General features: G+C 48.7%; 1 protein-coding gene and 2 pseudogenes across 1 annotated transcript; 1 reads left to right on the top strand and 2 right to left on the bottom strand.

Annotated features, from left to right (window-relative positions):
* Nucleotides 1–18,995: 18,995 nt before the first annotated feature.
* LOC136455547 (MDIS1-interacting receptor like kinase 2-like) lies at nucleotides 18,996–22,449 on the bottom strand (annotated as a pseudogene).
* An 11,187-nt stretch (nucleotides 22,450–33,636) lies between these two features.
* LOC136455546 (MDIS1-interacting receptor like kinase 2-like) lies at nucleotides 33,637–34,745 on the bottom strand (annotated as a pseudogene).
* Nucleotides 34,746–40,594: 5,849 nt separating this feature from the next.
* On the top strand, nucleotides 40,595–42,731 carry LOC136453971 ((+)-neomenthol dehydrogenase-like). The gene is made up of 3 exons (XM_066454526.1): nucleotides 40,595–41,017; nucleotides 41,379–41,573; nucleotides 41,671–42,731. Exons 1-3 carry the CDS (start codon nucleotides 40,637–40,639, stop codon nucleotides 42,067–42,069), a joined length of 975 nt encoding a protein of 324 aa, XP_066310623.1. The 5' UTR covers nucleotides 40,595–40,636; the 3' UTR covers nucleotides 42,070–42,731.
* The last annotated feature ends 29,358 nt before the right edge of the window (nucleotides 42,732–72,089 follow it).

The raw sequence follows: 72,089 nt of genomic DNA, 5'->3' as shown, positions 1-72,089 counted from the left end.
TCTACAGGATCTGGCATCGACGCGTTTTACGATTGACGATGTCACAGAGAGCATGGAGCGGGAGAGCCTCGACGTTGGGATCGTGTCCATGCTTGGGGCCCTGGACCATGCCATGAGCGCATTGTGCGACATTATTGTTCCCTCCTGCCAGGTATGGTTTGGTCCTACTTCTTGCCCTTTTCTTCCTCTATATACTTTTTGTATCCTGGCCATCATCTCCCTGTAGTCCCTTATAGCTCACAGCCAGGGGAAATCTTGGTTCCTTCGTCAATAGAAGAAAACCTAGGACCGCCTCATCGAGGAGGTGCGGCTACATAGGGAGGTGATAGCTTAGCTCACCACCACCCAGTAGAGGGTGGTTGAGCTGACTCCCCTTGCCAAGGAGGTGGCCAATCTTCGGTCGTGGGTGGACAAGGCCCCTTGGGATGCTGACGAGGCCAAGAAGGCATTCGAGACCCTGTCAGTGAGGTTGTGGAAGGATGATGAAGAAACCGCCAGGGTTAGTAAAGAGTGGGATGAGTTGCTCCAAAAAGACGCTGAAACCCGCCAGCGGATCCTTGACCTTCTGAACGAGGTTGAGAAAGAAAGGGATCTGAGGCTGGGGGCCGAGGAGAAGCTCATGGCCCTAGAGAATAGGGTGAGCCTAGATGCCGCGACAGTCCCTTGGCTATGCAAGGAGCGTGATGAGCTGATCTAAACCACGGAGAGGCTCCACTCAGAACATGACGTGGCTCACCAGGAGCGTGACCAGGCTTTCCGAGAGCGTGACTAGGCCTGCCAAGAGCGCGATGATGCACAGGAGAAAGTTGGCTCCCTCTAGGCTGAGCTCAAAAGGGAGACAACCCGAAAGCTAGAGGCCAAGAGCATTTCTGCCGTTCTGGCTATGGATCTCGTCGAGGAAAGGAGAAAACTTTAGGCGAAGAGTGACGAGCTCGGTATCCTGAGTGCCACCCTCAGAGTGGTCTGTGATGACCTTGAGGTGGTGCGATTGGAGGGGACCAGCTCGCTCATTGCTCATGCCGTTGAGATCATGGCTCGGGTGCACCAGCTCGAGAGGAATGCCCTTCGCGCCGGGGTCAATTAGTCCTTCGTGATTACTCATTCTCATTATGGGACAACATTGATCTGGAGGCGATGAGCCATGGCTATGCGCCTGGTTATGAAGTACACGAGCTAGAGGAGATGGAAACGGTGGTGGCTCCCTTTCACAGGACCTGGCATATAGGATGGAAGGCATAGTTCTCTCCCTGGAGGGGCTAGTTAGTTAAATAGGTCGAGCGGTCGTTCTTGTAATAAGCGAACAAGTTCTGACCCTTGTGCTTTGTTTAAACAAACTTGTTATTTCGTTTGAACAAATTTGTTCTTTCTTCCTTTTTTTGTGTAAAAAGGGGTTAATGCATTCCGACCCTTCCTGTTGTAAAGATTGTAGAGCTCGAGGTGTGGGCGGGAAACTCTGATTGCGCTGGTAAGCAAGAGTGTCGTAGCTGCTAGGGCGTAGGTTTCTTACAGTTCGACCAGCCTTACTTAGTCGTTCGTTTCCACAAACCTTTCCTCTAGGTTTTTAACATGAGGAAGGGGTCAGAGTTTCACTAAAGATCGAGAGAGATGATAGTGAAACTAGTAGAAGAAAGCGTCTCTTATTTTAGAAACATTATCCTTAGTTTTTCACACGTATCCCCTCCCTAGGATCTAAGCCATCGTTCTACGACCATGCATTCGGTCTCCTTGCTGAGTCCAACTTTCCTCGAGTCCCCACGCATAGCGAGGGTCCAGTCGAGGGTCGGCTCGTCTTTGCGATCTTTGCCCCATTTGCGGTTTCCACAACCGGAGGGGTTGAGCTAACATCACTTGCCTTGATGGCTCGAGTGACGCGCTCGGTGAGTTTGCTAATGGGCATATTCGAGTGGAATATGGGTCCATTGTTCATGATGGGGTCAGCATAGCCCTCATGTGGCATTCCACTACTCCTTAACTCGCCTCCCGATAGATGCTCGAGTCATTCCGGAGACCAACTCAGTGACCCGTTGGCCTCCCCTCGATGGAGATTCTGTGGGCTTGGCTCGAGGTTAGGATCGAACGAGAAGGTCGAGATGACCCTATCCACTTCTAAGCGGTCGGGCAAAGGCTGTTGGGGCTCATCCATGTTTTCTCCGCTGGCTCTGTTTGACGTGAGGTGGCCTCGAGCCCTTCGTGGGATGGCCTTCGAACCTCAGTCGGTCGCCGTTCATATCGAATGAGACGACTACCGCTTCTTGACGCGACGCAAAGCGTTGTGATGCAATAATTGCATATGCGATGCTTGGATGTATGAGATGATTGTATGCATGAATGTATGAATGAATGTATGAAAGCATGCATGGGAATGGATGAATGAATGATCATGCACTGGAAAAAGCAGAATGGGGGTTGGTAAAGTTACCTCGATGGCTCGAGTGACGGGTTCGGGGAGCTCTTATTAGATATGTCCGAGTGGAATTCGGGTCCGTTGTTCGTGGCAGAGTTGGAATAACCTACATGGGGCCTCCCACTGCTCCTTACCCATCTCTCGACAGCGGCCCGAGATGTTCGATCGACTTGGGTGATCTGCTGGCCTCTCCTTGATGGAGATTCCATAGGTGGGCCCCTCTAAACCCTTCCTGGGAAGGCAGAGGCTAAAGCTTAGAGTGCAAGCAACTAACTCTGATCACGCTGGTGAGCAAAAATGGCATAGCCACTAGGGCATAGGTTTCTTCTGGTCCGACCAGTTTTACTCAGCGTTTGTCTTCACAAACCTTACCTCTAGTTTTTTAACGTGAAAAGGGTCAAGCACGAAGAATGTCTACCGAATAGACATACTCTTACTAGCCCCTGAGTGATGACTAACCCCTGGCTATTGCTAGGGTCGGGCGTCACTTAGAGATTGTGGAGTCAATAGCAAAACCAATAGGAGAAGACGTGCGTAAATTAAGGGTGACCCGTCTCTCGGCAGCGGCCCGAGCCGTCCGATCGACTTGGGTGACCCGCTGGCACAGGACTTACTTTGATGGCTCGAGTGATGGGTTCAGGGAGCTCTTACTGGATATGTTCAAATGGAATCCGGGTCCATCGTTCGTGACGGGGTTGGCATAACCTACATAGGGCATCCTACTGCTCCTTGCCCATCTCTCGATAGCAGCCCAAGCCGTCTCACCGACCTAGGTAACTCGCTGGCACAAGACTTTCCTATGGAGATAGAGGATGAGATCATCCTCCCCAAAAATTTAGTTAGGCAGATAAGCCAGGTGGTGAACTCATAACAAGTGAACATGCTCTTAAATTTCGTTATGACCAAATAGATTTTTAGCTCTTCTCCAATTTTTATTATAAAAAGGTTAATGTGTTCCGACCCTTTTCGTCGTTAAGGCTATAAAGCCTAGGGTGCGGGTGAACAAACTCTGATCACGCTGGTGAGCAAAAACACCATAGCCGCTAGGGCGTAGGTTTCTTGCAGTCTGACCAGTTTTACTCAGCGTTCGTTTCTACAACCCTTGTTTACTTAGCGTTCGTTTCTACAACCCTTGTTTCTAGGTCTTAACATGAGAGAGGGTCGGGCATAGAGATTGTTTGCCAGGTGGATATACTCTTAGATGCATACCAACCCTTTCTGTCATTAAGGCTATAAAGCTCAGAGTGCGGGTGAACAAACTCTGATCATGCTGGTGAGCAAAAATGCCATAGCCGCTGGGGCATAGGTTTCTTACAGTCCGACCAGTTTTACTCAGCGTCTATTTCCACAACCCTTGCATCTGGGTCTTAACATGAGAAAAGGGTTGGACGTAGAGAATATCTACCAGATAGATATGCTCATATTAGCCCCCGAGTGAGGCCCGACCCCCTGCTATTGCTGGGGTCGAGTGTCACTAACGATCGAGGAGTTGGTAGCTAATCTGATAAGAGAAAGTGTACATATATTAAGGGGGAAAATGATGTAGCTTTTCGATATTCTAGGCATTGATGAAGACTTCGCTGTCGATGGTCCTGAGCTTGTAGGTGCCAGGTCGGAGCACCTTTGCGATGATGTATGGTCCCTCCTATGGCAGAGAGAGCTTGTGGTGGTTTTTGTTGCTCTGGACGAGGCGGAGCACCAGGTCCCCAATGTTAAATGCCCGACCCCGCACTCGACGACTGTGGTACCAACATAACGCTTGTTGGTACTTGGCTGAGAGGAGGAGGGCAATGTCGCGTGCTTCATCTAGCTAGTCCATGGCATCACAAGGGACACCTCGCCCCCCTGTTCATCATACGCCCTGACCCTCGGTGCTCCATAATCGAGGACGGTTGGGAGGATAGCCTCGGAACCATAGACCATGAAGAATTGTGTGTAGCCGATGGCCTAGCTTAGGGTCATCCTCAGGCTCTAGAGCACCATGGGAAGCTCCGTGACCCATCGTCCACCAAACTTGTTCAATCGGTGGAAGATCCTAGGCTTAAGGAATTGTAGGACCATGCCATTTGTGCGCTCAACCTGCCCATTCATGCGGGGGTGTGCCACAGCGGCTCCATCGATGTGGATGTGGTATTCATCGTAGAATTGGATGAATCTCTTTCCGGTGAACTATGTGTTGTTGTCCGTGATGATGGAGTTTGGAACCCCAAAGCGATGGACGATGTCAAGGAAGAACAACACGGCTTGATCGGACTTGATCGCGGAGATTGGTCAAGCTTCTATCCACTTTGTAAACTTGTCTACGGTGACAAGCAAGTGCGTACAGCCCCTGGGCGCCCTCTTGAGAGGTTCAACCAGATCGAGCCCCCAGACCATGAACGACCACATGATGGGGATCGTTTGGAGTGCTTAGGCTGGTAGGTGGGTCTACCGAGCGTAGTATTGACACCCTTCGTAGGTGCACACGATATGTTCAGCGTCGGCTACCATGGTCGGCCAGTAGAAGCGTTGCTAGAACATGTTTCCGACCAGGGTTCTAGGCATGGCATGGTGACCATAGACCCCACCATGGATGCCGCTTAGCAACCGCTTCCCTTGTTCGATGGGGACGTAGCGCTGCAGGATCCCGGTATGGCTTCACCTATAGAGCTTGCCCTCAATAAGGACAAAGGACTTGGCACGATGCGCTAGCCATTGAGCCTCCATTTTGTCCATCGGCAGCGCCTTACGAAGGAGGTAGTCGAGGTATGGCATCCTTCAGTCGGCCAGAGGGCCAGGCTCTATCGCTGGATCCTCGTCAAGCTCCATGAATTCAGGGTCAGATGGAGCCGACGGCTGGTTAGCCCCCAAGCCTAGGGCAGGTGGCCTGTCACCGGCTTGTTTTGGCTCCTCGTAGCGGACTAAGGGCTTGTTCTAATCGCTGGTGAAAATGCCTATCAGCACCGGCTCTTGGTCGGACACCATTTTCGCTAGTGTGTCAGCCGCCTCGTTGAGATGCCTCAGGATGTGATTGAGCTCAAGACTATTGAACTTGTCCTCCAGCTAGTGGAGCTTTTGGTAATATGCAGCCATCTTGGCATTGTGGTAGCTTGATTCCTCCATGACTTGGTTGATGACCAGCTGGGAGTCATCCCGGACATCGAGCCATTGGATACCCAGCTGACGATGATGCGTAGGCCATTGATGAGTGCCTCATACTTGGCCACATTGTTGGAGGAGGGGAAATGGATGCGAACCATGTACCCCGAGGGGCAAAACAAAGACCAGCCCCACGTCGATGCTTTTCTTCATCAGTGATCCATCGAAGTACATCGTCCAGTACTCTTGGTTGGCGACTGCTGGCGGCATTTGGACCTCGGTCCACTCTGCAACAAAATCAACCAGCACTTGGGACTTGATGGCTATTCGAGGGGCATACGAAATGCCTTGACCCATCAGCTTGAGTGCCTACTTCGCGATTCTTCCTGTGGCATCCTAGTTTTGGAGGACCTCACCGAGAGGGAAGGATGTCACGACCATCACCAGATACGACTTGAAGTAGTGACGTAACTTCCTCTTAGTGATGAGGACGGTGTACAGGAGTTTTTGGAATTGGGGGTAGCGAGTCTTAGAATCAGACAAGACCTCGCTAATGAAGTACACGGGACGCTGCACTTTGAGGGCGTGTCTTCTTCTTGCTCCACCACCAGGGCAGCGCTGACCACTTGTGTAGAGAAGAAGTGGATCCCCATCGGTTGGAGGGACCAAGATTGAGGCCTTCGTCAGAAGCTGCTTGATCGTGTCAAGTGCCTCCTAGGCCTCGGACGTCCATTCAAAATGGTCAGCCTTCTTTAATAGCTGATGGAGGGGGAGACCTCATACATCGAGGCACAAAATAAAGCGGCTGAGCGCGGCAAGGCACCCTGTAACTCATTGTACCCCCTTTATGTTCTGAATTGGGCCCATCCTCATGATGACCGAGACCTTCTCTGGTTTAGCTTTGATGCCACGCTCGGAGACGATAAAACCTAGCAGCATACCCCTTGGGACTCTGAAAACACACTTCTCAGGGTTGAGCTTAATGTCGTTTGCTCGGAGTTTCATGAAGGTCTGCTCTAGGTCGACTATGACCTAGTCAGCCCATTTGGATTTGACCACGATGTCATCCACGTAGGCCTTAATAGTTCGCTCGATGAGGTCCCCGAGACATCTGAACATACAACGCTGGTACGTAGCCCCCGCATTTTTAGATCGAATGGCATCGTGATGTAGAAAAACGATCCGAATGGGGTGATGAAAGATGTCGCGAGCTAGTCGGACTCTTTCATCATGAATTGATGGTACCTAGAGTATGCATCAAGGAAGCAAAGAGTTTCGCACCCTGAGGTTGAGTCAACTACTTGGTCTATGCGTGGCAAAGAAAACAAATCCTTTGGACATGCTTTGTTGAGACTCATGTAGTCGACACACATTCTCTATTTCCCACTCTTTTTTTGTACCAGAACGGGATTGGCTAACCACTCGAGGTGGTGTACTTCCTTGATGAACCCGGCCATCAAAGGCTTCGCAATCTCCTCACCGATGGCCCTGTGCTTCTCCTCATCAAAGCGACGCAGACGCTGCTTCACCGGCGTGGAGCCTGGCCTAATCTTCAAGGCATGCTCGGCCACTTCTCTCAGAACACCTGGCATGTCCGAGGGTTTCCACGCAAAGATGTCTCTGTTGGCGCGGAGGAAGTCGACGAGCGCGCTTTCCTATTCGGAGGAAAGCGTGGTGCCAATGCGCACCACTTTGCCCTTGGAGCCGTTAGGGTCTACGAGGACCTCCTTGGCACCCTCTATAGGCTCAAAAGACCTAGCCGACCTCTTGGGGTCATGTGCTTCTTCGGCGACCTCCTTCCTGATGGCCTCAAGCTCCTTGGAGGTGACGATTGCAGTGGCGTGTTCGCAGCATTTGACCTCGCACTCGTAGGCAAGCTAGAAGTAGGTGCCGATGGAGATGACCCCACACGGTCCTGGCATCTTCAGCTTTAGATAGGTGTAGTTGGGGACGGCCATGAACTTCACGTAGCTTGGACGTCCTAGGATGGCGTGGTAGGTCCTATGGAACCCGACCACCTCGAAGGTAAGGGTCCCCATCCTGTAATTGGTTGGATCCCCAAAGGTGACGTGCAGATCGATTGACCCAAGTGGCACGGCCTACTTTCTAGGCACGATGCCGTGGAAAAGCGCTCCGGTCGGTCGGATGCGCGATCGGTCGATGCCCATGGCGTTGAGCATTTTGGCATACATGATGTTGAGGCCGCTACCTCCATCCATCAGTACCTTGGTGAGCCGCTTCATGCCGATGATCAGGTCGACCATGAGCGGATATCTTCCTGGTTGTGGGACACTATCTGGGTGGTCCATCCGATCAAAGGTTATGGCGGACTCCGACCATCGGAGGAAGGTAGGCTTGGCCGGCTCGGCCATATAGACCTCACGGTGCGTGAGCGTCTAGTGGCGCTTGGAGTCATAGGCCACCGACCCTCCGAAGATCATGAGCCAACCATCCAGTGTCGGAACATCCACAGACGGTTTGGGGTCCTTCCTATGCCCCCCTTGTTGGAGCCTCCAGATAAGAATCGTTTCATGAGGGCGCAGTCCTTGTATAGATGCTTGACGGGGAAAGCATGGTTCGGACATGGTCCTTTGAGCAGCTTCTCGAAGTGGTCCGGGGTGACTTCGGCGGGCTTTCTGACCCCCCTTGCAGTTGGCGGCGGCCACGAGCAAGCCCTCGCGCCGTTGCTTATTCTTCTTCTTGCTGGGACGGTTGGAGGCGCCTTCGTCGGTGTCCTCGTCCCACTTTGCCTTGCCCTCGAGGCGGTCGAAGATCGCTCCGACTGCCTCCTCGCCTGAGGCATGGCTGGTGGCGCAAGATGGCTCATCTACCCATTTTGCTTTTGTGAAATAATACATGGCCTGGTAAGAATTCCTATTGCGCAGTGTCTCACAGTGCAAGCTACAGAGTTATCGGTAGAGGATTCTCACAATTCTGATGGATTCAGGCCAGCTCTCGTCATTAGAGGCGATAGGCGAGGTGGCGCTCTGGAGAGCGTCTCCGCGATGGCGCTGGATGGCTGGAGGACTGGAACGGCCGGGTTGAGAATCTGAGGCGGCGCAGCGCTCCCTCGCATGGCCGGGTGGGCTCACCCAGTGGATGCACGCGACGCGAATATTAGAATATATACACATCACAATATTATATAACTTTATCATGATTTTCTTGCATATTTTTTTTTGACATGACTAGATTAAATACTTCGCAAAAAATTTTGAACAAAAAAAATATGATCCAAATATGTTTCTTGCTAGACTAATTGATGTATTACCATTTAATAGTACAATCAAAGTGTATAACAAAATCAAATAGATGTAAGTTAGAAAGTTTTCTACTATTAACTTTCTCAGGCACAGGCTTCCAACCACACAGGCCATTCTCAAGTTTGCCTGGTCGGACGGATTTCATCAAATTTTCAGGCAACTCCCAGACAACACTTTTTGCCAGGCAAGTTGTCCAGGCTTCGAACCAAACAGGCACTAGATGACTTCTTCTTCTACCATTCCGAGCTTCAACGTCGTGCTGGCCAAGGTGCCGGTGTCTTCGCGAGCGTGCAGCGATCACTCAGACTTGAAACTGACATCTTCTCCGACGAGTGGAGCGACAAGGTGCTAGGGATCAAGGGCAGCCCCAATGTCATGAGGCCGGGCTGCACCATGGCCTCTCTGTGTTTGCTCTGAATTGGAGGACACGGTCAAAAAAGTGTCAAGTTCCGTCTAGATTTAAAATGTACACAAATTGTCTCAAGTTTGTCATTGAAATCCTTGTCAAATCTGTCAAAATATAGCCTAAACATTTTATTCCAAAATAAGGGTAAAATTATAAGACCTCTAATAAAATAGGGGCAAAATCGCATGACTAAACTTGTCATTTTTTTAACAAAAGTTAGTACCGTTAATAAGAGGACTTCACGAAATAAGAGAAAACTCTTTCTTCAATTTGGAAATGCAGGGTTAAAATCCCAAAGATTAAAAAACAAAGCAAAATTACTATTTCGCTTCGAAACAAAGGCACGAACGTTTAAGCCTCTAAAATAAAAAAAGAGTTAAATGCACCAGCGGCCCTCGAACTTGTAAGCGTGTGTCATATAGGTCCATGAACTTTGAAAATGTATTTCTGGGCTCCTCAACTTGTTAGGTGGTTCACCGTAGGTCCATGCTAGCCACGTGGACATTTCTTGCTGACGTGGCATGCTAGTGTGGCTAGGGGTGAATCTACAACTAGTTATTGGGGTCAGATGACCCCGACGACTTCCTGCAAGTTCCATTACAACACTGAATTTCATAGAAGAGAAATGGATATATAAGCATGAGTCTTATATGCTGACCCTAGTGACTAAAATCTCCGGCTTCGCTCCTGAGTGTGGCATGCATTTTTTATTTAACCCCTTATAGTTATTTTTCTCTTGAAAAATAAACCCTCACGGTGCTGTCCGAACGCAACCTCACAGTGCCGCTCGAAATGGTGAACGCGTCATCGTCTGGTGTGCTTGCCCCGACTCTGTTCTCGCTGCCACATAGCATGTTCTCCTCGCTGCCTAAGTTCATGGCCCTGTGTTTGCTGGAGTGCGTGCCTCCGAAATCTGCATGCTGACATGCTCCAGTCACCGTTGAATAGGATAGACACCGGGTGCAGCTTTCCCCGCGGCGCTGTCAGGACGTCGGTCAACCGGTGCTCGCCCTTCGTCAGTGGCTTTGGCACCGCCGACAGCTCCATCTCATCGAGCAGCTGCGACGACAACCGCCTATCCTCCTTCCACGCTGTGTCCGTCCGCGCAGCGTCTGCGCAGTGAGTTCCTAGGACGTTAGATATAGCTTGTCGTAGTCATTCTGGAACAGCCTGGGCTCGAGCATGCTCCAGTTGTACTTGTTGGCAAGCATTAACAGTCTCTTCCGCGCAATCTCGTCGAAGTCGGAACTAGCGATCTCCACGCGATCTCGTCGGTGTCGGAACCGGCGACCTCCATGGTGGCCTTGATCACGATGGTAACGCACGAGAGGATGTCGTGGAGGTGCTGCTCCACGCAATCGGCGCCGTGTGCCACCACCACGACACGCGCCCACTAGCTACCCCGATGTGCGGGTACAGGGACTAGGGAGGATTTATTTTTAAGAGAGAAATAAATATAAGGGGTTAAATGAAAAATACATGCCACGTTAGCATGCCATGTCAATAAAAATTGTCCACATGGCTGACATGGACCTGCGGTGCACCACCTAGCAAATTTAGTGACTCAAAAATGCATTTTCAAAGTTTATGGACCTATGTGACACACGCTGAGCCATTGATGCATTTAACTCAATAAAAAAAATATGTCAATTAGCACTACTAATCTACTACTACATTAATTGGCGCACAAATCAATGCATCTATGACCGTAGTAGCACGGCGTCCTCAACAGCAATCCTAAAACATCAGCTGATGTGGCAGCAAGAGACACTAAAAAAACAAAGAGTAAATCTACGCGAGATGAAGCAAAGACACAATGTTCATTGATATACGCACGAGACTATCGTTTTGCAGCTCGCTAGTCTCTTTCCTTTCCAATCTCTTTCTTCCTCGTTGAACAAAGTCTGACATATGCTAACGACTACGACCACCATTGAGGGCGCCCATATCAAACTAATACTCGTCATAATTAGTACTAAGTAATAATGTAATACCATCCTCATAATTTTTAATTTATTTACTAATAATTAAGATTAGAAAATTCGGACAGATCATTTGTTTTATTATATATATATATAGCATATAGAGGAATATTTGGACCGCTCGTTCAATCTATCCACGAACAACACTTCCCCCGGACTGTAAGCTGGAAAATCCCTGTCGGGCGCCACAGCTCGGTCTAGCAATCCCTGTCCGGCATCCACAGTGAGTACTACTTCTATGCGCTCTCTTTTTTTTTTGAATTCACTACTTTCAGCTCACAGTCCTCTTTTCTTTTTTAAAAGAAAGAAAGAAAAAACTTTGACTTCCCAGTTTACCAACTACTCAGATTCCGTCACTCACTCTTGGCTGGTTCTCCCTTGCTCCGATGAACAGCGCAACACGTGAAACGTTTGGAAAGACAACACGTCACTTCGCTCTTATAAGACAAAGAGAAGGCGAGGCCTATTTGCTTGGCATACTGGCACAAAGGATGAAGCAGATGTAGTACGCAGATCGAGCTGAGCCCCACGTATTTGTTGTCCTCTCTCAAGCATGCGGTGTACTACGCCTGTAATCCTGCATTTGATATTCACCCTGTTCTGCTCATCTACTTTTCAGTTGGCCTATGCTTATTTTGGCTTATTCTTTCTCACAGAAAGAATCCGTCGAAATCAGCTGGAACACCACCAGCAGAACCAGACCAATTGTCAACGTGCCATCGCTGAACAAACCCATCACTATACTAATAAATTGTGTCGTCGTCGTTGCTCCTTTCATCGCTGGACAAAGTTAACGCATGTGTGGGTGGGGCTGGGACTAGGAGGCTTGACCGACGGCCGACAAGTCGTCGCCCTTCTCACTGTGTCACTGCAGTGCTTACACCAGGGCGTCTCTTTGTTTTCTGTCTCGTTTGTGTTGTGGTTGTGCCATTGTGGGGGGTGGGGGTGTGGGGGGGGGGGGGGGGGGGGGGGGGGAGGGAGGGGTCGGTTGCTAAACAAAAGTTATTGTTTTGATCGATACAGGGCCTCTTTGGCAGGGCTCCGGCGGCTCCGGCTCCCGCACCTGTCGGCCGCCCATGGGCCGATAGGTGCCAGGCGGAGCCGGAGCCGCGGAGCCCGAAAAACGAGCTTCTCCGGCTCCGCCTCTGTCTGTGGGAGAGGAAAGGATGAGAGAGAAAAACGGCTTCGGTGAACAGTAGCCCCCTGTCGGCCCATGGACGGCCGACAGGTGCGGAGGGGCGGGAGCCGGAGCCCCGCCAAAGAGGGCCACAATATTGCTGATGTCATGATCAAAATGTGCTTTCCTAATTTTGCTCCTTCAAGGCAACAAATCAAAACGACAGATGTATTGTACCGAGACAAAAAAAATGATGCATATGCAATGAAGTATCTTTTTTCCCCATCCTATAATAGGGCTATTTGGACCAATCCATGATTTCAGTGTCAATATATTAATATTATTAGTAATTAACTTTATATATTGATCAGTCAATCCATGCATACATGTTTTTATATGTTTATTCACTATCTGAATTGTTTTGTACTAGTTTACTGGACTGCATAATCAGCAATCTGTACACTCATGTTCTTCCTTATGAATTTAAATATGAACTTGTACAAATTTGATGTACTACTCTTTAGGTTTCATATCTGCAGATTTCAGCACGACAAAAGATTGCTGCCCTAGTGTCATGTGGGGGCGCACGTATACCCGGCGTCGTCGTGCCCGTGACATCCGCCGAGCCGCAGAGCGAGCGTCCAGCGCGGCTGACGCCCAGGCCACCAAGCGTGGCTAGGAGAAAATTTAGCGATTTGTTTCCTTGGCTGTTACCTTGAGTCTAGGGAGTTTGTTTCCTCTTTTTATTTGCCAAAGTTAGTTGAACCACGGGCTATATATCTTGTACGTGGGAACATTGAAATCATCAAGAAAGTATTACCCCAAACTCTATCTCTCTCTTTTGTTCTTAAGCCTGCGGCGGAGGGGCAAACCTCGCCGGAGAAGACGGATCGCGGCTACGAACTACGTAGCCGAGGTCGTGCTATCTTAGGGTTTGACGCCCTTGACAACCTGGTATCACAGACCAAACGATCCTCTACTCCCACCACTAGCGCAGCGCCGTCACCCTCCACCATACACCCTAGCCCACAGACCACCACCGCGCCATCATCACCCGATCCCGCCGCGTCCCGCGTCGCCATCATGGGTGACAACGGTGACTTGAAGCCAACCCTGGAGGCCATCGCCGCGGCCCTGGCCGCCCTGCAAACGTCGTCCGAGGCCACCACCGCCGCCCTGCAGGCCCTCGCCTCGGAGCGTTCGTCTTCGTCCTCGGGCTCCAAGGCACCGACCGGGGAACACCACCACGACAGGCCACCGAAGCACTGGCGCCCGGAGTTTCCTCGCTACGACGGCAAGACAGACCCGCTCATCTTCATTAACAGATGCGAGTCTTTCTTCATCCAGCAGCACGTCATACCCGCGGAGCGAACGTGGATGGCTTCGTACAATCTGCAAGAGGGCGCGCAGCTTTGGTTCATGCACCTCCAGGAGACCGAGGGGACGCCAACGTGGGAGCGTTTCAAGGAGCTCCTCAATCTGCGCTATGGGCCTCCCCTCCGGTCGGTCCCCCTCTTCGAACTCTCGTCGTGCCGCCGCACCGGGTCGGTCGAGGACTACTGTGACCGGTTCCAAGCCCTACTGCCCCGCGCTGGTAAACTTGATGAAGCGCAGCGCGTGGAATTGTTCACGGGTGGCCTCCTACCGCCGCTCAGCCTCCAAGTGCAACAGCAACACCCGCCGACCCTCGCCGAGGCCATGAGTCTCGCTCGTCAGTTTGAGCTCATGGAGCCGTACCTCTTTCCGTCCAAGACGAGCGGCAAGGGCGTTCTGTCCACTCCAGCACCGCGGCCGGCCCAGCATCCAATCCCAGTGATCAAGGCGGCACCAGCAACTACGTCGGTGGAGGGGCGGCCAGTGCGCTGGCTCACCCAAGCCGAGCAGGAGGAGCGCCGTCGCCTCGGCCTTTGCTTCAACTGCGACGAGCGGTACAGCAGGGGGCACAACAAGGTATGCAAACGCTTGTTCCTGCTGGACAGTGTCGAAGACGAGGACGAGGATGACGCGGTCGAGGAGCAGCCAGACACCAAGGACGCCAAGGACTCGGCCGTCTTCTCCCTGCACGCTGTGGCCGGGATCTACACCAACAACTCCCTGCTCCTGCGTGTGTCCCTGGGTGCCACCTCCCTCGTCGCATTGGTGGACACCGGGTCGACCCACAACTTCATTGGGGAAGCCGCGGCCGAGCGCACGGGACTTCAGCCCCAGCCGCGCCCCCGACTGACGGCCACGGTGGCCAATGGCGACAAAATCGCCTGCCCAGGCGTGTTCCGGCGCGCGCCCATCTGCATCGAAGGCATCACGTTCAACGTCGACCTCTTCGTCATGCCGCTCGCCGGTTATGATATGGTGCTCGGCATGCAGTGGCTGGCGCGGCTGGGGTGCATCGAGTGGGATGTTCCTGGCCGCAGCATGGCGTTCCAACATCAGGGCCAGCGCATTTCTTGGCAGGGCATCACCCCCCAGCATGGCCCGGGCGCCCACGCGGTCTCCGTCGACGACAACCTCCTGGAGGGCCTGTTGGGTTCCTTCCACGACGTCTTCGCCGAACCCACAGGCCTTCCACCACCGCGTGCTCGGGATCACGCCATCGTCCTCAAGCCGAACGCTTCACCAGTGGCTGTCCGCCCATACCGGTATCCGGCGGCCCACAAAGACGAGCTCGAGCGACAGTGTGCCACCATGATCGCCCAGGGCATTGTTCGGCGCAGCGACTCCGCGTTCTCGTCCCCGGTCCTCCTCGTCAAAAAGCCGGACGGGACGTGGTGTTTCTGCGTCGACTACAGGGCGCTGAACGCGCTCACGATCAAGGATGCGTTTCCGATCCCGGTCGTCGACGAGCTCCTCGACGAACTCCATGGCGCACGGTTCTTCTCCAAGCTGGACCTGCGCTCCGGGTACCACCAGGTGCGGATGCGCCGTGAGGACATCCACAAGACGGCCTTCCGCACCCACGACGGCCTATACGAGTTTTTGGTGATGCCATTCGGCCTCTGCAACGCGCCGGCAACTTTTCAAGCTCTGATGAATGATGTACTTCGGCCGTTTCTTCGTCGCTTTGTACTCGTGTTCTTTGACGATATTTTGATATACAGCAAGACGTGGGCGGATCACCTTCGCCACCTCCGGGCCGCCCTCACCGAGCTCCGCCGCCACCGACTCTTCGTCAAGCGCTCAAAGTGTGCGTTCGGGGTGCTGTCCGTCTCCTACCTCGGCCACGTGATCTCGGAGGCGGGCGTCGCCATGGACCCGGCCAAGGTGCAGGCCATCCACGACTGGCCGGTGCCGCGGTCGGCGCGCGCGGTTCGCGGTTTCCTCGGATTAGCGGGCTACTACCGCAAGTTCGTACACGGCTACAGCATGGTCGCGGCTCCTCTGACGGCGCTCTTGAAGAAGGACGGGTTCTCATGGACACCGGAGGCGGCCGCGGCTTTCGACGCCCTCAAGTCCGCGGTCACTTCGGCGCCCGTGCTCGCCATGCCGGACTTCACCAAGCCGTTCATCGTGGAGTGTGACGCATCGACCCACGGCTTCGGCGCCGTGTTGATCCAAGTCGGCCACCCGCTCGCATTCTACAGTCGGCCGGTTGCGCCCCGCCACCGTGCCCTTGCTGCATATGAGCGTGAGCTCATAGGCCTCGTCCAGGCGGTTCGGCATTGGAGGCCGTACTTGTGGGGCCGTCGGTTCGTCGTCAAGACCGACCACTACAGCCTCAAATACTTGCTCGATCAACGGCTCGCTACCATCCCCCAACACTAGTGGGTGGGCAAGTTGCTGGGGTTCGACTTCTCGGTGGAGTACAAAGCCGGAGCGTCAAATACGGTGGCAGACGCTCTCTCGCGTCGTGACACGGCGGAGACCGGTGCGGTGCTGGCCCTCTCGGTGCCCCGCTTTGATTTCGTCGCTCGCCTCAAGCAGGCCCAGCAGACCGATCCAGTCCTCGTCGTGCTACACGATGATGTTCGCGCGGGCACCCGCGTGGCGCCATGGAGCGTGGTTGACGGCATGCTGCAGTTTGGGGGCCGCTTATACATACCACCGGCGTCTCCCCTTCTTCAAGAGATCATGACCGCGATACATGCGGAGGGACACGAGGGCGTCCAACGCACGCTGCATCGACTTCGCCGCGACTTTCACTTCCCTAACATGAAACAAGTTGTGCAGGATTTTGTTCGCGCTTGCGCCACATGCCAGAGGTACAAGTCCGAGCACCTCCACCCCGCCGGACTGCTCATGCCACTTCCAGTTCCTCAAGGCATATGGACGGACATCGCACTCGACTTCGTGGAGGCTCTACCGCGTGTCAAGGGGAAATCAGTCATCCTCACGGTGGTTGATCGTTTCAGCAAGTACTGCCACTTCATCCCCTTGGCGCACCCCTACTCGGCGGAGTCCGTCGCCCAGGCGTTCTTCACCGACATCGTCCGCCTTCACGGCGTACCGCAGTCCATAGTGTCGGACCGCGACCCGGTGTTCACGTCCACCTTCTGGCAGGAGCTGTGGCGTTTGGTGGGTTCCAAGCTGCACATGTCGACCGCGTTCCACCCGCAGTCTGACGGACAGTCCGAGGCGGCCAACAGGGTGATCATTATGTACCTGCGCTGCCTCACCGGGGATCGGCCTAAGCAGTGGCTACGGTGGCTGCCGTGGGCGGAGTTCGTCTTCAACACCGCATACCAAACCTCGCTCCGGGACACTCCGTTTTGGGTGGTTTACGGTCGGGAACCGCCGTCCGTCCGTTCGTACGAGCCGGGGGAGACCCGTGTCCCGGCTGTCGCCAAGACCATGGAGGAACGGGATGCGTTCCTTGCTGACGTTCGTTACCGTCTTGAGCAGGCACAGAAGACGCAGAAGCGACACTATGACGCCAATCACCGTGAGGTCGTGTACAAGGTGGGCGATTGGGCTCTGTTGCGCCTGCGCCACCGCGCTCCTGCCTCGCTGCAGCAACCCATGACCGGCAAGCTGAAGCCGCGATTCTACGGCCCCTACCTCGTCACCGAAGTCATTAACCAGGTGGCCGTCCGCCTCGCCCTTCCTCCCCAGGCTCGTCTCCATGACGTGTTTCATGTGGGCGTTCTAAAGAAGTTCGTCGGCCCACCACCTACTGCTACGCCACCGCTGCCTCCGATTCACTACGGTGCTGTGGCCCCGGAACCTGAGCGCGCCATCCGCACACGCCTGGCTCGGGGAGTTCGTCAGGTCCTTGTCCAGTGGAAGGGCCAGTCCGCGTCGTCGGCTACATGGGAAGATGTTGAGCCATTCCTCTCCAAATTTCCATCCTTTCAGCTCGAGGACGAGCTGAACCTCGAGGGGGGGAGAGATGTCATGTGGGGGCGCACGTATACCCGGCGTCGTCGTGCCCGTGACATCCGCCGAGCCGCAGAGCGAGCGTCCAGCGCGGCTGACGCCCAGGCCACCAAGCGTGGCTAGGAGAAAATTTAGCGATTTGTTTCCTTGGCTGTTACCTTGAGTCTAGGGAGTTTGTTTCCTCTTTTTATTTGCCAAAGTTAGTTGAACCACGGGCTATATATCTTGTACGTGGGAACATTGAAATCATCAAGAAAGTATTACCCCAAACTCTATCTCTCTCTTTTGTTCTTAAGCCTGCGGCGGAGGGGCAAACCTCGCCGGAGAAGACGGATCGCGGCTACGAACTACGTAGCCGAGGTCGTGCTATCTTAGGGTTTGACGCCCTTGACACCTAGTCTGAAGGGAGGGTATCCAACACTAGGGGCGTGATTGGTTGCCCGAACCGGACCGTCATTTGGCCCATCACGTATCCTTTGATGCATTCGCCTGTGTTTGGTTGCTCTACTCGCATCTTTCTTCCGCTTCCTTCCGTGCAGATTCTCTCCTCCATCCCGTACGGCTCCGTCTTCTGGATTTCTCCTTCCCTCATGGTGCAGGATGACTTGATTCACCCAGGATGCAGGGACCCATGCGTCAGACACCCAAAAAACTAATGCATGCGTGCAACCAAACACAACCCCGTCTCGTACTGAACCAACAGCCAAGACAACCAAACACGACCACCTGCACGAGCTCAACCCGACTTCTTCAGTTCTGCACAGCCTGGCCATCCTGGCTCAAGGCTCACTCTGCAACCAATCACGCCATAAGATGTCAGGACTTCTTGCAGCAGCTCGCCTGGCATCACAAAAGAACTTCAGATTCTTCAGAAAGTAGTTCATCAGGTCCAGCTCTACCGGGTACTGCTTAAGTTATAATTCCAATAAAACTTTAAACCTTCAGATAATTCATCTAACGATCCATTTTCCTTTTAATTTTCATAAATAGTAACTTTGCCTTCCATCTATCAGAGTCATCGACATTATTGGATAAAGATTATAGAATATCTAAATGAGTATTTTGTTAGAAAATGAATACTGAGAGAGTAAAGATAATCAGTTTTTATTGGTGTATGTACTAAATTTATCCACTAAACTTTTAGTACTTATGTAACGTAAAATTCTAGACCGTCCTGGAGTGTGGATTGATGGGCTAGAACAGTGTAATAATTGGTAAGTTCACCAGATATTATATAGTATCTAAATAGAAAATGTGTTAGAAAATGAATAAAGAAAGTAAAGATAATTAATTTGATTACTTGTACATACCAAATTTATCCACGAAACTTTTAACACTCATGTAAGATTCTAGGTCGTGCTGCAGCACAGGTTGATGGGCTACTTGCCTGAATAGAAGTTTTATGTACCATCATTCCAATATCTATATCCATTATTCAGTACATTGGTCTCTGAAAAAATCGCACAAGATACATACACATACACCATATAACTAAATGTGGAGACTGACCATTATATAGTTTGTATGATGCTACAGAAATCATGCAAATCTTGTAATTTGACTTCATGAATTGGCCTCAGGATGACTGTTGGGCAGATTCTGTTTGTGAGTGCCTGATATGCCTGCTGCATTGTTGGCCTGGCTTTTGGGCAGATTTGCAGACAAGCAAAGGCCACCAGCATGAGCAGGATGATGTCTTTCTCCTCATCGCTCGTTGGTACTATGATGCGATGGTCCAATATATCCTTGAGCTTACACTGCTCTGTTCGGCAGAAGAATGGAAGTAGCAGATCTCCTGGGTGCTTACCCATGACTACTTCCATGGTGAGCACACCAAAGCTATAGACATCGCACTTCTCTGTAAATACCATTGTGGATGACAGTTGTGCGAAAAGAAATATAACATTAATCAGAATATAACTAACCTGCAAAATCAAATGGATTTGTATGATAATAAAGGATCAAAGCATTGTACCTGGGGCTATATAGCCACATGTCCCTGCAAAGATGGTGCTCCAACTTGAGGAACTATGCTTCAATGTCTGAGCCATGCCGAAGTCTGAGACACAAGCCTTAAAATCATAGTGTAACAAGATATTGCTACTTTTGATATCACGATGTATAATGGGTGTATCATAGTCATGGTGCAAGTACGAGAGAGCTTGAGCTACGTCTTTAACAACGGCAACTCTTTTTGACCAATTGAGCTCCTTGGCAAGCTGTTCCTCCTGCAAATTTGATGCTAAACTTCCCCTTTCTATGAGATCGTACACAAGAAATTTGCACTTGGAATGAGAACAGTATCCATACAACTTGACTATGCATCGGTGCCTTACTTTTGTCAACACTTGGATCTCAGCATGAAATGCTTTCTCATCAGTATAATCTTCAACTGAGTGGAGCAGTTTGATAGCATAGATTCTCCCTCCTTCAAGCTCAGCTCTGAAGACAGACCCGTATCCTCTAGTACCAATGCAGTATTTATCATCAAAGCATTCTGTTGCATCAAGTATGTCTTGGAATGCAATCTTCCTATCAAAATTCCATATGGAGACCATATCATGAGATTTACTTTTATCACCAACTTTTGAAGATTTTCTCCTATAAACAAGTGTCGTGCATCCTAGTGCGAGACAGATGAAGCAAAAGCAAGCAAAAGTAAGAACTATTGCCATTTTATTGGTTTTTCCTTCCTTGAATCTTTTGTTGAACTCTGGGGTGTGACATGGTGTCAAGCCATACTCTGGATCACCACAAAGATCCATATTGTGGTCAAGCGAAACCCTGGTATTGCCTGAGAAGTTAAAGGTTGCATCAACTCTGCCACTCAAGTTGTTTGACGATAAATCCAGATACCGCAATTGGTGTAGCTTTGGAAGAGTCACTGGGATGGTACCAGATTATTTTTGCTCAGATCCAACTCTAGTAACCACAAATAATTCCCGAGCTCTTGTGGTATTGGTCCAGTCAATAAGTTGTCTGATATGTGCAAAAATGACAAAAACCGGCATTGCGCGATCTGAGGTGGAATGCAACCAATAAGCTGATTGCTACCTATGTCTAAATTCCAGAGATTCTTTAGGAATCCTAATTCTAGTGGCAGTATGCCACTTATTCGATTATTATTGAAAAGACTCAAACCCTCCAGACTCGCTAAATTTGCTATGGATGCTGGTATAGATCCCGAAAGGTTATTATTGGAAAGATCAAGGTAGGCAAGTTTTGTAAGATTACCTATGGAGGGGGGAATAGATCCATTGAGGAAATTATTGCAGAAGTCCACATCATAGAGCTCAGACAAGTCTGCGAATTGGAGCTGATCCAACCTGCCTTATGTAACAACCCAAAAATCCACACACCAAAAATCCCAACTACAAAATTTTTCTTCAAAACCCCATGTGATGATGAGTGACATTGATAGGAGCTAACCCTAAGTGTTGCATTAGTCGTAATCCAACTAAACCTACATGACTTGCACAAGTATCTCACCTCATCACCTTGAACTTATTTTACCACATAGCATACATCAAGTTGCATTATAATCAACATGGTGATCTAGATTTTATTTGGGTTTATGTGTAGATTAATAAAAGCTAACAAATATTTGTTTATAAATAAATGTACTAACATGGGATTAATATCCCAACATATACTATGACCAATGTTTATCACCATGGGACATTATACCAAAGGAGAAATATGCCACATTGATTTATATACATGAAAGAAGTGTAACATAATACAAAAAGAAATAGAAAAAGAAAAGGAAATAGGAAAGAAGAAGGAACAGCAGCAGCCCAGGCCTGCTTGGCCTTGCGAGCCAGCCCGCCTGCCCTCCCACTCACGCACACGACCCACGAAGCCAGCCCAGCAACACCCTACCGCCCGCGTGCGCACAAGCCGCTGACGAGCCAGACCAGCCCGTCAGCCGTCACGCACCGCACGCTGCCGCATCAGGACAAGCTGACAAACGGGCCCCCTCTGTCAGCCGCCCAGCTACAGCGTTGTCGTCTTCCCCACGCTCCCTCCACAGCGCGACCGGGAGCCGACCGCGGAGCAGGCGCGGGCCCGTGGTCACGCACATCGCATGACCCTATCCCCCACCTTAGCGCCACGCCCATGCAACCGCCCCCGCACACAAGAGCCGTCCGATGCGCTCGACGCATCACCAGCCGCTCTGCCATCCACCATGGATGAGCATGGAGCTCAGCCTATAAAAGGAGGACCCCGAGCCCTAGCCCTCCATTCACCTTGCCGCCGCCGTGCGGTTCGCACTAGCCCACTAAGCCGAGGGACGAGAGGAGAAGGAGAGGCGCGGAGAAGGACGCCGCTGCCGGAGCAAGAAGGGAGGAGCCGTCGGCGCGGAGGATGGTGAGTACCTCTATCCAGGCTCAGCTCTGCTACACCGTCGGCACCGTCATCACCGCACCACCACCATCGCCTTTGAGCTCCCCGCGGTGAGCCATCTTACCGAGACCACCTCCCTAGCCAAATGGAACGTGCACCGCCATGATCGAAACCTTGCTGAAGCTTCGAGCTCCAGCCTAGCCCAACTGGTTAGCTAGGGAGACCGCCATGGCCACGCTTGCCGAGACCCAGGACACGCCGTGCGCGCTGCCATCAGCCAAACGAAGGACCCCAGCCATGACGTTGTACATCGGAATAGGAGCACACATGCACGGGCACGCTCACCATGGCCGACGTTGACACCCCAACTGGCTCCGCCATGACGAGAGTCACACCGCGCTCATCTTAGCCGAGGAAGAAGACCAACGGAGCCCTGCGTTGCCATACCGCACCTCATCGGAGCACCACCGCCTCCGCTTTGCCCCCACCACTGTGGCCAAAGCCACTGGGAGCACCAGGAGCTCCTTCAACACGCCCACCATGGCCACAGAAGCACCGTGGAGCTCACACGCTCCTCCAACTGGGCTCTCGCTACCACTACATCCCTGTTCATGCATGCCGACGAACCCACGCCGCCGTTCACCACGGCCAGAGCTCTAGGAAGCCCTAGCCATCGCCCCAACCCCACCATCGCAGTCGCCATGGCATGGGGAAGCTATTGCCTACCCTAATCGGACGCTAGCGCCGCCGTGGGAGCTCGCCGGTGACCTCACCGCCGACGAGAGCCCCGTCAAGGAAGAGGAGGGGATTTTTCCCTCGTCGACCACGCCCCGAGCAGCTCCGCCGAGCTCCGACCACGACCAGGTCGTGCACGTGAACCGAACCCTAGGAAGGAGTAAGTGGACCAAGTCCTTCATAGACCGGCTCTACGGTCTATGGACCAACGCAGGCGGGTTCACCATGAACCGCGCCTCACCTATGCCCATGGACCACGGCCCGTTAGTGGCCCAGTAAGATGACGTGGCTGCACCAATGCGCGCCACGTGGTGGGCCATAGCCTGGCCCAAATCCAGGCCCAACTAGCCCAATCGAGGCCCGGCCTGTATTGACCATTGACCGGTCAACATTGACCATTGACCGGGGCCACATATCAGTGACACCGCCATGCGGGACCCACTTGGCAGAGCATGAAACAGCCGAGATGACGTCATGCTGACGTCATGATAACGTCAGCTGCTGACATCAGCAGCTCTGGCCCCACCTGTCAGTGACTATGATCCATTGACCGTTGACTCGCCTGTTGACTTGACGTTGACTTTGACCGGACCCACATGTCAGTGACCCAAGAGCCCCCAGTCCCACCTGTCGGAACTGATGACGTTGATGACATCAGCGGGACCCCACCTGTCGACTCGGAACCGAGATGATGATGTCATGCTGGCGTCAGTATGCCACGTGGACCAGTCACAATGTGACACGTGTCTGCCCAGGATTAATTCAGCCTTTTTCCATTTTTGGAAATGATTTAAACTTCGGAAATTTATAACTAATTCATACGAACTCGGAAAAATATGAAACTCGGACCAAAATTCATCTAAAATCGAGCTCTACGCAATGGACCCATGTTTGTGAGCATTTAACTATTTTGAATTTTCATTGCTTCTTTGTGCTATTCTATAGACGTCGCTAACGCGACTATAATGCGATCGTTTGCAGACTTGGAGGAGAACCAGACGGACGAGGACCGAGAGTACCATGAGGAGTATGGAGACGACTACACGGAAGGTGCCACATCCCACCCAATCTCGTAGCACCTATTACGCATGGCTAATATAGAACTGCTATTACCTTACTTTATCGTTATTTTCACACTATGATAGGACTTGCATGGTAGTATGCTTACTTGATGGCCTTTACCTTGATGCAACCTTACCCCTGCTCACCCTGCTGTTAGGCTAGTCACACGCTTGCTGCTATATTTCATTGCTTATTACTTCTACTACGCTTGTACTACATTGATGCGTGGTGGAAATGGGTGTTATCTGGACTATGGGGAGAGTGCTGCGTGTGTGACTTGGGTGCGTGGAGGGTAAGGGTTGTGTCAACCAAGTTGGAGTAAAAGACGAGCCTGGGGCAAGTCTTGCTGTGGGGTGCTACCTGGGCACCCCTAGAAAAATGGATACATATGGTGGGTAAATGGTATATGAGGTGGTCCTGGGTGTGAACCTGTGATGGGAGGAGCCTAGGGTGGAGGTGTTGTGGTGGCACGGTAAATGGAAACCCTGATGAAGATATTCTGGCTTGGTCATCTCTAAGGACTTACTAGTACTCAGATTCATCAGAAAGCCTTACGTACCACTCGCCCTATATGGTGCGGGACAGCCGGACTACTTGGTAGGATATTGCCACTACTGCTAGGTTGATAGCGGACAGTGTAAGGAGGTACGGGGCGCGGAGAATTTCCCCCACACCCTTCTGAGACTTCATGGAGACCTTGAGGACCCAGCTCATGACTCAGTTTCAGCCACCCCAGACTAAACTTGGGGTATACCAGGGCTGAATGGTAGAGTGGCATTATCCTAGGCTAGCAAGCGGCCGAAATCAGCCCAGTTGACGATGGTCAGCGAAGAAGGCAGATCTTGTGGTTATGTAAAACCTCTACAGAGTGTATGGTTGATCGATCGATACATGTACCGACTTGTCAGCTATAGACCTTTCCTAGGTTTCACTTAAACTAGATAGCGAGATGAGTCCTTCTCTTCTTCCCTCGTGAGAGAGTGTTGGTCATAGCTAGGGGCTATGGGCCATGAGACAATGCTGAGAGGGAGTTAGCCTATCGACTGAGCGATGGTATGGTGATGATATGGAGATGGTGGTATATCGATCCCTGGATCGAAACCTAGCTCTGGATGGGAATGGGGTGGAATGTGTGTGGGAATGGTGTTAAAAACACTATACTATTGTACACTTGATATGCTAATACATAGGAAACCCCAGCCTTATAGGTTCCTTTTGATTATATCCAACTTGCATCCAATTTCCACAAAGCATAGCTCATAGGGTGGGAGTGGTCAGTACAAATCGTACTGATAAATTTTGGCACACAGGTTCTGCTGAGGAGTATAGCTCCGAGGAGTTTGACGGTTGAGGGGTTCGTTCATATGCTCGAGTTTTGGCGATCTTATCTTCAAGAATGAATGCTACTTTTGATTCCGCCAATACGGCGATGTAATAATTTATGTAATTCTGCACTATTTGTACTCTGATATTACGTTGTATGGATGTGATCCTCGATTGGAATTTAGGTAATATGATCTACAATGGTCTTATTACACTTCGACTCTATGGATTTTCCTTCGTGAAAATCAGGTCGCTTCACCTTCAAGATAACACCCTCTCGAAGGGATATGTTCGCCACAACCTGGACCGCATCACTTGGACCATGGCCTTGAGGCACCATAGCACTGCAGGTAACTCCAGTCCAGTTACAAGGGCTGCTGCGATTGCTCCATGTCTGCAGGCAGCCATAGAAGAAGTGGCCATCCAGACTAGATTTCCATCGGAGGAGCGTGTCTGCTTGGTGATCCAGTTGGCTTGCCGTAGAAATTGCACAGCAAAGAATGTTTGGCAAGACAAGAAGAAGCACCAGGGAGATCTTATGTCAAGGAGACTCATCTTACGCTAGTGAAGCTCTAAATAAACGCCCATCTGTGTGCCCAGTGGCCTTTTCTTGAATTGTATATATACACATGAATAAAGAGAGAGCGCCACCGTCAGTACTGAGCACAACTGTACTGTACCGCTCATGCATTAAGGAGACCTTGACTCAGGTTGATCGGTCTCAGTCTTGGTCACATTGAGAAATAATTGTCCCAGACTTGTTGTATGGACCGCAGGGCTAGCGTACGTAAATGGACCGTTTTGAATCTTTTCGTGCCGGTGACTACTGACTCAGATAGCCAACCAACAAGAGGCTCTAAATCGAGCCCCTTTCGTAAGGTAAAGGGCAAGTGCGTCGATGATGTATCTATCCCTACCTTACTTAGCTCCTAGGGCGTTTTGAATACAAGTCAACACGCCGGCCGAGCATGGCCCACCTCCAACCAAACAGCCCAAGAATCTCGTGACTGTAAAAAACTGAGATATACAAAACTAAAATAGTCAAGTTAAACAGTAAAATCCGAATACCATATTAGTGCGATATAGGAGTAATTGACTGCAGTCAGCGCTGCTTTTTCGCGTCATTTTTCCTCATCAGCTATAGGCGATGGCGATTCATGGTGATTCTCGTCGTTGGCCCTTCTCCAAGCGGCGGATCTCTCTTTGCTGGATCTCAGCGACAGGCGGACATGGGCATCATGACATGCCGTATGTGATGACACGGCGACGAACAGGGCTTCCAGGCAAAACACTTTGCTCTCCCACGAATCGATTCGACTCTATGGAACATGTCCAGATCCAGGTACGATGGAAGTGACGGGCGTAGCATGGGAGGGCAGATTCACGACCTTTGGCCGGGGTGTTAGAATGGTGAGATCTTCGCGCCACCGGCTCTGCCTTTGCTTGGATTGTACCGTGGCACCGGCAGACGTGACCTCTCATGTTATCCTCTCATAATTTTTTGGCTACTCTCACATTATTATTCCAAAATGCTCTGCGGCCGTGCAAGATCACTTGTGCGTCATCTGAAGGTTACATAAAATTTGCAAAACCTTTTTGTCAGTAATCTGTTGCCTGAAGATTTATCAGCTGCCCTTTCAATTTCTTGTCCTCTTGCATTTCTTTTCAGTTATGTGCAAGCAGTGAGTATGGTACATTGGTGTAGTAATTACTAACGCATTGATTTATTGTTGTACACAAAACTGTGAATTTACATGTGATTGCTTGTCATTTACTACTCATTTCTATCCTGACATGCTCTATATTAAGAAACTCTGACTAGTGCCAACTTCCTCTGTCTCAAAATGAATAAATTTTGAGGTTTAAAATTTATCTTAATAGCATTCTAACAAAACATAGGACACTGTCTTCTAATGTTGAAGTTATCATGGATACATGCAAACGATAACTGCCAAATGTAAGAGCTAGAAAAGGAAAGGTGATGAAGAGTACATGCGTATTTTGCAGCGTCTTTGGTCTATCTAAAAGTTTATATAAAGTTATGTATTTTGGGATGGAGAGGATAATATACTATTTCAGGAAGAAAAAAAAGAGTGTAAAACTACTTAGTGAGGACTATACACTGCTAAAAATCGAGCACTTCCATGTGAAATATTGCACATAAGCGCATTTATGGTTGTGAGGACAGATCTGAGATGATTCTGGAGATCTAATCCTCTTTTTTAGAAAACAAGATGCAGCTGCGGTTGCTGCTAGCTGAGATGCATCGGGCTGAGGTATTTACCCATGGTTGTACAATGGGATGTTCTTTTGTCTAAAGTTCATTTTCTTTGCTGTAAAATATCATTGGCTATATAGCAACAACCCGTTGCTTTAATTTGCAGTAATCGGAACGATGACCGAGATGAACTAATCTAAGACATGTATTTCAATTGTTTTGTGTAAGAAATATAATTATCTTCTCATTTGGTTTTTCAGCTGCTAGATCTGGTAGTAGGGATATATATGGTTTAGTGATGGTGGTTTGGACTTCTGCAATCTCACTATATGAAAAATGTGTTGAGTCGCTTGGGTATAGTGACTACAAATCTGCTCTAACAACTTATGAATCTAGTGTGTTATTAAGGAAAAACCAAAGATGAGGTCAATTGAGATACTCTACGCCACTGCCTCACTTATGTATTTAGCTAGTGCTACGCGGCATGCCATCTTGTGAGCAAATTAATCAGGTTGTCTTAAATTTAGGAGATGTTCACTGGTGTCTTCTCGAAAGAGTGATGCTCTATCTAAAGGGCACTACGAGCTATAACATTCAATATGCTAGATACCCAACACTACTATATAAATGGTCATCACCAATGACACTTTCACCGTCGCATTTATTAAAACCAGCGGTGAAAATAATTACCATCGTTGGTTCTTGTTACCAACCAGCGGTGAAAATGGGGCTCATTTTCACCGTCACTAGGTAACACTAACCGGCGATGATAGTCCATCGTCATCGTTGGATGGTGACCACAACCGAGTGGTAAGGGGTACCTCATCATCATTAGCTCGTAATTCGGTCCAGCGGTGAAAACCATGGTGCAACACAGTAAAACTAATAACATTTCTAAATCAAGTCAGATTGTGATGAACTTTATATCAAAGTTATAGCTCCGATGAGATATACAACTTTTTTGTTGATGAACTTTTTCATTTAAAATCTCTTATGGTCCTATAATTCTATTTGAAGTTCTCATATTTTAAAATTCAAAATTTCAAACGACCTCGGATGAAAAAACGACTAGCAAAGATGTAATACTAGACGAGATCTAAATCTTTTCAGTTAAAAAAAATTCATTTGAATTTATTTAGGGTCTCAAGTATTTGTTACTACCTCAGTTCCAAATTATAATTTGTTTGACTTTTTTAACTGAAAGTTTGACCACTCGTCTTATTTAAAAAATATGTGCAAATATATGCAAATTTAAGTCATACTTGAAGAACTTTTATTAATAAAGCAATTCACAACAAAAGAAATGATATTTTGCACAAAATTTTGAATAAGACGAATGGTCAAATATTTGGTCAAAAAAGTCAAACAAATTATAATTTGAAATGAAGGGGGTACAATATAACAAAGTCAATACAAAAGAAAAATGCCATCCAATTGGTTACAAGTGACTTTGGAGTGGAGGGTTACGACGCGCAAGACCACAAGTTGCATGTTTAAATCCTGCTGGTTGCACGTCCACGTATTTGACGCGAAAAATCCTTGTAACTTGCATGGTGGGGGCTTTCCTCGGTTTTTTTTAGCATTTTTACGGAGATTTTATATTTTTCAGAAACTGATAGCACCGCTGGTTAGTAACTCAAGCTGGTGGTTGCAACCTACGTCGAGGTGCAAAATCAGTGATGATGGGGTGTTCCGAACCGGCGGTGATGACGTCAAGTACTGGAAGGCTATAGTGATTAGCTGGACATTTGATACTGATAAGATAAAGGCTATGAGTGGGTATGTGTTCACACTTGGAGTATGGCACCATTTTATGGAAGTCTTGCAAGCGTATCATCACTGTCATCGTTAAGGCTCAGTGGCTTCGTAGACTCCTTTGGATTTGCTGCTGGTTGAAAAACCTATACGGGTGCCTTCAACAAATAGACACCAATCTACGTTTTCAAATTTGTGTGAGCAAAGTGCAATTGTTTTATCTATTTAGTTGAACAGAAATGATGTAGTCTTGGACGTACTTCTACTTCTAGATTATATGTTAGAGACGACGACTTTCGATCTCTTCATCGAACATGCTCGGTTCGCCTAATAGAATTGTTGTTATCTCGTTTGTTTGTTTTTGTTTTTTTTAAGAGAATGCCTTTTATAGCTAGAGACTAAATTATAATAAAATTTAGTTGTGTGCATAACTCTTTTTTCTCGAATACGCAAGAGCATTGCACATAATTGTATTAAGAAGATAGAAGTTTGAAATACAAGAGCGGTCGTTCCCAGCCCGACGATTACCTGAAAGGACTACATTTTTAATTATGACATCCTTGGAATCCATTGGGATCAACCTAGACTACGATTTAGCTGAGGTACCAGACCGTGCTGTTCCACAAGTCATCGCCCTGGATGCTGGGAACAACTCATCAAGCGCCTCGACGTTTGCTTCCGATAGGGTGCCCTGAAAGTACGAATCGTACGAATGCTTGGCTACAGAGGAAATCGGCGCTGAAGGTGCCAGGATCCCCATCCTCTTCATGAGCAGTACTTCACCGCGTTTGGAAGTGGGGATGTGGTCCGTCTACTGAGCAACAATCCGTCTGCTCCTAATGGGCAGAGTGGTCCGCTTTGGTGTCGGCTTCTGCTTGGGCGGGGAGTTGATGTGAGGTGGCTGCCTCATTACGTGGACCTCCTCGATGAACCTACCCAGTCGCTTGGCGGCCTACCTTGGTGTGGGCGTACCCTCAGCGGTCAGCTCATCGGTTGCCTGAACGACGCCCGTTGCTGTGCCGTCGGCCGCCTCAGCTTGCGGTCCATCCATGCACTGGGCCGAAGGCATAGCTGTGGTGTATGCCTTTGATGGTGAGGACGGTGGGACCTCCGTCCCCTCCTGGTTGCCAGTTACTTTACCCTTTGATTTTTTTATTTACTATTCTGTCAGAGAATTGGTGTTGCGAGCCTAAGAGATCAACTGTTGAATGACGATCGTTTATCAGAGCAGCTAATTGATGAGATGATCACCAAATTTCTCGAACAAGTCAAGCAAGGTACTTGGTCCTCCAATGAGTGGCCACAGATTTACACGGACTATTCGATCTCAAAGCTCGCTGTTAATGTTTATACACGACTCATGGCAAGGAGGCTCTCGGATCGTCCTGAAGGCCAAAAGATGTACATTTACTGTTTCTGCCCTGGCTGGGTAAAAACTGCCATGACTGGTTGGGAAGGGAATATTTCTGCCGAAGAAGGTGCTGACACAGGTGTATGGCTTGCCTTATTAGCTCAGGAACCACCCACAAATGGGAAGTTCTTTGCCGAGAGACGTGAGATAAGCTTCTAAGGTGACTACCTTATCCATATTCTTTCCCCACCTGCAAATAGGAGAAATTAGAACTCAAGATCTTAAATCCATCTTCACAAACTGCTCTGATTGCTACTCACCATCATCCATCGAGGCATCGAGATTCACAAGCCATAATAATTTTCCCAAACACAGAAGCCATAATATTTTGTGTATTGTTATGGATAGAAGAAAGTACCAAGTGTACTATGGAGATTGCTCATTGTTCTGTTACTTAATTCTGTAAATGGTTTATTTTTCGCAATGGTTGCAGTTTAGGTTACTGATCCTTTACCGTTCCTGTGTGATCTTTTTAGGCGATTCATGATTTTGGTGCTTTGGAGCTATCACCTGACAAGCAGATGTTCAAGATCATTAAAGGGGCACCACTATGTCACATTAAGGATTTAATGGAAAGCCCGTGACCTCAAATTTTGTTAATTAAGGTGATCTACGAAATGTTTGTTGGCTTTGAATGAAGTATCATAAAAGCAGAATGTTTATCAGGACCACTAAAATGGCAACTTGGGAAGCACGGCGAGCTGGCTGATTCCTGCGTGTGCTACAAGCTTACAGCAGTGACCTGTATTGAAGTGCACATTTCACCAACGGTTGCGTTGGGTTCAGGCCACATCACTAGATGAGTTTTCCTTCGTCAGTATTACATGTTTGGTTGGTTTAGCATAACAAGGTGAATATACAAGTGCAGCATGGCTGTACCATCAAATCATTCAGACTGAAGTGGTTTTCATATAGGAGTAGGAAGCAAGCACGTGCATATTATTTGGGCCTTGGAGATGGAGGCAAATTGGCTATAAGCATGTCGGTGTCAGGGTCAATTGAACAGTCCCTCAACCAAGGTTATCCCCTACAGATAGAAGATGCAAAAAGCCATGCATGAATGTATCCATTGCGCTTTCAGTCGTTGGAACCTGAAAATTCGGGCAAGGCCATGGCGGCCGGAAAACAAGGCAGCATGATGCTGCATAGCTGGTATTCAGTGGGTCATCCACTTGTGGGCACCACGGGCTTGTGGTGGGGGAAAGGAAAACTCATTGGTGTGATGGTGTCAAAGATGTTGGTTTAATCCAGCAGCAGCTGCTCCCTGCACATCCGGTGCTCAGGTTTCTGTCATTCTATGGCACATAACCTTACCTGCCTGTCTGCAATTTGCATCCTCTAATGGAATTGTGCCATGCGCCATGGATTTGTCCATGTACACGGATTGTTTCAGTCATTAGCTGGTGTAAGCTGGAGTTGCCACCGGCAAACCCTATTGATTGATTGATCCAATAAGCATGTCTTCCTTTTTTTTATTACACAAAGGAAAGGAGGGCCACTTGGAATACTTGGATACCTAGGCTACTGCTCCTGCATTTGGCGTGTCGTTCTCGTGCCGGCGGTTGCGATATCAACTGGCCGAATATCAATGATGCATCAGTAGTTACATTGCTTCTTCATCTGGAAAGAGTTGAGATTCCGTTCCTATCATCCATCAATCAGGCGGCCATTAGGGTTTTCACTTCACCAGAATGTATGTTGCATCCCTTTGATACTTTGTGTTATTAAGGCTGAAGGCTTCAGATAATGCTGTGCTGAGCATGAGCTGTTGGGTGTGGGAAATTCAGCGTGGGCCAAGACTTGCCTGGTGAGGATTGTTGTGAACAGCATCAGAATGGCAGGCCCCAAGTGCCAGGTGCAGCAGGACCATGGGTGTGTCACGATGGGGTGGTGTAGAGTGTATAGAGGTTTGTCATCTGTGCGAGCACAGCATCATGCCTTGATCTGGAGCAATGCTTAGACCGGCTTAGACCAGGATGTCTCTTTGTTTTCTTTATCTCATTTGTGTTGAATGCCGGGGGGGGGGGGGGGGGGGGGGGGGGGGGGGTACTGGAGCTGACTGATCGTTGCTAAACAAACAATTATTGCTTTGATCGATACAGTGCTGCTGATGTCATGATCAAAATGTGTTTTCTTAATTTTGCTACTGCAAGGCAACAAATCAAAGCGACAGATGTATGGCACCAAGACAAAAAAAAAATGATGCATACGCAAAGAAGTATATTTTCCCCATCCTATAATAGGGTATTTTAACTAATCCATGATTTCAGTGTCAATATATTATTAGTAATTTACCTTTATATATTGATCAATCAATCCATGCATACATGTTTCATAAGTTTATTCACTATCTGAATTGTTTTGTAGCTCACTGGATTGCATAACCAGCAATCTGTACATTAATGTTCTTCCTTATGAATTTGAATATAAACTCGAACAAATTTTATTTACTACTCTTTAGGTTTCATATCTGCAGATTTAATCGCCACAGCTACAAAGATTACTGCTCTACTCTGAAGGAGGCCATCCAATACTAGATGTCAGGACTTCTTCCAGCAGCTCCTAGATAGTGCTTTGCCTATGGCATTGCAAAAGAACTTCAGACTCTTCAGAAAGTAGTTCATCAGGTCCAACTCTACCAGGTACTGCTTAAGTTATACTTTCAATAAAACTTTAAACCTTCAGATAATTCATCTAAAGATCCATTTCCCTTTTTATTTTCATAAGAAGTAATTCTGCCTTCCATCTATCAGAGTCATCATTACTGGATAAAGATTATAGAGTATTTAAATGAGTATTCTGTTAGAAAATGAATACTGAGAGAGTAAATATAATCGATTTTTATTAGTTGTATGTATTACATTTATTCACTAAACTTTTAGTACTTATGAAGGTAAGATTCTAGACCGCACTCATGCATGGGTTGATGGGCTACTACAGTGTAGTTGGTAAGTTCACCAGATATTATATTAGAAAATGAATGGAGGGATTAAAGATAATTAATTTTGATCACTTGTACGTACAAATATCCATGAAATTTTTGATACTCATGTAAGAGTCTAGGTCGTACTGCAGCACAGGTTGATGGGCTACTTGCCTACTTGCCTGACCATCAGTCCAGTATCTATGTCCATTATTCAATACATTGGTCTCTGAAAAATTGGCACAAGATACATATACATACTGCATACGCCATATATAACTAAACGTGGAGACTACAAACCATCATATAGTTAGTATGGTGCCACATAAATCATGCAAATCTTGTAATTTGACTTCATGAATTGGCCTCAAGATGACTGTTGGGCAGCTTCTGTTTGTTAGTGCTTGATATGCCTGCTGCATTGTTGGTCTGGCTTTTGGGCAGATTTGCAGACAAGCAAAGGCCACCAGCATGAGCAGGATGATGTCTTTCTCCTCGTCGCTCGTTGGTGCTATGATGCGATCGTCCAATATATCCATGAGCTTAGTACGCTGCTCTGTTCGGCAGAAGAATGGAAGTAGCAGGTCTCCTGGGTGCTTACCCATGACTACTTCCATGGTGAGCACACCAAAGCTATAGACATCACACTTCTCTGTAAATACCATTGTGGATGACAGTTCTGCAAAAAGAAGTACAACATTAATAAGAATATAACTGACCTGCAAAATCAAATGGATTTTTATATGATAATAAAGGATTAAAACATTGTACCTGGGGCTATATAGCCACATGTCCCTGCAAAGATGGTGCTCCAACTTGAGCAACTATGATCCAACTTCCGAGCCATGCCGAAGTCTGAGACAGAAGCCTTAAAATCACAGTCTAACAAGATATTGCTACTTTTGATGTCACGATGTATAATAGGTGTATCATAATCATGGTGCAAGTAGGAGAGAGCTTGAGCTACATCTTTAACAATGTCACGCTTCTTGACCAATTGGGCTCCTTGGCAAGCTGATCATCCTGCAAACTGGATGCTAAACTTCCCCTTTGGATAAAATGCTTTCTCATGGTACACAAGAAATTTGCACTTGGAATGAGGACAGTATCCATACAACTTGACTCTGCATCGGTGCCTTGGAGCTCAGCATGAAATGCTTTCTCATCAGTATAATCTTCAACAGAGTGTAGCAGTTTGATAGCATAGATTCTCCCTCCTTCGAGCTCTGCTCTGAAGACAGACCCGTATCCTCCAATACCAATGCAGTATTTATCATCAAAATATTAGTATGTCTTGGAATGCAATCTTCCCATCAAAATTCCATATGGAGACTGTATCATGAGATTTACTTTTATCGCAGGTATAACATCCTGTCGGCCAATGGAAGGCCGACAGCACCCATGTCGGCATGTCAGAAGCCGATAAGGCTAACGTCCGACGCTGACCTGTCAGCGCCGACAGCAGCCCTAAACTAACTAATCTAATTAACTAAACTAACTAAATATACTAAGTAATCTAACTAAGCTAAATCAAACTAAACTAACCCTCACCCTAAAACAAACCCTAATCTACAACTAAACTAACCCTAAAACTAAACTAGCTAACTAATCCAATTAACTAAACTAACTAAAAAAAGAAAATCTACAACAATAACGACAAAGTCTTTAAGTCCCAAACAAGTTGGGGTATGCTAGAGTTGAAACCCAGCAAAAGCAATTAAGGTTCAGGCACGTGAATAGCCGCCGGCGAGTAGCCCGCGGGCCGGGTGGGGGGCCTGTCGGCCTTCCGATGGCCGGCAGGTTCCTATCGTCCATCTGACGGCCGATAGGGCCGCCCACTGTACTGGGATGCCGATATGTGTCCCACGCTAGCCCCACGTATTTGTTCTCGGCCGGGCCCGCGCACGCAGAGCTAGGAAACGTCATTTCTCGTGCACGTTGGGCCAAGTCCGTCTGCATGCGTGCGTGTCATATGCGCTCGGGACAATAAATCTGTGACTTGCCTAGAGCCATATGCAACGACCGGTTCTTAATCGACATGTATAGGGAAAAAGTGTAACCAAGTCATGCATGTTGGCCGCAGGACACAACCCCTTACATCCACCAGTACCCAATCCATATCCCTGCCCAGGTCACCATTTTCCTTTCCACTATTTTATCATGAGTGTTCATATTTTATTACCTATTTGCGAGTAACGGCAGGTTACTCACGCTACCGGTATCCTGAGCATAGCAGCTATTCCGCCTGTACTAGTAGGACTCATTGGTGGGTATGTTTATGCAGGTAGTTCTCATAAAATGCATGTAACTTAAATGCACATCACATATATATATATAATCATTGATCATAAAAATATTGGTTATGCTCCGGGGCTTGCCTGGATAAAATATATTAAAAGTTAGTATCTACATCTTCGGATCATCCACCAGCAACTGAATAGCAAGCCCATTGCATCATCTCCTAGAGAGAATACCATTACACCATCTTCGGATTCCCAATCATCCTTCAATTGATCCGTTGATCCATCATCGTACCTATATGATATGCAATGTAATGCAATGCAAAGACGTAATTAATCGACTGAAATTGGGATTCGTAAAATACGATCTACGCCTCTCAAGTTAACGGGCTAGTTCTAACTACGACCGTACTTAGGCTACATATACACGTTGTCGGATAAGGCGTTATTTCCCAACAATAATTTTAGTTATATAAACCAAAGTGTTTCTTTATTTTATTCTATCGATTTAATCATTACTCGAAATAAGACATCATTATCCATTTAGCAAACTAATTATTCTGGAGCTACAAAAATTATAGTGAGTACCTAATATTGCTAGGAGCCTACTGTACAAATTTTAGATTCAACAATATTACCAATTTATCATGAAAATTCCTACAAGTTTATACTTTACAATATTAAGTGCCTTAATTAATTATGTAGCTCCCAAGAATATTATCAAACTATGTAAACAAAATCTACTAATAGGTAGCTCATAATTTTAGAGACACAACAAAACTGGTTTGGCATTTTTATGATTTTTCTACACTTTATTTTCAATTTCTGAAAGGCACTGAATTAATAAAACCAAAACAACGCACAAGATAAGACCTGGGCGGCCAACTCGGCCCGCAGGCGCGCGGTGGCCCAACAGCTAGGCAGCCCAGCCGGCACTAGTCCGAACCAGGCGGACAGCGCGCGGCGGCCCAGCGCAGGGGTGAGCGGCCCAGGCGCGAGTGGCACCAGGCCGGCCCAAGCGTGCGTCACTAGGCCGGCCCATGGGCGCACAGTGCGGCCAGGCGCATCGGCAACCAGGTCGGCCCAGGCGGGCGTGAGTGGCCCAGCGCGATGCTGGCGGCCCAACAGTGCGGCAATGACTGGCCGACCCAACAGTAGGCAGGCCAACGGCCCATGCGCGGCGCGACGAGCAGGGCGGCCCACATAGCCATGGCCAAACAGCGGTGGCATTTTAGCAATTAGGCCCCTAAGCTTCTACTAAATCACCCGCAGTACAATTAGTACTATTCCTATGGCTCACGTATTCACAGTAAGAACCCTGTATAAATATTTTTCTTAGATTTCTCACCCTTCTTCACCTTTTCTTCATTCAAAAACAGAGCACGGACTGGATGACAGCCATGGCAAGCACGGACCGGACGACAGCGGGGCGGCGCCGGTGCGGGGCACAGGAGGAGCCACGCGTGGACGCCGTTGAGCTGCGGCATGGTGCAGCGGCCGACTCGGCAGCAGGAGCGGGCAGTCGCGACCGTGGAGTTATGGTGGAGCGGCACGTGGGGGCGCGGGCGGACGGCGCAATCGACGGTGGATGCGGCACGGCGACTACGGCGTACCATGGTGCTGCAGCGGCCACGGCGAGGTAAGGTGCGGAGCACACAGGACTCGGTGTCCGGTCGGGCAACGTCGGCTCCCAGTGCGGACGACGACGGCGCGGGATGCGGCCAGTAGCGGGGCTCGGGAGGAGCCGCGGGGGTGTGAGGCAAGGTGAAGCCGCCTGTGGGCTTGGGCAACGGTGTACTGGAGCTAGGGCGCAGTGACGACGGTGGGGGCAGCCTTGACAGGTGCTGCGGGAAGGGCGCCGGCGCGCGGTAAGCATCAGCGAGAGGAGCCGAGCGAGGGGGCAAGCGAGGAGAGCGAGCGGGGTGGGGTCTCCTCCCATCGGCAGCAGAAAAGGAGAAGGAAGGAGGAGGAGCGCTGGGGAAACCGACGACGGCGGACTCAACCAAAACCGGTGCTCGTCTCGGAAGAGAAATCGGAGACAGAGGCAGACAGGCGCACGAGGGCAGGGCGTGGGCTGCTGGGGCCGCACAGCGTGAAACCGCGGGTGGCGATGGCGTTGAGGTGATGGTTGCATTGACGGCGTACACGAAAAGGATTTACGTGCTATGCTCTGGTGGTAAAGAAAAAAGGGGAGCAGAGAAACAGAGTCAGACCGAGACAGCAGAAGCAAGGACGAGACGGCTCAGCTTGGCAGAACACTGAGGCAGACCACGGAGCTGCGACAATGACAAGAGCGCGACGGGACAATGGAGACAGACGAGGACAATTAGACACAGAGCAGCACGACACGACGCCATAAATCAAAAGACTGATTCACAGCAGGGTACATATAAAAATATTTTCTCCACCTAACACTCTCATTCCTATTTAATTTATTTTAAGTTTTAACAAGATTAACTCCTAATTTTTATTTAAGTTCTAATTACAAGTGATATTTTATTTTGTAACAAAAATTGTTTTCATGCTCAATCCAACAGAACAAGCCATTCACCATTTATTTGCTAGAATCGCTATAGGATATTTTAAACATAATTTAAAATTTTAAAATCCGAGGAAATCATTTCGGTAAATTTTATTAGGCCTAAATCGCGGTGCTAAATAGGATCGTAACACCGGGGTGTTACACGTGGCCGCGACCCAGCCATGGCGTGAGACCGACGCCCACAGCGTCTGCACGTGTGGTGACCGTGGACTTAGGCCGAGCGGCTGCACTCGGTGCCGTGCATGCATTTTTAAGCGAATCAAAGACGGCTGGTTACCTCGATTGAAACTCAACCAATTTCGCTAACCCAGAGCCAACACTGTCAGCCATCTAGCGAAGCGAGCGTCACGACCATAGAGCAACCATACAGGGAGATAAAAGGATGCCTCGTCGCGTTGAACGCCAGTTCGCGAATAGAGCGCCCACAACATGATTTCACACGTTTTAACGATGTTTGGGCAATTTTTACGAGAGCAACATGACATCCAACACAATTTCAACCTATGCCATGCTCAAGCACTCACTTTAATGCAATCAACAATACCAAAACATATCGATAGTGTTTAAATATTTTTGTTAGAAATTAAATATCAAAATAGCATTGTCTTACTATTTTTCCATACTTAGAAAAGTTAAGGATTTCAGTGGGGGCTAAGTAACCATTAATTCTTTTATCGTAATTTTTAATAGGTCTAAACCTTGTTAACTTCAACCAACAAATACTTCATGCAATAGTCCATACCTTAAACTTACCCATAAGAGAAAAATATTTAAGCACCGTTTAACTATTTTGCTCAACATAATTCGCCAAAAATAGTATTTTAACAATAGTTCAAGTGTTTGTTGACTTAACGAAAAGAACTTATCTTAACGTTAAATTTGATTTTTGAGCTTCCAAGAGCACTAGTTTAACACTATTTATTTTAATTTTTCTCAACCACAAAAGTGAGTCACATAGGATTCGCTTATCATTTCACGTGCGTTATAAATTTTAAAACCCAAAAACTTGTTTGGCTAATTCCTTTTGGACCTAAATCTCGGTGCTAAGCAAGCTCGTAACACCCAAAGTGTTATAACGTAGCTCTTGATCATGATCTCTGTTGTCCTGATCTATGATTGCGAATTTGCAAATGGGAATGGGCTCGCTCAAGAACGACACAGTTCGCTTAGCTAATTTTTGTTTTGGAAAAAATCCACTTTGCCTCCCTCAGACTAACACAAAAGCTAGCTTTTCCTCCCTCAACTCTAAAACCGGAAATAGCACCTCCCTCATCTCTCAAAACCGATCACATAAAAATTCCACCACAAGTGGATAAGAGAAACTGCAGCTATAAATTAATTATACAAAAGCATAGATCTAACGTTACAACAAAAACTAAGCATAGATCTAAAGTTACAACAAAAACTTTGTACTAAATTATATTATATCATATGTTCACTGTGTAGATCTACTCATGTGGAGTCTAACACAATTAGATCTTTTATTTTATGATTTTTTATGATTTACTATAATTTTTCAAAGATTCACCCGAAATAAACATAAAAGAAAAAAAAACCCACATGGGGAAATAGCTATGGGTCAAGTGATCGATTTTTTTAATATCTCAATACTTCAAGTACAAGTTGTGGTATCTGAATTTGCATACAAACTCAGACCACACACCACACTCACACACGTACACACACTGAACACAAACTAAGCCTACTACACATATACCTAAAGACACACATAGCTGAGAGCTACTTGAAGATTATCAGACTCCAAGCATGAAGGGCATGGCACCATGACTATTATGGAACATCCGCGCTTGGGGCTGTAAAGAAAATGGGGGCAAAAACCCCGGTGCCAAACCTATGTCGAGCGGGGCTCGAACCCAGGCCGTGGTGGCTCCACTGAGCAACTCCCACCACTAAGCCATTGGCTCGTTCGCCAAGTGACCGGTTTTGAAAGATGAGGGAGGAGTTATTTTTGGTTTTAGAATTGAGGGAGGAAAAGCTGACTTTTGTGATAGTTTTTAAGGGAAAATGGTGTTCTTGCCCCTTACACAGTTGTGCAATTGTGATTTTACCCCCGTTTTTCTAACTTTGTGATTTTGCCCTTAACTGTTCACAAGTCAACGCAATTTTGCCCCTGGTCAACGGTAAAAACAGGGGCAAATTCGCGTTGACCAGGGACAAAATCGCGTTGACTTGTGAACAGTTAAGGGCAAAATCACAAAGTTAGAAAAACGAGGGCAAAATCATAATTGCACATCAAAGTAGGGGCAAGAACACAAGAGCCCTTTTTTTAAAGACTTTTGTGATGGTTAAGGGAGGCAAAATAGATTTTTTTTTTCTTTTGCTTTTGTCATGCAGTCTAATTAGACCTGAGCGGGCCCATTTTACCATCCATAGAAAACGTGACGAGGCACGAAGGCCCAAATACTTCCATTCCCACTATTGGGCTGGATGATCATTTCCGTTTACGACGGAAGCAAGAGCAACTGAGAGATGGGGATCCACTCAAAAAAAAAGTGAGAGATGGGGAAGAAAGGGAAGGAGGCGGCGCGGGAGCGGCGCGAGCAGCGCCGCCGCGAGGTCACCCTCCTCCGGGCCCTCCCCTACGAGCCCCACCAGCGATGGTGGGACCGCCTGGCGCCGCGGGCCGTAGCGGTGGTCACGGGCGCCAACCGCGGCATTGGCTTCGAGGCCGCCCGCCAGCTCGCGCTCCATGGTCTCCACGTCGTGCTCGCCTCCCGCGACGCCGCCAAGGGCCAGGACGCGGCCGGGAGGATCCTGGTGGAGGCTCCCGATGACTCTGTCGTCAGCTTGGAGTCCCGCCAGCTCGACGTGGCGGACGCCGCGTCGGTGAAGGCCTTCGCGGCCTGGGCGGTGGAAACCCACGGCGGCATACATGTCCTTGTGAGCTCATTCTCATTGCCTTACCTGGCTCATGTAGTTGTGTCGTTTATATCCAGTGATTAGTTTCTTTGCTTTCACAATACTACGGAAGATTAATTCAATTAACTCCTGTAGGGGCTGCGCCCCCTCCAGTTTCATCAAAAAATAATTCAATTAACCAGCAAGACTAGTCCTAGTTTTTTTTCCCGACAACTACGAACTACCTAGCAGTTATTTCTGGAATTTGTACTCTATATAACCGATTGGTAGAAAAGGAGAAGAACCAGGTGCAGTGACACCACCTTCAATTCATAAATAGACTGTTATTTACAAAGATCTTTCCTGAAGGCCATATCTTATATGTGTTGTACCCTGGCTACAGGTTAACAATGCAGGTGTAAACTTCAACAAAGGAGCAGATAATTCTGTTGAGTTTGCTGAGCAAGTTATCAAGACAAATTACTGTGGCACAAAGCGGATGATTGATGCTATGATACCACTAATGAAACACTCTCCGTATGGTGCTCGGATAGTGAATGTCAGCTCAAGGCTTGGTAGAGCCGATGGCAGACGGAATGTAAGTTTGTTAGACATGTTCCTATCTTCCCATTGTGATCTATTCTTAATATGCAGTGCGTTCACATTTACTTTACCCTTTGATTCTATTCTGTCAGAGAATTGGTGTTGCGAGCCTAAGAGATCAACTGTTGAATGACGATCGTTTATCAGAGCAGCTAATTGATGAGATGATCACCAAATTTCTCGAACAAGTCAAGCAAGGTACTTGGACCTCCAATGAGTGGCCACAGATTTACACGGACTATTCGATCTCAAAGCTCGCTGTTAATGTTTATACACGACTCATGGCAAGGAGGCTCTCGGATCGGCCTGAAGGCCAAAAGATATACATTAACTGTTTCTGCCCTGGCTGGGTAAAAACTGCCATGACTGGTTGGGAAGGAAATATTTCTGCCGAAGAAGGTGCTGATACAGGTGTATGGCTTGCCTTATTACCTCAGGAACCACCCACAAATGGGAAGTTCTTCGCTGAGAGATGTGAGATAAGCTTCTAAGGTGACTACCTTACCCACATTCTTGTCCCACCTGCAAGCAGGAAAAATTAGGACTCAAGATCTTAAATCCATCGTTACAAACTGCTCTGATTGCTACTTATCATCATCCATCAAGGCATAGAGATTCACAAAGCATAATGTTTATCATGAACACACAAGCCATAATATTTTTAGCATTGCTAATTTGCTATGGATAGAAGAAAGTACCAAGTGTAATATGGAGAGTGCTCATTGTTTTGTTAGTGTGTGTTACTTAATTCTGTGAATGGTTTATCAATCACGATGATTGCTGTTTAGCCTACTGAGAGCATCTTCAAGAGTATCTTAAATTTTGTTCCCTAAACGAGCGGCAGCAGCTGGCCACGGCCTCCACGCAGGGGCCACGGGATGCCTCCGAGCAGCAGCAGCCGGCCACGGACACCACGCAGGCGCCACAGGGCTGCCTCCGAGCGGCAGCAAACGGCCACGGCCACCACGCAGGGGCCACGGCTGCCTCCCAGCGGCAAATTGACGTCGTGACGGCACGGGAAGGTGATGCGCGCGACTAGGATATGCGTATTTTTATGTGTGGAGGCGGCCGGTTTGCAAGTGCCAAAAGATGAGGAAGAGATATGGGGTAGTCTTGGAGATGAGTTTTTCTCTTTTTTTCAAAAAAACATGGATGAGAAAGGAATATGTGGCACCGTGCCTGTGTGATCTATTTAGGTTATTCATGATTTTGGTGCTTGGGAGCAATTATATGACAAGCTCACAAGCAGATGATCGAGATCATTAAAGGGGCACCACTATGTTGTCACATTGATGGAAAGCCCATGACCTCAAATTTTGTTAATTAAGGTGATATACGAAATGTTTGTTGGCTATGAATGAAGTATCATAAAAGCGGAATGTTTATCAGGACCGCTAGAATGGCAACTTGGGAAGCACGACCAGCTCGCTGCTTCCTACGTGTGCTACAAGCTCTCAGCAAATGACCTGTATTGAAGTGCATGTTGCACCATCGGTTGCGTTTGCGTTGGGTTCAGGCCACATCACTGCTGAGTTTTCCTTCTGTCAGTGTTACATGTTTTTTTTTCTCTCGATCACACAAAAGATTTGCGCGTCTTTGTATTAAGATAGAGGAAAAGTTTAATACAACACGTCTTAACGGCGCCCTAGGTGGTCATAATGTTAAAACTAAAACAGGATCTCTAGCCATAGAACTAGCATGTCTACTTGCACTTGGATAAACCGTGAGTCCTAGAACATCTACTGGTGCAGTAACAGTAGATAGAACAAGAGAAAGAGAGGGGTGAAGGGTGCAAACCATCGGCTGCCTTGAAGGAAGATGGGCTCGCCATCGTAATGCTTGGCGATAACCCGGTGGTAGTGTAGTAGCGGTGTCGTCTGGGTCAGTGTAGAGGCCGCAGGGCAGCCCGACGGCGTAGCAGTCCTCCGGCGTGATGCAGAGGCGGTGGCGGCGTTTCCTATCGCTGGCAGCGCACCCTCTGTGATCGGCTAGGGTTTAGGACTGTAGGTCGGGTGCTAGGCGGCTCAGGCGAACCTCGTGACTCGAGCGCCCCGGCCCCACCTCCTATTTATGGCGCTGTGCGATGGAGGCCCACCAACCATATTAGGGTTGGGCGCCCTCGATCAGGGCACATGGGCCTATTGGTGGAGATCAACTAACATTCTCTCCCTTGATCTCACTTATAACTTAAATTTAACTTACTTACTTTCTCTTGTTCTCATTCCATCACAGATCAGTGCATAGAGCGTGCCTCATCGTCACGGTCTCTTACCATTAGATAAAATAGCTATAATGCACTTCTTTGTTTTGAAACAGATTCTTAACTAGGCCTTTATTGTCCAAGAATCATAGGCTTTCCCTTAAACCCATGCCGGCTACGTGTTCTCTGAACACACTGGGTGTCGACAGAATATCGTCGGCAGTCCTCCGAGGGGTATCCCACGAAGGTAGATTGATTGGCAGAGAAGCGTGTGATCAAGAACAAGAAGGCAACAGAGACACACGAGTTAGACAGGTTCGAGACGTCAGTATGACGTAATACCCTACTTCTGTGGTCTGTTGGTTTGTGTTAGCTATCGTATGATATTGCGTGTCTTTGGAGGGGGTCTCTGCCCACCTTATATAGTCCGGGGGGTAGGGTTACAAGTCGGTTAGATATGAGAGATAACCGGAAAGTAATAACAGATTACAGGAATCTTTGGATCATACGTATCCTAACAGATCTCGTAGCATCTTTAGGATATATTCCCGGTGTCTTGCGGGAGGCGTCGAGCAGAGTCGTGCCCCACAAGGCTTCGTCTTATGGGCTGGGCCGCCCCTAGGGGCGCAGCCCATATGGTCTGTCGTGGATATCCGGGGTCGTACCCCCCATAGCTAGTCCCCGAGCGTCTTGTACTCGTTGTGCAACGCCGTCTTGAGCTTGTTCGAGTAGGCGCGAACAAAGCCAAGCAGTCGAACTCATGGTCCGACCACCGTGATGAGTTGCCGAGCAGTTGTGAGCAGTTGCCGAGCAGCGTGAACCATCGCCGAGCAGCGTGAACCGTAGCCGAGCAGTATAACCCAACTACGGCTTGCCATAAGGGTGTAAGGAGCTCAAGTTTAGAATAAAAAATGTCTTCGCAGTGGATCAAGTGTGTCCCCTTAGAGTCCGACCACGAGAAAAGGAGATAGTCCTCTTCAGCTTCAAGAGGCATGGAGTCTTCTAGAATAAAGCAAACACATTTACCACGAGGTGAAGTGTGCCCACTTAGTCCCCGAGCCTGATAGTAGATGACGTAGTCATGTGGTGCCAGGGTCCAAAGTAAAAGAAAAATAGAAGACCAGCCGAGCAGGCAGCCAGTCCCCGGGCGTAGCCCCGAAAAGCACATTCACCGCAAGGTGAAGTGTACCCACTTAGTCCCCAAGCCTGACAGTAGGTGACCTGGTCACGTGGTGCCAGGGTCAGAAACACCAGTCAACTTGGAGAAAACAAAATCGTGGAGAAAACACCGGAGTAATGGTTGTACAGTAGTAATTACTGAGCCGTAACGGTTGGTGGAGATGTCGGCGAACATTCGGAGGAGCCGTAACAAATTGCGGAGATAAATCAGCGATACGGGTCGGGGTTGCGCGAAGGCCCAAGTAACAGCCCACCTTCAGTTGTGGAGAAGTCGGAGAAGCGCAAATTGTGGGAACGGTTTCCCAAAAACCCTCAAATGCAAAAAGGTAGGGGAGTGCTTTATAACTGCGCCAACGCATCCTGTGCTCATACCTTTGCCCCTTTGCCATTTCATCTTCCTCCTCAGCCGTTGCATTTCCAGATTCACATCTACACCCGCTTCTGCCGCCAAACCCTAACCAGATCTGAGAGATGACGCTGAAGAAGGGAGCTGCGAAACCAAAGAAGACGAGCCCCCAAAAGGCGAGTGCTGAAATCCGACATGACGAAGAGTGGGTGCCATCGCGAATGGGAGAGACGGAGCTCAACAGATTGGTTGAAGCGGACGTTCTACCTAATCGCTTCACCGCCGGATGGCGGCCGACCCTCGGTGAGCCCTTCCCCATGCCTCATACCAACGAAGTGGTGGTATTTAAGGATTATTTCTAGTGCGGGTTGGGATTTCCTATTCATCCACTCCTAAGGGATCTGTTGGAGCTTTGGGTGGTTAGTCTGTGTAACCTCCACCTAAATACCATATTGCACATATCTATCTTCATCTATTTCTATGAGGTGTATCTCGGAATCCTTCCACACTTCATTCTCTTCCGTCACCTATTCTAGCTAAAGAAGAGAGGCGGCGGTGGTTCCAAGGTGGTCGGCAGAGTGTATCTTTAGCTGCGCGATAGAATGGCGGGGGAATACCTTACTGTTCTGCTAAGCACATCGCTGAAGAGGTGGAACACTAGGTGGTTCTACATGAAGCAAAGCCACCCTGTAGTCTGCTGCAACGCTGACCACATACCGGAAAGCCAGAAGAGCTGGTCAGAGACGCCAAACAGCGCTGATATGGAGCAAGTGAGGGAGCTCCTTGGCTTAATAAAGGACGTGAAGACCATTGGTGGATTAGGGGCGGTAAGCTTTATAGTGCGCTGTATCCATCCCTACAAGGAGAGGGCCCACCCTGCCTTTGAGTTCAACGGGGAGATCGATGGTACCCGGGAGAGGTCGGAGATGCTGTTGAGGGATGTTGTGCAGGAGCGGGTCATAGAGCTGTTTGCTCCACTTGCCTCATTCAACTTGCTAGGGCAGACGAAACCCTTTCACTGTAAAAATGTGCCTCCTTAGGTAAATATCTTAGTTGCATGTTTCTGATGCTTTTTTATCCTTTTGTCAGTGTCGACAAGTTGACTGATTTACTCATGCGAAGATCCATTTGCAGGAAAGAGCGGTGTACTTCTCGGGCATGCCGAGGAGCGATTGGCTGAAGGGAGTAGATGCCCGGCCACCGCCGTAGCCTGAGGAGGAAGTCGTTAGCATCTCGTCCGAGAGTCCATCTCCGGTGTCGGAGAAAATTCGGGGAAGAGGCTAGCGACAAATGAGCCGACCCGAAAGAAGAGAAAGATGGTGGGTACTGCTCCCCTCAAGCCGGGTGGCATCTTGCTTGGTGGTGACCAGACCACTCGGTCACGAAGGATCGTGGTGTTCGAGTGGTCGGATGACGATGAAGTTTCGGTTGCTCCTCCACCGAGCACGAAGGCTCCTCCGTGCAGCATGCGCGTGGAGGAACAGTCGATGGCAGGGGAGGAAGTTCCCCAACAACAGGCGAGGGGAGTCCCCGAGCAATAGGCAAGGGGAGCCCTAGAGCGGCAGGCGGAAGAAGTCCCCGAGCAATAGGCGAGGGGAGCCCTAGAGCGGTGGGCGGAGGAAGTCCCCAAGCAGCAGACAAGGGGAGCCCTAGAGCGGTGGGCGAAGGAAAGGGCGATGGCAGAGACCGCAGGACTTCTACCCCACGACATAGGCATCGACCCCAAGGCCACATCTAGGGGCTTAGGTAGGCAGCGCCGATTCAAGAAATTGTACCGACAGACCAAACCATAAGTATCCTTGCCTTAGAGTTACTTTGCCATCGTTCCTTAGTTTTTTTTGTGACTGACAAGCTGATTTGATGTAGTGCAAGGCGTGCGAAGGATCTGACCCTGCCCGTCCAGACTGTCGAGCAACCAATGGCTAGTCCCGGAGCAGAGGAGGTGGCGGTAGACCCCATTCCGGAGTCCTTGGGTGCTCGGCGGTCTGTGGAGGAGTCAATCGCCGCTACTGGTGAACTTGGTGGCAGCGAACAGTTGACTCCGACGGTGAACGGGTCGACGACGGTGCCCGAGGAAATGACAGAAGCCATCGGGTCTTCAGTGGTGAATGCAAGAGATGATGGTGTCGCACCTATGTCTAGGGCGGTGAAGCCGATCACACCTGAGGAGCAGATGATGCCCCCCCTGAGGCATCACAAAGCATGGTCGGACCCGCTGTCCGGCCACGGACCCCCCAATGGTGCCTCCAGCCATGGTGGAGGAGGACGAGGTGGAAGAGATTGAAGGTGAGGAGTCTCGACCCTAGGCCATTCGAATCCTCCATAGATGCGGTGACGAGGTGGTGGTTGTCGAGGAGGAAGACACCACCAGGGAGATAAGGAGACTGAAGTCCGCCCTTGCCAGAGTAATGAAGCAAATCGAGGTCAGTACTGCATCTGGAATCCTCGTCTTTGACGTTGGAGATCAGAGTTCATCATTGACATTGTGCGCTTGCAGGGGATAACTCAGACTATCGAGCAGCGCCACCAACTGATCAAAAGGATGGAGCCCCTCGCTGAGGAAAATGAAAAACTCAAGGAGGCGATGAACCTTGTGGAGAAAAACATTCAGAGGGCTCAGCGCGAGCGAGACCTTGCTGAGTCCAATGTGTGGGACCTGGAGTACCAAAAGGACGTCCTATCTGAGTAGTTGGCGGCTGCGTCCGAGTAGCTGCATGGCAAGTCTGAGCATCTAGCGAGTGCTTCCATGCAATTGGAGCAGAAGTCCGAGCAGCTCAGAAGCGTATCCGAGTAGAAAGCAGATATGGTATATCGGTGAATGTGCTTTGTATTATTGAATAGGTATATCTTTGGTGATGACTGTTGTGCGTGTAGAGCAAGATGCGGAGCTCAGCTAGCTGCGCTAAGCCATCGAACAACTCTAAGAGGAGAATATGAAGGAGACAGGGCAAGCAGACAAACTGGCTGAGGAGCTAAATGGTGAGTACTTCCTGGTCGAAGTTACTGTTGAAGTAGTTTCCTGGCTTGATGGAACCTTGAAATGTTTGCAGACTACCATCGGAGGGTCAAGGCATAGTTTGATGTGCTAGTGCAAGAGGTCAGGACCCAACGGGAGAAGTTCAACGCCAGAGTTGCTAGAGTTAAACCGGTGCTTGACTGCGTCGACCTAGAGGTGGCTCCTCAACCCAACGGTAGACTGTCGCGCTTAGACATTGTCATCCAAAGGTGCAAAGTGGCGTGGGAGAGCTTCAACCGCGATGCCATTGTTACTGCCATTACTCATGCCCTTGTGGTGCTTTAGTCCCACTATCAATCCATTGACCTTCAGGCAATAGGGGCTAGATTCACTGAAGGGACGGGCGAGGCAGAGACCCAGCAGCTAGAGGATGAGGAGGAGGACGCGGCGAAAAAGTTGGCCGGCGACATAGACCTGTTCGATGAGACAAACGGCGATGGTGGAGCTCGGTGATCTGCTTAGAGAGTATTATCTATAACATCTAGAGAGGGTAGTTAGAGCGCGCGAGAGTGCAGAAAACATTTATGTCTTTGTATAAATGTTATAAAGTGCATGTTTATGCAGCTTGCTAGTAGTTGTGAAAAATCATTGTAGTAATAACCCTAACGCAATTATAAGTAGCGTCCAAGCAGTTAGTTCGTTACTAAACACTTTGGCCTTAGCTAGCCCATAGTCCATAACGTCGAGCGCGGAGCCCATGCATGTGTAGGAGGAACAGGCGTCACCAAGGAACCACAGCCGACCACCCATAACACAGAGCACGGAGCCCGTAGCACGTATAGGGAGAGATCGGAGACTGGGTCTTCTCCATAGAGCGCAGAGTGGAATGTGTGCTGCTCGGCGGTTGGCGAAATAATTTGGAGATTTAGAGAAAAGTGTTCGGCGATTTGGAGAAACATGTTCGGTGAAATCGTTGGAGATTTGGAGAAACGTGTTCGGTGATTTGGAGAAACCTGTTTGGCAGAAACATTGGAGATTTGGAGAAATGTGCTCGACGATTTGGAGAAACTTGTTCGGCAAAAACATTGGAGATTTAGAGAAACGTGGTTGGCGCAGTTATGGCGATTTCGTATTGGAGTTCGTTATCGAGTAGCTGAAAGCTCGGCGACCGTAAGTGGAGATTAAACCATAATGGAGAAATAATGGAGACAAATTATGGAGACCAAAACTTTATTCATCATGAAGTGAAGAGTACATATCTAGAGCGTTTCAAGGATATAAACGTATAAGATGCTCGATGTGCCATGAACTAGGGACATCGATTCCATCTAAGTCGCATAGGCGATAAGACCTTGGTCAGGTAACCTCTTTGATGACGTAAGGCCCTTCCCAGGGGGAGGAGAGTTTATGCATCCCTTCGGTTTTTTGTTTTCTGCAAAGAACAAGGTCACCGACAGCAAATGAATGACCTTTGATGTTGTGGTTGTAGTACCTTCATAAGCCTTCTAGATATTTGGCTGTGCGGATATAAGTGATTAGGCGTTCTTCCTTAGCCCTATCGACGTCCTCTGTCCAAACAGCTGTGGCTTGCTCTTCATCATAATTTTCCACCCTATTTGCTTGGTGAAAAATTGGCATCTTTCACAACGTTGGACGAAGTCTTCTGCATCGAAGATGGCCGTGGACTAGTAAAAACCAGCTCGGAAAGCTTTGCCGACCAGGGTTCTCGAGGCTGCGTGGTTGCCGCAGGAACCCGAGTGAATTTCAAGAAGTAGCTTCACTCCTTCTTGGGTGATGCATTTTTGTAGTATCCATTCCTTAGCACTTTTCCTCATCAAGTTGTCGTCCACCAGCATGTAATGCTTGCTTCGACAGATTAGGCGTTCGGTTTCAGTCTTATCGGTAGGTACTTTGGCGCTGGAGAGGTACTTGATGAACTGTTCCCTTCAATCGGTGGCCGACAAAGGTACCGAAAGTACCAGCTGCTCGGCGGGGAGAACTTCCTGAATTTCCTTATCTTCCTTAATGAATGGCGCCAGAAGATCTTGAACAAAGACCCCTGGTGGAATCATAGCGCGAGAGGAGACTAACTTGGATAGGTGGTCGGCGAGCTGATTTTGATCGCGTACCACATGGTGATACTCGATACCGTAGAATTTCCCTTCAAGCTTCCTGGTTTTGGTGCAGTATGCATCCATCTTCTCACTGGAGCAGGACCAGTCTTTGTTGAGCTGGTTGATGACTAGCGTGGAGTCCCCGTATGCCATGATGCATTTAACGCCGAGCTCAACGGCTATATGGAGTCCATGGAGACATGCTTCATATTCGACGGTGTTGTTAGAGGCTGGAAAATGTATCCGAAGAACGTATCGGAGCTTATCCTTGGTCGGCATGAGGAACATAATGCCCACACCAGAACCATTGATGTTGAGAGCACCGTCAAAGTACATCACCCAGTGCTCGGGGTAAGTAGCGGCGATGGGCTCTTGAATCTTTGTCCACTTAGTGATGAAATCAGCAAGCGCCTAAGACTTGATGGTAGGCCTGCTTCTAAATTCAATGGAGTAAGTGTCGAGCTCGACAGCCCACTTGATGATACGACCGTTGGCCTCTTTGTTGCGGAGAATGTCCCCTAGAGGGAACTTGGTGATCACGGCGATCTTGTAATACTCGAAGTAGTGGCAGAGCTTGCGTGACATAATCAGGATGGTGTATAACAGCTTCTGGACCTAAGGATAACGAGTATTGGGCTCATTGAGAACCTCACTGATGAAGTATACCAAACGTTGCACCTTATAGGCGTGCCCAACCTCCTCGCGATCGACTATAATGGTTGTGCTAACGACGCGAGAAGTAGCGGCGATGTAGATTCAGAGAGTTTTGTCTAACCGTGGTGCCGTCATGATCGGAGGCTTTGTTAGGAACAACTTGAGCTGTTCGAAGGCTGTGTCTGTCTCCTCTGACCAGGAAAAGCGCTCAGAGGCCTTGAGGAGTTTGAAGAATGGTAGCCCTTTTTCGTTGAGGCGTGATATGAAGCAACTTAAAGCAGTCATGCAACCTGTAAGCTTCTGTATATCCTTGACGCATGTTGGCCGTTTCATGTTGGTGATGGCGGAGACCTTGTTGGGGTTGGGCTCTGAAATGACCTGACTTTCGTGAAGGAAAATCCACAAAGTCGAAGTGTAATAAGACCGTTGTAGATCATATTAACCAAATTCCAGTCGAATATCATATCCATACAACGTGATTTCAGAGTACAAATAGTGCGGAATTACATAAATTATTACATCGTCGCATTGGTGGAATCAAAAGTAGCATTCATTTAGAACAGCTTAAAGATAAGATCGCCAAACTCGAGCGTAGGAACGAACCCCTCAACCATCAAACTCCTTGGAGCTATAGTCCTCAGCAGAACCTGTGTGCCAAAATTTATCAGTATGATTTGTACTGGCCACTCCCACACTATGAGCATTGCTTTGCGGAAATTGGATGCAAGTGAGATATAATCAAAAGGAACCTATAAGGCTGGGGTTTCCTATGTTTTAGCATATTAAGTATATAATAATAGTTGGTCAAGTTTTAACACCATTCCCACACCCATTCCACCATATTTCCGTCCAGAGCTAGGTTTTGATCCTAGGATCGATATACCACCATCACCATACCATCGCTCAGTCGACAGGCCAACTCCCTCTTGGCACTGCCTTAAGGCCCGTAGCCCCTGGCTACGACCGACACTCTCTCACGAGGGAAGAAGAGAAGGACTCATCTCATTATCTAGTTTAAGCGAAACCCAGGAAAGGTCCATAGCCGATAAGTCGGCTCATGTATCGATCGATCAACCATACACTCTGCAGAGGTTTTACATAACCACAAGATCTGCCTTCTTCGCTGCCGTCATCAACTGGGCTGATTCCGGCCGCTTGCTAGCCTAGTATAATGCCACTCTACCATTCAGCCCTGGTACACCCCAAGTCTAGCCTAGGGCGGCTGAAACTGTAAGTCATGAGCCAGGTCCATAAGGTCTCCATGAAGTCTTGGAAGGGTGTGGGGGAATCCTCCGCACCCCGTACCTCCTTACACTGTCCGCTATCAACCTAGCAGTAGTGGCAATATCCTACCAAGTAGTCTGGCCGTCCCGCACCATATAGGGCGAGTGGTACGTAAGGCTTCCCGGTGAATCTGAGTACTAGTAAGTCCTTAGGGATGACCAAGCCAGAATGTCTTCATCAGGGTTTCCATTTACCGTGCCACCACAGCACCTCCACCTCGGGCTCCTCCCATCACAGGTTCACACCCAAGACCACCTTATATACCATTTACCCACCACATGTATCCATTTCCAAGGGTGCCCAGGTAGCACCCCATGGCAAGACTTGCCCCAGGCTCATCGTATATTCCAACTTGGTCGACACAACCCTCACCCTCCACACACCCAAGTCACACATGCAGCACTCTCCCCATAGTCCAAATAAACACCAGTTTCCACCACACATTAATGTAGTATAAGCATAGTAGAAGTATAAGCAATGAAATATAGCAGTAAGTGTATGTCTAGCCTAATAGCAGGGTATGCATGGGTAAGGTTGCATCAAGGTAAAGGCCATCAAGTAAGCATACTACCATGCAAGTCCTATCATAGTATGATTACAATAGTAAAGTAAAGCAATAGCAGTTCTATATTAGCCATGCGTAATAGGTGCTACGAGATTGGGTGGGATATGGCACCTTCAGTGTAGTCATCTCCGTACTCCTCACAGTACTCATGATCCTCGTCTGTCTGGTTCTCCTCTGAGTCTGCCTACGATCGAATTATAGTCGCGTTAGCGACATCTATAGAATAGCACAAAGAAGCAATGAAAATTCAAAAGAGCCAAATACACAGGGTTCATTGCGTAAAGTTCGATTTTAGATGAATTTTGGTCCTGGTTTTGTATTTTTCTGAGGTCGTATGAATTAGTTATGAATTTCCGAAGTTTAAATCATCTCTGAAAATGGATAAGGCTGAATTAATCCTGGGTTGACACGTGTCATACTGTGATTGGTCCACGTGGCATGCTGACGCCAGCGTGACATCAACATGACGTCATCATCTCGGCTCTGAGCTGACAAGTGGGGGTCCTGCTGACATCATCTTGACGTTAGCATGACGTGATCAACGTCATCGGTTCCGACGGGTGGGACCAGAGGCTCTTGGGTCACTGACATGTGAGTCCAGTCAAAGTCAACGTCAAGTCAACGGGCGACTCAACGGTCAACGGGTCATAGTCACTGACATGTGGGGCCAGAGCTGCTGATGTCAGCAGCTGACGTCATCATGACATCACCTCGGCTGTGTTGTTACTGACAGGTGGGACCCATGTGACGTTGTCATGACATCAGCATGACGTCACTTACTGATATGTGGGTCTAGAGTCTCTGTGTCGCTGACATGTGGGTTCGGTCAATCGGTCAACATTGACCGGTCAACGGTCAACATGGACCGGGTCTAAACTGGGCCGGTTGGGCCTGGATACGGGCTAGGCTTTGGCCCACCACGTGGTATGCTGTGGCGTTGATACGTCGTAGCCAAGGGCCTCCACTGGGCTTTGGTCCACAGGTCGGCCCACACCGCGTGGCTCATGGTGGACTAGTGTTCATGGTCCATGAACCGTAGGCTAGGTCTTTGGTGGACCAAGTCTATCCTTCTTCCCTTTGGCCTGGTCCATGTGCTCCGGGTGCAGGTGTGTGTGGTCGGCGAGGGAGGATTCCTCTGCTTCCTTGCCCAGTGTGCTCCTGCCGGTGGTGAGCTCACCGGCGAGCTCCCACAGCGGCGCTGGCGTCCAATTAGGGTGGGGAAAAGCATCGCCAGGCCTTAGCGAATATGGTGGTGGGGTCAAGGTGGTGGCCAGGGCTTCCCAGGGCATTGGCCATGGTGGTCGACTGCTCGACATGGCGGTATTCACCGGCGGGGCATCTAGGGGTTGTTCTAGGGGTCCTGGTGCCCCGTTTTCTTTTAGACGGTTAGCGGGAGACAGGATGTAGCGTCGACGATGACCATAGGGCGTGGCGGAGTCCGCACGCGGTGGTGGTGCACGGCGGAGCTCCGGCCGAGGTCTGGTGCTCATGGCCAAGGCGCTATGGCCGGCTAATGATGACTTGGTCTATGCGGCTATCCTCCAAGCGTCACGGCGGTGCTCTACGGCTGCGTCCTAGTCTAGCGAGGCGGCTAGGTGCACATGCGGTGGCCATGCCATGACGGCGGCGCCGTGAGCGTGGCTAGCACGTGCTCTGCTATGGCATCCATGGGCTAGGAGGAGGTCTCAGCATAGGAACTCATCGAGTGGTGCTGGCGATGTTTGGTGGTGGTGCGGTGGCGAGGCGTGTCGTCAGGGTAGGCGCTCAGGGCGGCGCCTGGGCTCCAGTGATCGACGTCTCCGAGCTCTCTGCTCGCCTCCCCTGTTCCGAATTTCCTTCTCGGCCCTCTTCTCTTGGTGCGGTGCGAGCTGTTGGGCCACCGAGCGGCGGTGGTGGGCTGAGGAATCCCTAGGGCGCTTTGGGCGTCGCTTTATAGCGTCGAGGTCCGAGTTTCACCCATGGCGGACGGCAGACGATGCACCGATGGCATCGGACGGTATCGCTGGCGCGGGTGGTTGGCGCAAGGGTTGCGTGGGCGCAGCGCCAAGGGAACAGGGCCAGGTGATTCGTGTGACCCTGAGCCCACGCCTATCATTTTGGTCGTGACTCGGTCGGAGGAGGCGTTGGCATGGGGAGGAAGAAGACACTGTGCTAGGAGTGGCTGACGCGTGGGGTCCGGATGGCAGCGGCAGCTGGTGGGGCAGACAGGCGTGCAAGCGTGAGCGCGTGCTGGGCTGGCTTGCTGGGCCAGTCGCTCGGTCGCATGAGTTGGGCTGGCCTACGCGCGATGCAGGGCTGGCTTGCGGGCCGAGCAGGCCGAGCCGGCTGCGAGGCTTTCCTCTTTTCTTTTCTTTTTCTGTTTTATTTTCCTTCTTCTTTATTTGAATTCAAATTTGATTTGGAGTTTGAATTCAAATCTGGTGTACCTCATCCATTGGATTATTAGATGTGTGGTCCACAACACTCTTATACATATTTGGAACTTTATTTAGCTATTTTGTATAACAAAAATAGGTGTAGTTTTGTTATACAAAAATAGAACTAGTTTTCTCTTTAAGCATTTATTCTTTGGTTTGATTTATAATTACTTTATGGTTTATTACTTTAAAAGAGTTGTTAAGCATTACATAAAGCAAATGGAAATCCAAATCACCATTTGAATTAACAATGTATGCTACATTTTATTTGTTAGTATTTAAATAAACATAATTAACAAATGACATGCCATGCTCATGAAATTGTCTAGTTGGGTTACATCTAATGCAACACCTAGGGTTGGCTCCTACAGATGTCACTCAACATTGCATAGGGTAACAACAAAAATTTTGTAGTTGTGATTTTTGGTGTGTGGATTTTTGGGTTGTTACAGTCCTACCCCCTTAACAGAATCTCATCCCCGAGATTAAAGCATAACGTACTCTTCGAAGAGGTAAGGGTATCGTAGCCGGAGGTCAGACTCTTTCTCCCATGTTGCTTCTCTCTCAGTGTGATTGCTCCATTGGATCTCGCACATAGGAATAGTTTTTGCTTCGGGTCTCTCTGGTATCTCTACCCAGAATTCTGATAGGATGTTCTTTATACTCGAGAGTGTCTTGAATGTTAAGTGTATCAGTTGGAACTACTTCATTGGGCACTCTCAAACACTTGTGTAGATGTGAGACATGGAATACGGGATGTACACCCACCAATTCCTTAGGTAGCTCAAGTTTGTAGGCGAGCTTTCCAATCCTTTTGCGGATCTTGTATGGCCCAACAAATCTAGGGGCTAGCTTTCCTTTCACATGGAATCTGACAGTTCAGTGTAGCGGGGATACCTTGAGATAGACAAAGTCTCCCACATTGAACTCAAGTTCTCTTCTTCTTTTGTCAGCATAGCTCTTGTATCAACTTTGAGTAATCCTCAAATTCTCCTTCACTTGAGCAACTCCTTCTGCATCTTGGATCTTAGTGGAATCAAAGAATGATCTTTCCCCCGGTTGAGACCACATCAAAGGTGTCTTACAAGGTCTGCCATACAGAGCTTCAAACGGTGACATCTTGATACTAGCTTGGTAGCTGTTGTTGTAAGAGAACTCTGCATAGGGTAGGCATTTCTCCCAATCAGAGCCATAATTCAGTACACTAGCGCGAAGCATGTCTTCTAAGATCTGATTTACTTGTTCTGTCTATCCATCTATCTGTGGGTGATAAGCGGTACTGAAATCAAGTTTGGTACCAATGTACTTGTGCAGGGCTTCCTAGAATCGGGACACAAACTGAGGACCACGATCAGATACAATACTAGAGGGAGCTCCATGCAGTCTGAGAATATGCTCAACATATAGATCTAGTAATTTTTCAGCATCGGTCTTGGTCTTAATTGGTACAAAGTGAGCAATCTTGGTCAAACGATCAACAATCACCCAGATGGAATCATTGCCTTTCTGTGATTGGGGCAATCCAACTATGAAATCCATGGATATGCTCTCCCATTTCCACTCGAGAACGTCAAGAGGTTTCAGCAATCCTACAGGCCTTTGATGTTTAGCCTTGACTCTATTATAGGTGTCACACCATGCCACATGTCCTGCAATGTCTGTCTTCATGCATTTCCACCAAAAGTGTTTCTTCAAGTCTTGATACATCTTTGAACCTCTAGGGTGAATACAGTACTTGGAATTGTGAGCTTCTGACAGAATTTCCTCTCATAGCACTGGGTCAGATGGAACATAGATTCTGTTCTTGAACTAGATGGTTCCTTGTTCATCTTCCTAGTGGTTGGTCTTGTAGCCTAATTTCATCAGACTATGGAGATATTCGATCTCTTCACAACTTTTCTGAGCTTGACGGATGCGATTAGTGAGATCATACTATATGCGGAGCTCATTCAACAAGTCATGCGGTAGTATCTCAAGTTGGAAATCTTCAATCTCTTCCTTGAGCTCAGGTGGTATGGATTCAGTGATCAAAGTGTGATAGTAACTCTTGCGACTAAGAGCATCTACGACTACATTAGCTTTTCCCGGATGATAGTGAATTTCTAGGTCATAGTCCTTGACCAACTCTAGCCATCGGTGTTGCCTCATATTTAGATCTTCTTGAGTGAAAAAGTACTTCAAGTTCTTGTGATCCATATAGATATCACACTTGTTGCCTATCAAGTAGTGTCTCTAGATCTTCAAGGCATGCACAACTGCTGCTAACTCAAGATCATGGGTTGGGTAATGGTTCTCGTGTTCTTTCAACTGTCGAGACGCATATGCTATCACTCTTCCATCTTGCATCAGTACACAACCAAGTCCTTGATGGGATGCATCACAATTGACCACAAAATCTTTGCTGATATCAGGCAATGCTAGCACAGGAGTTGTGGTAAGCTTCTATTTCAATTCCTGGAAGCTTTGTTCACACACGGGCGTCCATTCAAACTCCTTAGTCTTCTTCAGAAGGTTGGTCATTGGATGGGATATCTTGGAGAAGTTTCTGATGAATCGACGATAATATCCTACCAATCCCAGGAAACTTTTGATTTCTGTCACATTACGGGGTTGATCCCACTCTTTCACAGCTTCAATCTTGGCTGGGTCAACTACGACACCTTTGGCTGATAGTACATGTCCTAGGAAGGCAACTTTCTGTAGCCAGAATTCGCATTTACTGAACTTTGCATAGAGCTGATGTTGGGCTAGTTTCTCAAGCACAGTTCTCAGATGATGTTCATATTCTTCAGTGGTGGGTGAATAGACAAGGATGTCATCAATGAATACTACCACGAACTTATCCAGTTCATTTATGAAAACCTTATTCATCATGTTCATGAAGTATGCGGGAGCATTCGTGAGTCCAAAGGACACCATGGTGAACTCAAACTAGCCATACCTAGTCATAAAAGTTGTCTTCGGGATGTCACTCTCTCAAATCTTCATCTAATGATAGCCAGATCTGAGATCGATCTTGGAAAAATACTTGGCACCTCTGAGCTGGTCAAGCAGATCATCGATTCTTGGCAGAGGGTACTTGTTCTTGTTGGTGACTGCGTTCAAATTCTGGTAATCAATGCACATTCTCATCGAGCCATCCTTCTTCTTAACAAATAGGACAGGGGATCCCCAGGGTGAAGCACTAGATCTGATATACCCCTTTGATATGAGCTTATCAAGCTGTTTCTTGAGCTCAGCCAGTTCATCAACTGACATGCGATAGGGTCTCTTGGCAATGGATCCTATTCCTGGCAAGAGATCAATGATGAACTCCACATCACGGTCTGGTGGCATACCCGGTAATTCTTCAAGGAATACATCAGGATAGTCTCTGACCACAGGCACATCATGAACTATCTTCTCCGCTTTTTGTGATTCTGAACTGGCTTTAAGGGCACATAGGATAGAAGTGGACTTTCTGGACTGAGGTTTACATCTAATAACTTGGCCCGATGGGTAGGTCACTTGGACGTATCTAGGTGAACCTGATATGATACCTCAGTGAATGGTTAGCCAATCCATATCTAAGATGACATCTAGGTTTGATGAAGGTAACAGGGTTAGGTCAGCTTTAAAGATAAGACCCTCAATGGTAAGACTCACTCCCTTACAGATGTGGGTGCACTTTAGGTCTCCTAAAGGTGAGCTGGTGATGATAGGCTTTCCATGTGGGGTTATAGGCAGGTCATGCTCTCGTGCAAACTTGGATGATATGTAAGAACAAGTTGCTCCAGAGTCAAATAGAACTGATGCAGTATTGCCATTAACTAAAAACATACCATACACCACATCAGGGGCAACCTGTGCTTCCTCAGCGTCCAGATGGTTGAGATGTCCACAGGTAGCAGATCCCTTGAACTGAGACTTCTGAGCAGCTGAGTTCTGTGGGCACTCAGCGGCTTTGTGACCTGGTTGGCCATAAGCGAAGCAGGTGAAAGGCGCACCGCCTGTAGTGGTTGGCGCGGATGCCTTCTAGTTTCCAGTGCTTGGTGTGGAGCGGTTCTATGTTGGGCGTTCATTCATAGAGCGGAAACAATTGAAACAGTCCTGAGTGTTGCGGTCCTAAGCATAACAGTCCCGGGTGTAATGATCCTGAGCAGGGCGGGAGTATTTGGTAGTGTAGCCTCCACTACCCCTACTCGATCCAGGGTTGTCATCCCTGTTGTGGCAAGAGCATTCCTTGGGTGGTGTATCTCTACGGAACCTCTTGCGATCACGACCATGAAAGGACTCCTTAGGCTTACGCTTCCTCTCCTTATACTCCTCTCCAGCTTCAGCACGGTCCTTCTCAATCTAGATGCAGCGATCCACCAGAGCACGCAACGTGCTACTCTCAATACCGCCAAACTTTAGATGATGTGCGGGTTAAGTCCCTTGTGGTAATAGTACAGCTTCTCCTTCTCAGAGTTCACAACATAGGAAGGTGCATAGTGAAGAAGATTGGTGAAACGAGTAGTGTACTCAGTCACCCTGTCCTTTCCCATCTTGATGTTGTGGAACTCCTCAGCTTTGGCCTCCATGATACCCTTGGGAATGTGATGCTCAGTGAATGCTTCGATGAACTCATCCCACGAGATGTTGGCAGGGTCCTCATGGGAATCACTAAAATTGTCCCACTAGGCACATGCTGCACCTATGAGCTAGTGTGTGGTAGCTCCAATACACTCATCATTGGTGAAAGTAGTGAGGTCAAGCTTCTTCTCCATCTCCTTGAGCCAGTCATCGGCCACAAGCGGGTTAGGGTCAGTGCCATCATAGGTAGGTGGCCTTAGCTTCAGAAATCCTTCCAGCTTCCTTTGGAAGTCATTCTACTAACCTCCCTGGCAACGGTTTGCTCTATTAACAAGAGCTGCAAGAAGTTGGGTCTGTTGTGCCATCACCTCTGTTAGGTTCGGTGGTGGTGGTGATGGAATGTTCTCCTCAAGCGGTGGGGTATTCTCCAGGTTGAAGGGTATCCCTCCACGTCCACGGCCGCGACCATGGCCATGGTTGTTGCCACCACGCCCCCCATTTGGTTCAACTGGTTCGGGGGTGGGCGCACGTCCATGGTTCATTAGACGATTAGATCAGCGGTTCGGCATCTGCAATACAGATCATAGGAATTTTAGTGTTTGTGCCATAAGTGCTTATAATTTAGTATGATTACATGATTTTGGTGATTTAAAGAAAAACATTTATTCTATTCAACACTCATTACAAAGAAGTAATAAGGTCCATAAAGTGCAATAAGATCCAAAACATTCATTACATGGGTTTTATTACATAGCATCATCTCCAGTAGCTACACTTGAAGACTCACGAGAATCGTACTACGCATAGTGTCTCATATTACATCTCATAAGGGGTACATCATGGGGTACAACTTATGGAAGCCACTAACATGACTCATGACCCCATAGGGTCATCTACTCTAACTCGTACACCACAGCTGGGATACGACTGTTCTCGATCTCGATCTCCTCATCAAACTTGTGAAGTCAGGACACGTACTTCAAGGCCTCGGCGAGCTCCTCAGTAGGCTTGGCTCCAGGTAGGGTAGGGTAGGTGTCTAGGTTAAGGTGAGTCGGGGCTAACTCAAACTCCTCTATCCTAGGCTTCGTCTTGCTGCGAATCTCCTTGGGTAGCTGATCCCACATACCCTTCATCTCCCTGAGGCGCTTCTTATTAGATTTTTGCCAAGCCTGCCATGTCCTCTCACACTTGTCCTATAGGTACTCGTTCTGCCAGAGTGCCTCGATCAGGTGACCCTAGTTGCGAACAGCCTTCTTCTTGAACTCCTCTAGATCCTGAGTCATGGTCTTGTTCCAAGATTGGATTTTCAGCATATCAATCCCCTTGGACCTCTCTCTATCTCCTCTACAGTTGAACTCAGCCTTCTTGTCGTCCAACTCTCTCTGCAACTCCAAGACCTTGCTGTTGAGGTAGCAGTTCCTATTGCCTAGGTCGGTGGCTTTGTCCTGTAAGTCTGTGACCTTGGTTCTGTGGACTTCTTCACGATGGTTGAGCTCATCCTGTAGCCTGGTAACTGTCTCAAGTAGACTAGCTCGCTCCTGTGCTCCCTATGAGTCTCGCTCTTGGTACTCCCACAGAAGGGCCTAGTCCTGACGTCTCCTCTGCTCCAACTGGGTCACGTACCTATCCTGCTCTAGTAGGTGGATAGCCAAGATGTGAAGGCATCTATCCTCCTCGGCAAGGATAACTCTGTCGGCTATGAAACTCTGCTCACTAGGGGTAAGGCTGAGGTTGAGGGCCTAGGGAAGTAGACAGAACTCGGTCATCTTTAGGTGCTCATAGTGGTCCCTCATCACTCTGCAAAGTGCCTTGTATGAGATAGCTCGTAGTCCCTCCTCGACTATGTCCTCTATAGTCAACTCGGTGAAAGCTGGGACAGAAGGTAAGGTAGTGCTAGCTGGGAACTTGACTGAGGTGACAATCGGTCCTTCGATTCCTCCTTCCTGAGCTGGCCTCCCAGTGCAGGTGACCTTGACAAGCTCGTCAGGGACTCCTAACATGATGAGAACTCGGCAGAGGGTCTGTGCAAAACCCCCGAGCTCATGTAGGTCAAAGGTAAGCTTGGCATGGTCTAGAGGTAGCGGTCCTAGAGGCGGCCAGTCGACGTTCGTTGCCATCTGCATGTTTTAAGGAACAGGTGTTAGCAGGTCAATAATAGATAAGCCTTGCATAAAAGTAAATGCAGGGCCGGTATATAACCGAAAGAAGGGTTGTTCACATCCTATTCTATCGTCCATTTCTAAGGGTTTTGTCCTATGGTCAAGTATGGCTCTGATACCAACTGAAACGACCTGATTTCCGCAAAGGGAAATCCACAGAGTCAAAGTGTAATAAGACTGTTGTAGATCATATTACCCAAATTCCAGTCGAATATCACATCCATACAACGTGATTTTAGAGTACAAATAGTGTGGAATTACATAAATTATTATATCATCGCATTGGTGGAATCAAAAGTAGCATTCATTCAGAACAACTTGAAGATAAGATTGCTAAACTCGAGCGTATGAATGAACTCCTCAACCGTCAAACTTCTCGGAGCTATACTCCTTAGCAGAACCTGTGTGCCAAAATTTATCAGTACGATTTGTACTGGCCACTCCCACCCTATGAGCATTGCTTTGTAGAAATTAGATGCAAGTGAGATATAATCAAAAGGAACCTATAAGGCTAGGGTTTCCTATGTTTTAGCATATTAAGTATATAATAATAGTTGGTCAAGTTTTAACACCATTCTCACACCCATTCCACCCTATTTCCGTCCAGAGCTAGGTTTCGATCCTAGGATCGATATACCACCATCACCATACCATCGCTCAGTCGATAGGCCAACTCCCTCTTGGCTCTGCCTCAAGGCCCGTAGCCCCTGGCTACGACTGACACTCTCTCACAGGGGAAGAAGAGAAGGACTCATCTCATTATCTAGTTTAAGTGAAACCCAGGAAAGGTCCATAGCCGATAAGTCGGCTCATGTATCGATCGATCAACCATACACTCTGCAGAGGTTTTACATAACCACAAGATCTACCTTCTTCACTGACCGTCGTCAACTAGGCTGATTTTGGCCGCTTGCTAGCCTAGGATAATGCCACTCTACCATTTAGCCCTGGTACACCCCAAGTCTAGTCTAGGGCGGCTGAAACTGTGAGTCATGAGCCGGGTCCACAAGGTCTCCATGAAGTCTCAGAAGGGTGTGGGGGAATCCTCTATGCCCTGTACCTCCTTACACTGTCCGCTATCAACCTAGCAGTAGTGGCAATATCCTACCAAGTAGTTCGGTCGTCCCGCACCATATAGGGCGAGTGGTACGTAAGGCTTCTCGGTGAATCTGAGTACTAGTAAGTCCTTAGGGATGACCAAGCCAGAATGTCTTCATCAGGGTTTCCATTTACCGTGCCACCACAGGACCTCCACCCCGAGCTCCTCCCATCATAGGTTCACACCCAAGACCACCTTATATACCATTTACCCACCACCGGTATCCATTTCCAGGGGTGCCTAGGTAGCACCCCATGGCAAGACTTGCCCTAGGCTCATCGTATATTCCAACTTGGTCGACACAACCCTCACCCTCCACACACCCAAGTCACACACACAACACTCTCCCCATAGTCCAGATAACACCAGTTTCCACCACGCATTAATATAGTATAAGCGTAGTAGAAGTATAAGCAATGAAATATAGTAGTAAGCGTGTGTCTAGCCTAATAGCAGGGTATGTAGGGGTAAGGTTGTGTCAAGGTAAAGGCCATCAAGTAAGCATACTACCATGCAAGTCCTATCATAGTATGATTATAACAGTAAAGTAAAGCAATAGCAATTCTATATTAGCCATGCGTAATAGGTGCTACGAGATTGGGTGGGATGTGGCACCTTCAATGTAGTCGTCTCCATACTCCTCACGGTACTCATGATCCTCGTCTGTCTGGTTCTCCTCCGAGTCTGCATACGATCGAATTATAGTCGCGTTAGCGACGTCTATAGAATAGCACAAAGAAGCAATGAAAATTCAAAAGAGCCAAATACACTCAAACAAGGGTTCATTGCATAAAGTTCAATTTTAGATGAAGTTTGGTTCTGGTTTCGTATTTTTCTGAGGTCGTATGAATTAGTTATGAATTTCTGAAGTTTAAATCATCTCTGAAAATGGATAAGGCTGAATTAATCTTGGGCTGACACGTGTCACACTGTGACTGGTCCATGTGGCATGCTGACGCCAGCGTGACGTCAGCATGATGTCAGCATCTTGGCTCCAAGCTGACAAGTGGGGTCCTACTGACGTCATCTTGATGTCAGCATGATGTCATCAACGTCATCTGTTCCGATGGGTGGGACCAGAGGCTCTTGGGTCACTGACATGTGGGTTCGGTCAAAGTCAACATCAAGTCAATGGTCAATGGGTCATAGTCACTGACATGTGGGGCCAGAGCTGCTGACGTCAACAGCTGACATCATCATGACGTCACCTCGGTTGTGTTGTTACTGACAGGTGGGACCCGCGTGACGTTGTCATGACGTTAGCATGACGTCACTTACTAACATGTGGGTCTAGAGTCTCTGTGTCGCTGACATGTGGGTCTAGTCAATCGGTCAACATTGACCGGTCAACGGTCAACACGGACCGAGTCTAAACTAGGCCAGTTGGGCCTGGATACGGGCTGGGCTTTGGCCCACCATGTGGCATGCTGTGGTGTTGCCATGTCATAGCCAAGGGCCTCCACTAGGCTTTGGTCCACAGGTCGGCCCACACCATGTGGCTCATGGTGGACTGGTGTTCATGGTCCATGGACCATAGGCTGGGTCTTTAGTGGACCGAGTCTATCCTTCTTCCCTTTGGCCTAGTCCATGTGCTCCGGGTGCAGGTGTGTATGGCCGGTAAGGGAGGATTCCTCTGCTTCCTTCCCTGACGTGCTCCCACCGGTGGTGAGCTCATCGGTGAGCTCCCACAGCGGCGCTGGCGTCCAATTGGGGTGGGGAAAAGCATCGCCAGGCCTCGATGAATATGGTGGTGGGGTCAAGGTGGTGGCTAGGGCTTCCTAGGGCGTTGGCCATGGTGGTCGGTGGCTCGGTGTGGCGGTGTTCGCCGGCAAGGCATCTAGGGGCTATTCCAGGGGTCCTGGTGCCCCGTTTTCTTTCAGACGGTTAGCGGGAGATAGGATGTAGCATCGATGACAACCATAGGGCGTGGCAGAGTCCGCACGCAGTGGTGGTGCATGGCGGAGCTCCGGCCGAGGTCCGGTGCTCATGGCCAAGGCGCTATGGCCGGCTAACGATGACTGGTCTATGCGGCTATCCTCCAAGCGTCACGGCGGAGCTCTATGGCTGCGTCCTAGTCCAGCGAGGCGGCTAGGTGCACATGCGGTGGCCATGCCATGACGACGGCGCCGTGAGCGTGGCTAGCGCGTGCTCTGCTATTGCATCCATGGGCTAGGAGGAGGTCTCAGCATTGGAACTCACCGAGTGGTGCTGGTGGCGTTTGGTGGTGGTGCGGTGGCGAGGTGCGTCGTCGGGGTAGGCACTCAGGGTGGCACCTGGGCTCCGGTGATCGATGTCTCCGAGCTCTATGCTCGCCTCCCCTCTTTCGAATTTCCTTCTCGGCCCTCTTCTCTCGGTGCGGTGCAGGTAGTTGGGCCACCGAGCGGCGGCGGTGGGCTAAGGAATCCCTAGGGCGCTCTGGGCGTCGCTTTATAGCCTCGAGGCCCGAGCTTCACCCATGGTGGATGGGGCGGACGGCTGGTAATGCGCCGATGGCATCGGACGGTATCGTGGGTGCGGGTGGTTGGCGCAAGGGTTGCGTGGGCGCGGCGCCAAGGGAATAGGGCTAGGTGATTCGTGTGACCCCAGGCCCACGCCTGTCGTTTTGGTCAGGACTCGGTCGGAGGAGGTGCCGGTGTGGGGAGGAAGAAGACACTGTGCCAGGAGTGGCTGACGCGTGGGGTCCGGATGGTAGCGGCAGCTGGTGGGGCAGACGGGCACGCGGGCGTGAGCACATGCTAGGCTGGCTTGCTGGGCCGGTCGCTCGGTCGCGCTAGTTGGGCCGGCCTGCGCGCGATGCAGGGCTGGCTTGCGGGCTGAGCAGGCTAAGCTGGCTGCGAGGCTTTCCTCTTTTCTTTTCTTTTTCTATTTTATTTTCCTTCTTCTTTATTTGAATTCAAATTTGATTTGGAGTTTGAATTCAAATCTGGTGTACCTCATCCATTGGATTATTAGATGTGTGGTCCACAACACTCTTATACATATTAGGAACTTTATTTAGCTATTTTGTATAACAAAAATAGGTGTAGTTTTGTTATACAAAAATAGAACTAGTTTTCTCTTTAAGCATTTATTCTTTGGTTTGATTTATAATTACTTTATGGTTTATTACTTTAAAAGAGTTGTTAAGCATTACATAAAGCAAATGGAAATCCAAATCACCATTTGAATTAACAATGTATGCTACATTTTATTTGTTAGGATTTAAATAAACATAATTAACAAATGACATGTCATGCTCATGAAATTGTCTAGTTGGGTTACATCTAATGCAACACCTAGGGTTGGCTCCTACAGATGTCACTCAACATTGCATAGGGTAACAACAAAAATTTTATAGTTGTGATTTTTGGTATGTGGATTTTTGGGTTGTTACAGGCTCGATGCCACATGTGGTGACGATGTAGCCCAGGAGTATATCGGATGGAACTCAAAATATGCACTTTAAAGGGTTCAGCTTCCATCGGCACCTTTTCAGGTTGGCGAACGTTACCTCGAGGTCGGTGATAAGATTATCGGTGGTTTTAGACTTGACGACCACATCATTGATGTAAGCTTCGACGTTGCGATCGATCTATTGATCGAGGCACATCTAGATGGCCCTTTTATAAGTCGCCCCAGCGTTCTTGAGTTCGAAGGACATGGTGGTGTAGCAGTATGCACCGAAGGGTGTGATGAACGATGTCTTGATCTAGTCTTCTTCCTTGAGGGAGATCTGGTGATAGCCATAGTAACAATCGAGGAAGGAGAGTAGTTCGTAGCCGGTGGTAGAGTCTACAACCTCATCTATCCGAGGCAGACCAAAGGGGTCTTTAGGGTAGTGTTTATTAAGATCAGTGTAATCAACACACATTCTCCATTCTTTATTCTATTTTTGAACAAGAATAGGATTTGCTAACCACTCAGGATGATACACTTCTTTTATGAATCCGGCAGCTAGGAGCCGTTTTATTTCTACCCTAATAGCCTCTTTCTTGTCTGGCGTGAATCAACAGAGTTTCTGCTTGATCGATTTGGTGGTCGGTGAGACATTCAAGGAGTGCTTGATCTTCTCCCACGATACCCCCGACATGTCTGTAGGTTTCCAAGCAAACACGTCGGTGTTGGCACGTAGGAAGGAGACGAGCACACTTTCCCATTTGGGGTCGAGGTGAGCCCCAATCTTCATGGTCTTGGAGGGGTCGTCGAGGCTGGGGCTGACCTCCTTGGTTTCCTTGGACTTGGTAGAGGCATGAGGAGGCTCCAGCGATGGGAACTCCAGGTCATCGGCGGGCACCGTCTTGGCGTCGGTGACCACACTAGCCATCTAGATGGAGAGGTCGGTGGCTTCGACGAGCGCGACTCTCTGTCTCGCAGGCGTAGGCAATGGAGAGGTTGGCCCGCAAGGCTAGGACTCCTATGGGTGAAGGCATCTTCAACACCAGATAAGCATAGTGCGGTACAGCCATGAACTTGGCTAGAGCTGGTCGACCAAGTATGGCATGGTAGGCGGTGTTGAAGTCGGTGATGTAGAAGTTGATGTGCTTGATGCGGTAGTTGCTTGCCGTACCAAACTGTATTGGTAGGGTGATCTCTCCAAGTGGTTTGGATGCCCTACCAGGTACCCCCCAGAAGGAGGAGTCTGAGGGTGTGAGATCTGCTATCCCGAGGCCTAACTCCTTTAGGGCTCCAGCGAAGAGGAGATTCAGAGCGCTCCCACCGTCGATGAGCACTTTTCTAAAAAAGCACTTTCTAGATGGTTGGGTCAAGGACGAGGGGGAAATGCCCTATGTAGGGGATGTCCGCCCACTGGTTGGCCCTGCTAAAGGTGATTGGGACCACAGACCATGGCGATAGCTAGGGTTGGGGACGACGTCTTTCGTAGTGACAGCGAGCACCCGTTGGGCGGCGAGCTTCCGTTCTCTTCTGCTCTTGGTGGAGGTGAGGTCCCCGAAGATGGTGGCGACCACCTTGTCATGGTCCTGGAAGGCATTGTTATTGCCCCTAGGTGGTCGATGGCCTTCGGCTCCATCGTTGGTGTCGTCGTCCAGCTTTTTGTCCTAGAACTCCTTAGCCAAGCCGAGGCAGTCCTTCATCTTATGTCTGGCATTCTTGTGGAGAGGGCATGGGCCGTCGAGGATCTTTTTGTATTGCTCGTCGTAGTTATGCTTGGCGTGAGGTTCATTGACGGTGGCGATGATGTGGTCTGGCCGGTGACGGTGATTTTGACTAGACTTGGGTCCTTTTGGCCGATCACGGCCGCTGTCACGATGGTAACTGTGGTCATTGTAGCGACGGTCATTGTGGCATCGGTCATCGGGGCGATCATCATAGTGGTGTGTTGGGCGATGAGTGCCCACATCCTCGTTGAAGCGCACCTTAGCTTCCTCGGCATCGGCGTACTGGTTGGCGATCGTGATCATCTCGCTAATCCCTGAGGGCGGCTTGCAGTTGAACTTGGAGCGAAGCTTGCGGTGATGGAGTCCTCTGATGAAGGCGGTGATGATCTCCACTTCCATGATGTTGGGAATAGAATTCCTCATCTTGGAAAAGCATCTGATGTAGCTACGAAGGAGCTCGGATGGCTTCTGGTTGATGCGGTTGAGATCATGCTTGGTGCCCGGTCGAGTACACGTAGCCATATAATTATCGGTGAAGACTTTTTTTAGCTCTTCCCAGGATCCAATGGAGTCCAGGGCAAGGCTCATGAACCAGTTCATGGTGGTTGGCATGAGCATGATGGGAAGATAGTTCATCATGACACTGGGGTCTCTTCTAGTGGCGCTGACAACAGTGGCGTAAGCCTGTAACCACTATGTTGGGTTCATCCTTCCTTCATAGGGCTCGACCCCTGTGATTTTAAAACCACAGGGTCACTAAAGTGTTCGGAGTGCCCTCATGAATGCTGGGGGCCCCTCAGGGTTGGCGACACAATCATCTGTAGTGTTGTCGGTGTTGAGCGGCTCGAGAGCTGAGTCCGAGTTACCGTACCCTGGCTCATACTCCTAGCGGCGGCGTACTTTTTCTTCATGGTGACCGAAGCGGCGTTCATCGATACGTCATCGTGCATCTCAGAGATTGTTGAGGTGCACTTGGATGTCCTGGTCGACCTCCTAGTCGTGTTGGTGGTGATGTTTGATGTGGTTGCCCCTAGCTCCACCCTAGAGGGGTTGCCTATTATCACGATGCTAGTCAGTGAAGCGACTTTGGCGGCGATCGGTTCTTGTCGCGGCTGATCTACGAATCTAGGTTGTGGAGTATGAAGGTCTCTCATCCTAGCGGATCTCATTGACTTAACAATGTGCCGCTTTAAGAATGGCAGCGACCTTGGCGACCTCGAGTGTCTACGGGAGTCGGGCGAGTCGTTGGCGGCCACTACGAGATTGGCGCTTGGGGTCTTGTAGACGTTGTGGCCGTCAACATGGACAAACTCGTCATTGAGGTTGCGTTGCAGTGGCCTTCCTTGCGAGTCAAGTTGTTGCTCGGCCATCATGAGAGCAATCTCGTTTGCTCGACGCTACGCACGGTTGATGTTCTGGTTCTCACGAGCGGCGCGTTCCTCCTCAGTTTTGCTGTTCTGAGGGGGGCATTGACGCTAACATTGAAGATTGCGCCGTCACGAAACAGAGGGGGAAGAAGTAGTTCGGTTGTCGTTTCGGCAACGGTCTCTATAGAGCCCTAGGACTCAGAGTCTGGATTCTCCTCCTGGATGGTCTGGAGGGACGCTTCGGGGCGGCGGATGACGTGCAGCATGTTGATGGCCAGTGGAGGCTAGTCGGCGATCTGGTCGGCGAGAGGATGGACATCTCCAACCTGGTCAGTGAATTTGCCCCTTAGGGCATCTTGGTAAACGACAGTAGCATTAGTGAACCTAAAGGGTAGGGCCGTAACCCCTAGAGTTTCCCAAGTAGCCTCCAATAGATCTGGATCGGAGGGTGGTCGGCGCTAAACTAGAGTGTTTAGAGCTGATTTGGCGATGGAGAGGCAATCGATGAGCTTCAGACCGACCCGATTGATGGATGCGATCAGATCATCATTGTTGATTTGCCTCCTCTAGTAGCGAGGAAGCGGGCGGCGAGTTGTCGATGAAGGCGACCTCGGAGGTGGTTCTAAGATTGGATTTGCAATCACAGGTGCAGGGGTGATCAGCGTAGAATCGATCTGCACCGGCTCGAGGAGCTCTCCGACTCCGTCAACGTTGATGATCCACGAGATCGATCCGACCGTGAAGATCTAGCTAGGCTGCGGGAGGGACAAAGAGCCTACAGAAAAAGCTATCTTGTTCGACAAGGAAATAGCAAGCACTCCCCTACCTGGCGCGCCAACTGTCGATAGAATATCATCTACAGTCCTCCGAGGGGTATCCCATGAAGGTAGATTGATCGGTAGAGAAGCGTATGATCAAGAACAAGAAGGCAATAGAGACACACGAGTTAGACAGGTTCGGGCCGTCAGTATAACGTAATACCCTACTCCTGTGGTCTATTGGTTTGTATTAGCTATCGTATGATATTACGTGTCTTTGGAGGGGGTACCTGCCCGCCTTATATAGTTCGGGGGGGCAGAGTTACAAGTCGGTTAGATCTGAGAGATAACTAGAAAGTAATAACTGATTACAGGAATCTTGGGATCATACGTATCCTAATAGATCTCATAGTATCTTCAGGATATCTTCCTGGTGTCTTGCGAGAGGCGCTGAGTAGAGTCGTGCCCCGCAAGGCTTCGTCTTGTGGGTTGGGCCACCCCTGGGGGCGCAACCCATGTGGTCTGCCGTGGGTATCTGATGTTGTACCCCCACATTGGGTGGTAAGCATTTTGTAAGCGGATCCATAAGTATCTTTTCTGATCTTATATGCTCAAGATTAATTATATGATCCCAGACTTTATCTTTCACAACATAATACTTTATGTTAATGTATTTGGCAGCACCACTTGACTTATTGTTGTGAGCATAACATATTGCTAGATTATTATCGCAGTATAACTTAAGTGGTTTATGTATGTCATCTACCACTTTCAACCCGGGCATGAATTTCTTTAGCCAATTCACCTACCTTGTGGCCTCATAACATGCTACAAACTCGACATACATTGTGGACAATATAGTAATGGTTTGCTTTGAGCTTTTCCATAATATAGCTCCTCCTACGAGAGTGCGTATGTACCCTGACGTGGACTTTCTTTCATCTCCCGCATAATTAGAATCTGTATAGCCCTCTATATGCAGGGAATCGAATCTTCTATACGTTAGTATAAGACCCTTCGTACCTTGCAGGTAACGCAAAACTTTCTTTACTAATTTCCAGTGTTCTATTCCTGGATTACTCTGATATCTGCCAAGCAACCCTGTAACAAATGCTAAGTTAGGGTGAGTACACACTTGAGCATACTGTAAACTTCCGACATCTGAACTATATGGAACCGCTTTCATTTGATCGATCTCATATTGGTTCCTAAGACATTGAAATTACCCATATCTATCGCCCTTGACTATGGGAGCAGGTGATGACTTACAATTTTGCATACTGTATTTCTTTAGAACTTTTTCTAAGTATGCCTTTTGTGATAATCCTAAAACCCCATTTTCTCTATCTCGGTGAATCTCTATTCCTAGGACGAACGAAGCTTCACCGAGATCCTTTATATCAAACTTTGAGGACAAGAACTTCTTTGTTTCTAGTAGTAGACTAACATCACTACTAGCGAGCAAGATGTCATCCACATATAAGACTAGGAAAATATATTTCTCATTCTTGAACTTTGCGTAAACGCAATTGTCCTCTATATTTTCTTGAAACCTAAACTTTCTTATTGTATTATCAAACTTCAAATACCACTATCTTGAAGCTTGCTTTAATCCATAAATGGATTTCTTCAGACAGCATCCCATGTGTTCTTTTCCTTCCACAACAAAACCTTTCGGTTGTGCCATGTAAACATTTTCCTCCAAATCCCCGTTTAGGAATGTCGTCTTTACATCCATCTGATGTAATTCTAAGTCGTAATGT

The sequence above is a fragment of the Miscanthus floridulus genome, chromosome 5 (genome assembly GCF_019320115.1).
Source record: "Miscanthus floridulus cultivar M001 chromosome 5, ASM1932011v1, whole genome shotgun sequence".
NCBI lineage: Eukaryota > Viridiplantae > Streptophyta > Magnoliopsida > Poales > Poaceae > Miscanthus > Miscanthus floridulus.
This window is presented reverse-complemented; position numbering and strand designations above follow the sequence as displayed.

Coding starts and splice junctions, on each gene's coding strand:
- LOC136453971 (XM_066454526.1), top strand. CDS start 40,637: ATGGGGAAGAAAGGGAAGGAGGCGGCGCGGGAGCGGCGCGAGCAGCGC. Junction 41,018..41,378: donor ACGGCGGCATACATGTCCTT/GTGAGCTCATTC, acceptor CCCTGGCTACAG/GTTAACAATGCAGGTGTAAA. Junction 41,574..41,670: donor GAGCCGATGGCAGACGGAAT/GTAAGTTTGTTA, acceptor CTATTCTGTCAG/AGAATTGGTGTTGCGAGCCT.